This window comes from Scyliorhinus torazame, chromosome 12 (assembly GCF_047496885.1).
Source record: "Scyliorhinus torazame isolate Kashiwa2021f chromosome 12, sScyTor2.1, whole genome shotgun sequence".
Classification (NCBI taxonomy): domain Eukaryota; kingdom Metazoa; phylum Chordata; class Chondrichthyes; order Carcharhiniformes; family Scyliorhinidae; genus Scyliorhinus; species Scyliorhinus torazame.
In genome coordinates this window covers 1,260,972-1,332,593 of record NC_092718.1, presented here as the reverse complement: position 1 = coordinate 1,332,593, position 71,622 = coordinate 1,260,972, and positions in this window count along the sequence as shown.

The window sequence follows — 71,622 nt, the reverse complement described above, 5'->3', positions numbered from 1 at the left end:
CACTGTGAGACAGCAGTGTTAACCCGGGCCCCTGGCACTGTGAGACAGCAGTTTTACCCCTGGTCCCAGGCACAGTGAGGCAGCAGTGTTAACCCGCGTCCCTGTCACTGTGAGACAGCAGTGTTAACCCGGGTCCCTGGCACGGTTAGACAGCAGCGTTAACCCGGGTCTCTGGCACTGTGAGACAGCAGTGTTAACCCGGGCCCCTGGCACTGTGAGACAGCAGTTTTACCCCTGGTCCCAGGCACAGTGAGGCAGCAGTGTTAACCCGGGTCCCTGGCGCTGTGAGGCAGCAGTGTTAACCCCGGTCCCTGGCACTGTGAGACAGCAGTGTTAAACCATGTACCTGGCACTGTGAGAAATCAGTGTTAAACCATGTATCTGGCACTGTGAGACAGCAGTGTTAACCCGGGTCCCTGGCACTGTGAGGCAGCAGTGTTAACCCGGGTCCCTGGCTCTGTGAGACAGCAGTGTTACCCCTGGTCCCAGGCACAGTGAGGCAGCAGTGTTAACCCGGGTCCCTGGCACTGTGAGGCAGCAGTGTTAACCCGGGTCCCTGGCACTGTGAGGCAGCAGTGTTAACCCGGGTCCCTGGCGCTGTGAGGCAGCAGTGTTAACCCGAGTCCCTGGCCCTGTGAGACAGCACTGTTAACCCAGGTCCCTGGCGCTGTGAGACAGCAGTGTTAACCTGGGTCCCTGGCACTGTGAGGCAGCAGTGTTAACCCGGATCCTTGGCACTGTGAGACATCAGTGCTAACCCGGGTCCCTGGCACTGTGAGACATCAGTGCTTACCCGGGTCCCTGGCACTGTGAGACAGCAGTGCTAACCCCGGTCCCCGGCGCTGTGAGGCAGCAGTGTTAACCCGGGTCCTTGGCAGTGTGAGACAGCAGTGTTAATCGGCGTACCTGGCACTGAGACAGCAGTGTTCACCCGGGTCCCTGGCTCTGTGAGACAGCAGTGTTAACCCGGGTCCCTGGCTCTGTGAGACAGCAGTGTTAATCGGCGTACCTGGCACTGAGACAGCAGTGTTAACCCGGGACACTGGCACTGTGAGACAGCAGTGCTAACCCGGGTCCCTGGCACTGTGAGACTGCAGTGCTAACCCGGGTCTCTGGCGCTGTGAGACAGCAGTGTTAACCCGGGTCCCTGGCACTGTGAGACAGCAGTGTTAACCAGGTCCCTGGCACTGTGAGATAGTAGTGTTAATCCGGGTCCCTGGCACTGTGAGGCAGCAGTGTTAACACGGGTCCCTGGCACTGTGAAACAGCAGTGTTAACCCGGGTCCCTGGCACTGTGAGGCAGCAGTGTTAACCCGCGTCCCTGGCACTGTGAGACAGCAGTGTTAACCCGGGTCCTTGGCGCTGTGAGACAGCAGTGTTAACCCGGGTCCCTGGCACTGTGAGACAGCAGTGTTAACACGGGTCGTTGGCACTGTGAGACATCAGTGCTAACCCGGGTCCCTGGCACTGTGAGACAGCAGTGCTAACCCCGGTCCCCGGCGCTGTGAGGCAGCAGTGTTAACCCGGGTCCCTGGCAATGTGAATCAGCAGTGTTAATCGGCGTACCTTGCACTGTGAGACAGCAGTGTTAACCCGTGTCCCTGGCACTGTGAGACAGCAGTGTTAACCCAATCCCTGGCACTGTGGGACAACAGTGTTAACCCGGGTCCCTGGCACTGTGAGGCAGCAGTGTTAACCCACGTAACTGGCACTGAGACAGCAGTGTTAACCCGGGTCCCTGGCACTGTGAGACAGCAGTGTTAACCCGGGTCCCTGGCACGGTGAGACAGCAGTGTTAACCCGGGACCCTGGCACTGTGAGTCAGCAGTGTTAACCCGGGTCCCTGGCACTGTGAGACAGCTGTGTTAACCCGGGTCCCTGGCACTGTGAGACAGCAGTGCTAACCCGGGTTCCTGGCACTGTGAGACAGCAGTGTTAAACCATGTATCTGGCACTGTGAGGCAGCAGTGTTAACCCGGGTCCCTGTCACTGTGAGACAGCAGTGTTAACCCGGGTCCCTGGCACTGTGAGACAGCAGTGTTAACCCGGGTCCCTGGCGCTGTGAGACAGCAGCGTTAACCCGGGTCCCTGGCACAGTGAGACAGCAGTGTTAACCCGGGTCCCTGGCACTGCGAGACAGCAGTGTTAACCCGGGTCCCTGGCACTGTGAGACAGCAGCGTTAACCCGGGTCCCTGGCACTGTGAGACAGCAGCGTTAACCCGGGTCCCTGGCACTGTGAGGCAGCAGTGTTAACCAGCGTCCCTGTCACTGTGAGACAGCAGTGTTAACCCGGGTCCCTGGCACTGTGAGACAGCAGTGCTAACCCGGGTCCCTGGCACTGTGAGACAGCAGCGTTAACCCGGGTCCCTGGCACTGTGAGGCAGCAGTGTTAACCCGCGTCCCTGGCACTGTGAGACAGCAGTGTTAACCTGGGTCCCTGGCACTGTGAGACAGCAGTGATAACCCGGGTCCCTGGCACTGTGAGACAGCAGTGTTAACCCGGGTCCCTGGCACTGTGAGACAGCAGTGTTAACGCGGAAACCTGGCACTGTGAGACAGCAGTGCTTACCCGGGTCCCTGGCACTGTGAGACAGCAGCGTTAACCCGGGACCCTGGCACTGTGAGACAGCAGCGTTAACCCGGGTCCCTGGCACTGTGAGGCAGCAGTGTTAACCCGCGTCCCTGTCACTGTGAGACAGCAGTGTTAACCCGGGTCCCTGGCACTGTGAGACAGCAGTGCTAACCCGGGTTCCTGGCACTGTGAGACAGCAGTGTTAAACCATGTATCTGGCACTGTGAGACAGCAGTGTTAACCCGGGTCCCTGGCACTGTGAGGCAGCAGTGTTAACCCGGGTCCCTGTCACTGTGAGACAGCAGTGTTAACCCGGGTCCCTGGCACTGTGAGACAGCAGTGTTAACCCGGGTCCCTGGCGCTGTGAGACAGCAGCGTTAACCAGGGTCCCTGGCACAGTGAGACAGCAGCGTTAACCCCGGTCCCTGGCTCTGTGAGGCAGCAGTGTTAACCCGGGTCCCTGGCACTGTGAGACAGCAGTGCTAACCCGGGTCCCTGGCACTGTGAGACAGCAGCGTTAACCCCGGTCCCTGGCACTGTGAGACAGCAGTGTTAACCCGGGTCCCTGGCACTGTGAGACAGCAGCGTTAACCCGGGTCCCTGGCACTGTGAGACAGCAGTGCTTACCCGGGTCCCTGGCACTGTGAGACAGCAGTGTTAACCCGGGTCCCTGGCACTGTGAGACAGCAGTGCTAACCCGGGTCCCTGGCACTGTGAGACAGCAGCGTTAACCCGGGTCCCTGGCACTGTGAGGCAGCAGTGTTAACCCGCGTCCCTGTCACTGTGAGACAGCAGTGTTAACCCGGGTCCCTGGCACGGTGAGACAGCAGTGTTAACCCGCGTCCCTGTCACTGTGAGACAGCAGCGTTAACCCGGGTCTCTGGCACTGTGAGACAGCAGTGTTAACCCGGGCCCCTGGCACTGTGAGACAGCAGTTTTACCCCTGGTCCCAGGCACAGTGAGGCAGCAGTGTTAACCCGCGTCCCTGTCACTGTGAGACAGCAGTGTTAACCCGGGTCCCTGGCACGGTTAGACAGCAGCGTTAACCCGGGTCTCTGGCACTGTGAGACAGCAGTGTTAACCCGGGCCCCTGGCACTGTGAGACAGCAGTTTTACCCCTGGTCCCAGGCACAGTGAGGCAGCAGTGTTAACCCGGGTCCCTGGCGCTGTGAGGCAGCAGTGTTAACCCCGGTCCCTGGCACTGTGAGACAGCAGTGTTAAACCATGTACCTGGCACTGTGAGAAATCAGTGTTAAACCATGTATCTGGCACTGTGAGACAGCAGTGTTAACCCGGGTCCCTGGCACTGTGAGGCAGCAGTGTTAACCCGGGTCCCTGGCGCTGTGAGACAGCAGTGTTACCCCTGGTCCCAGGCACAGTGAGGCAGCAGTGTTAACCCGGGTCCCTGGCACTGTGAGGCAGCAGTGTTAACCCGGGTCCCTGGCACTGTGAGGCAGCAGTGTTAACCCGGGTCCCTGGCGCTGTGAGGCAGCAGTGTTAACCCGAGTCCCTGGCCCTGTGAGACAGCACTGTTAACCCAGGTCCCTGGCGCTGTGAGACAGCAGTGTTAACCTGGGTCCCTGGCACTGTGAGGCAGCAGTGTTAACCCGGATCCTTGGCACTGTGAGACATCAGTGCTAACCCGGGTCCCTGGCACTGTGAGACATCAGTGCTTACCCGGGTCCCTGGCACTGTGAGACAGCAGTGCTAACCCCGGTCCCCGGCGCTGTGAGGCAGCAGTGTTAACCCAGGTCCTTGGCAGTGTGAGACAGCAGTGTTAATCGGCGTACCTGGCACTGAGACAGCAGTGTTCACCCGGGTCCCTGGCTCTGTGAGACAGCAGTGTTAACCCGGGTCCCTGGCTCTGTGAGACAGCAGTGTTAATCGGCGTACCTGGCACTGAGACAGCAGTGTTAACCCGGGACACTGGCACTGTGAGTCAGCAGTGCTAACCCGGGTCCCTGGCGCTGTGAGACTGCAGTGCTAACCCGGGTCTCTGGCGCTGTGAGACAGCAGTGTTAACCCGGGTCCCTGGCACTGTGAGACAGCAGTGTTAACCAGGTCCCTGGCACTGTGAGATAGCAGTGTTAATCCGGGTCCCTGGCACTGTGAGGCAGCAGTGTTAACACGGGTCCCTGGCACTGTGAAACAGCAGTGTTAACCCGGGTCCCTGGCACTGTGAGGCAGCAGTGTTAACCCGCGTCCCTGGCACTGTGAGACAGCAGTGTTAACCCGGGTCCTTGGCGCTGTGAGACAGCAGTGTTAACCCGGGTCCCTGGCACTGTGAGACAGCAGTGTTAACACGGGTCGTTGGCACTGTGAGACATCAGTGCTAACCCGGGTCCCTGGCACTGTGAGACAGCAGTGCTAACCCCGGTCCCCGGCGCTGTGAGGCAGCAGTGTTAACCCGGGTCCCTGGCAATGTGAATCAGCAGTGTTAATCTGCGTACCTTGCACTGTGAGACAGCAGTGTTAACCCGTGTCCCTGGCACTGTGAGACAGCAGTGTTAACCCAATCCCTGGCACTGTGGGACAACAGTGTTAACCCGGGTCCCTGGCACTGTGAGGCAGCAGTGTTAACCCACGTAACTGGCACTGAGACAGCAGTGTTAACCCGGGTCCCTGGCACTGTGAGACAGCAGTGTTAACCCGGGTCCCTGGCACGGTGAGACAGCAGTGTTAACCCGGGACCCTGGCACTGTGAGTCAGCAGTGTTAACCCGGGTCCCTGGCACTGTGAGACAGCAGTGTTAACCCGGGTCCCTGGCACGGTGAGACAGCAGTGTTAACCCGGGACCCTGGCACTGTGAGTCAGCAGTGTTAACCCGGGTCCCTGGCACTGTGAGACAGCAGTGTTAACCCGGGTCCCTGGCACTGTGAGACAGCAGTGTTAACCCGGGACACTGGCACTGTGAGGCAGCAGTGTTAACCCGGGACCCTGGCGCTGTGAGACAGCAGTGTTAACCCGGGTCCCTGGCACTGTGAAACAGCAGTGTTAACTCGGGTCTCTGGCGCTGTGAGACAGCAGCGTTAACCCGGGTCCCTGGCACAGTGAGACAGCAGTGTTAACCCGGGTCCCTGGCACTGCGAGACAGCAGTGTTAACCCGGGTCCCTGGCACTGTGAGACAGCAGCGTTAACCCGGGTCCCTGGCACTGTGAGACAGCAGCGTTAACCCGGGTCCCTGGCACTGTGAGGCAGCAGTGTTAACCAGCGTCCCTGTCACTGTGAGACAGCAGTGTTAACCCGGGTCCCTGGCACTGTGAGACAGCAGTGCTAACCCGGGTCCCTGGCACTGTGAGACAGCAGCGTTAACCCGGGTCCCTGGCACTGTGAGGCAGCAGTGTTAACCCGCGTCCCTGGCACTGTGAGACAGCAGTGTTAACCTGGGTCCCTGGCACTGTGAGACAGCAGTGATAACCCGGGTCCCTGGCACTGTGAGACAGCAGTGTTAACCCGGGTCCCTGGCACTGTGAGACAGCAGTGTTAACGCGGAAACCTGGCACTGTGAGACAGCAGTGCTTACCCGGGTCCCTGGCACTGTGAGACAGCAGCGTTAACCCGGGACCCTGGCACTGTGAGACAGCAGCGTTAACCCGGGTCCCTGGCACTGTGAGGCAGCAGTGTTAACCCGCGTCCCTGTCACTGTGAGACAGCAGTGTTAACCCGGGTCCCTGGCACTGTGAGACAGCAGTGCTAACCCGGGTTCCTGGCACTGTGAGACAGCAGTGTTAAACCATGTATCTGGCACTGTGAGACAGCAGTGTTAACCCGGGTCCCTGGCACTGTGAGGCAGCAGTGTTAACCCGGGTCCCTGTCACTGTGAGACAGCAGTGTTAACCCGGGTCCCTGGCACTGTGAGACAGCAGTGTTAACCCGGGTCCCTGGCGCTGTGAGACAGCAGCGTTAACCAGGGTCCCTGGCACAGTGAGACAGCAGCGTTAACCCCGGTCCCTGGCTCTGTGAGGCAGCAGTGTTAACCCGGGTCCCTGGCACTGTGAGACAGCAGTGCTAACCCGGGTCCCTGGCACTGTGAGACAGCAGCGTTAACCCCGGTCCCTGGCACTGTGAGACAGCAGTGTTAACCCGGGTCCCTGGCACTGTGAGACAGCAGCGTTAACCCGGGTCCCTGGCACTGTGAGACAGCAGTGCTTACCCGGGTCCCTGGCACTGTGAGACAGCAGTGTTAACCCGGGTCCCTGGCACTGTGAGACAGCAGTGCTAACCCGGGTCCCTGGCACTGTGAGACAGCAGCGTTAACCCGGGTCCCTGGCACTGTGAGGCAGCAGTGTTAACCCGCGTCCCTGTCACTGTGAGACAGCAGTGTTAACCCGGGTCCCTGGCACGGTGAGACAGCAGTGTTAACCCGCGTCCCTGTCACTGTGAGACAGCAGCGTTAACCCGGGTCTCTGGCACTGTGAGACAGCAGTGTTAACCCGGGCCCCTGGCACTGTGAGACAGCAGTTTTACCCCTGGTCCCAGGCACAGTGAGGCAGCAGTGTTAACCCGCGTCCCTGTCACTGTGAGACAGCAGTGTTAACCCGGGTCCCTGGCACGGTTAGACAGCAGCGTTAACCCGGGTCTCTGGCACTGTGAGACAGCAGTGTTAACCCGGGCCCCTGGCACTGTGAGACAGCAGTTTTACCCCTGGTCCCAGGCACAGTGAGGCAGCAGTGTTAACCCGGGTCCCTGGCGCTGTGAGGCAGCAGTGTTAACCCCGGTCCCTGGCACTGTGAGACAGCAGTGTTAAACCATGTACCTGGCACTGTGAGAAATCAGTGTTAAACCATGTATCTGGCACTGTGAGACAGCAGTGTTAACCCGGGTCCCTGGCACTGTGAGGCAGCAGTGTTAACCCGGGTCCCTGGCGCTGTGAGACAGCAGTGTTACCCCTGGTCCCAGGCACAGTGAGGCAGCAGTGTTAACCCGGGTCCCTGGCACTGTGAGGCAGCAGTGTTAACCCGGGTCCCTGGCACTGTGAGGCAGCAGTGTTAACCCGGGTCCCTGGCGCTGTGAGGCAGCAGTGTTAACCCGAGTCCCTGGCCCTGTGAGACAGCACTGTTAACCCAGGTCCCTGGCGCTGTGAGACAGCAGTGTTAACCTGGGTCCCTGGCACTGTGAGGCAGCAGTGTTAACCCGGATCCTTGGCACTGTGAGACATCAGTGCTAACCCGGGTCCCTGGCACTGTGAGACATCAGTGCTTACCCGGGTCCCTGGCACTGTGAGACAGCAGTGCTAACCCCGGTCCCCGGCGCTGTGAGGCAGCAGTGTTAACCCAGGTCCTTGGCAGTGTGAGACAGCAGTGTTAATCGGCGTACCTGGCACTGAGACAGCTGTGTTCACCCGGGTCCCTGGCTCTGTGAGACAGCAGTGTTAACCCGGGTCCCTGGCTCTGTGAGACAGCAGTGTTAATCGGCGTACCTGGCACTGAGACAGCAGTGTTAACCCGGGACACTGGCACTGTGAGTCAGCAGTGCTAACCCGGGTCCCTGGCGCTGTGAGACTGCAGTGCTAACCCGGGTCTCTGGCGCTGTGAGACAGCAGTGTTAACCCGGGTCCCTGGCACTGTGAGACAGCAGTGTTAACCAGGTCCCTGGCACTGTGAGATTGCAGTGTTAATCCGGGTCCCTGGCACTGTGAGGCAGCAGTGTTAACACGGGTCCCTGGCACTGTGAAACAGCAGTGTTAACCCGGGTCCCTGGCACTGTGAGGCAGCAGTGTTAACCCGCGTCCCTGGCACTGTGAGACAGCAGTGTTAACCCGGGTCCTTGGCGCTGTGAGACAGCAGTGTTAACCCGGGTCCCTGGCACTGTGAGACAGCAGTGTTAACACGGGTCGTTGGCACTGTGAGACATCAGTGCTAACCCGGGTCCCTGGCACTGTGAGACAGCAGTGCTAACCCCGGTCCCCGGCGCTGTGAGGCAGCAGTGTTAACCCGGGTCCCTGGCAATGTGAATCAGCAGTGTTAATCTGCGTACCTTGCACTGTGAGACAGCAGTGTTAACCCGTGTCCCTGGCACTGTGAGACAGCAGTGTTAACCCAATCCCTGGCACTGTGGGACAACAGTGTTAACCCGGGTCCCTGGCACTGTGAGGCAGCAGTGTTAACCCACGTAACTGGCACTGAGACAGCAGTGTTAACCCGGGTCCCTGGCACTGTGAGACAGCAGTGTTAACCCGGGTCCCTGGCACGGTGAGACAGCAGTGTTAACCCGGGACCCTGGCACTGTGAGTCAGCAGTGTTAACCCGGGTCCCTGGCACTGTGAGACAGCAGTGTTAACCCGGGTCCCTGGCACGGTGAGACAGCAGTGTTAACCCGGGACCCTGGCACTGTGAGTCAGCAGTGTTAACCCGGGTCCCTGGCACTGTGAGACAGCAGTGTTAACCCGGGTCCCTGGCACTGTGAGACAGCAGTGTTAACCCGGGACACTGGCACTGTGAGGCAGCAGTGTTAACCCGGGACCCTGGCGCTGTGAGACAGCAGTGTTAACCCGGGTCCCTGGCACTGTGAAACAGCAGTGTTAACTCGGGTCTCTGGCACTGTGTGACAGCAGTGTTAACCCGGGTCACTGGCACTGTGAGGCAGCAGTGTTAACCCGGGTTTCTGGCACTGTGAGACAGCAGTGTTAACCCGGTTCCCTGGCACTGTGAGACAGCAGTGTTAACCCGGGTTTCTGGCACTGTGAGACAGCAGTGTTAACCCGGGTCCCTGGCACTGTGAGACAGCAGTGTTAACCCGGGTCCCTGGCTCTGTGAGACAACAGTGTTAACCCGGGTCCCCGGCGCTGTGAGACAGCAGTGTTAACCCGGGTCCCTGGCACTGTGAGACAGCAGTGTTAACCAGGTACCTGGCACTGTGAGACAGCAGTGTTAACCCGCGTCCCTGGCACTGTGAGACAGCAGTGTTAACCCGGGTCCCTGGCAGTGTGACATGGCAATGCTGACCAGGTCCCTGGCACTGTGAGACAGCAGTGTTAACCCGCGTCCCTGGCACTGTGAGGCAGCAGTGTTAACCCGGGTCCCTGGCACTGTGAGACAGCAATGTTAACCCGGGTCCCTGGCAGTGTGACATGGCAGTGTTGACCAGGTCCCTGGCACTGTGAGACAGCAGTGTTAACCCGCGTCCCTGGCACTGTGAGGCAGCAGTGTTAACCCGCGTCCCTGGCACTGTGAGGCAGCATTGTTAACCCGGGTCCCTGGCACTGTGAGACAGCAGTGTTAACCCGGGTCCCTGGCTCTGTGAGACAAGTGTTAACCCGGGTCCCCGGCGCTGTGAGACAAACAGTGTTAACCCGGGTCCCTGGCTCTGTGAGAGAAGTGTTAACCCGGGTCCCTGGCACTGTGAGGCAGCAGTGTAAACCCGGGTCCCTGGCGCTGTGAGGCAGCAGTGTTAACCCGGGTCCCTGGCACTGTGAGGCAGCAGTGTTGACCCGGGTCCCTGGCACTGTGAGACAGCAGTGTTAACCAGGTCCCTGGCACTGTGAGACAGCAGTGTTAACCCGGGTCCCTGGCACGGTGAGACAGCAGTGTTAACCCGGGTCCCTGGCACTGTGAGACAGCAGTGTTAACCCGGGTCCCTGGCACTGTGAGACAGCAGTGTTAACACGGATCCTTGGCACTGTCAGACATCAGTGCTAACCCGGGTCCCTGGCACTGTGAGACAGCAGTGTTAACCCGGGTCCCTGGATCTGTGAGACAGCAGTGTTAACACGGATCCTTGGCACTGTCAGACATCAGTGCTAACCCGGGTCCCTGGCACTGTGAGACAGCAGTGTTAACCCGGGTCCCTGGCACTGTGAGACAGCAGTGTTAACCCGGATCCCTGGCTCTGTGAGACAGCAGTGTTAACCCGGGTCACTGGCACAGTGAGACAGCAGTGTTAACCCGGGTCTCTGGCGCTGTGAGACAGCAGTGTTAACCCGGGTCACTGGCGCTGTGAGACAACAGTGTTAATCCGGGGCCCTGGCACAGTGAGACAGCAGTGTTAACCCGGGTCCCTGGCGCTGTGAGACAACAGTGTTAACCCGGGTCCCTGGCACTGTGAGACAGCAGTGTTAACCTGGCTCCCTGGCACTGTGAGACAGCAGTTTTATCCCGGGTCCCTGGCACTGTGAGCCAGCAGCGTTAACCCGGGTCCCTGGCACTGTGAGACAGCAGTGTTAACCCTTGTCCCTGGCACTGTGAGACAGCAGTGTTAACCTGGGTCCCTGGCACTGTGAGACAGCAGTGTTAACCCGGGTCCCTGGCACTGTGAGACAGCAGTGTTAACCCGGGTCCCTGGCACTGTGAGACAGCAGTGTTAACGCGGAACCCTGGCACTGTGAGACAGCAGTGCTTACCCGGGTCCCTGGCACTGTGAGACAGCAGCGTTAACCCGGGACCCTGGCACTGTGAGACAGCAGCGTTAACCCGGGTCCCTGGCACTGTGAGGCAGCAGTGTTAACCCGCGTCCCTGTCACTGTGAGACAGCAGTGCTAACCCGGGCCCCTGTCACTGTGAGACAGCAGTGCTAACCCGGGTCCCTGTCACTGTGAGACAGCAGTGTTAACCCGGGTCCCTGGCACTGTGAGACAGCAGTGCTAACCCGGGTTCCTGGCACTGTGAGACAGCAGTGTTAAACCATGTATCTGGCACTGTGAGACAGCAGTGTTAACCCGGGTCCCTGGCACTGTGAGGCAGCAGTGTTAACCCGGGTCCCTGTCACTGTGAGACAGCAGTGTTAACCCGGGTCCCTGGCACTGTGAGACAGCAGTGTTAACCCGGGTCCCTGGCGCTGTGAGACAGCAGCGTTAACCCGGGTCCCTGGCACAGTGAGACAGCAGCGTTAACCCCGGTCCCTGGCACTGTGAGACAGCAGTGTTAACCTGGGTCTCTGGCACTGCGAGACAGCAGTGTTAACCCGGGTCCCTGGCACTGTGAGACAGCAGCGTTAACCCGGGTCCCTGGTACTGTGAGGCAGCAGTGTTAACCCACGTCCCTGTCACTGTGAGACAGCAGTGTTAACCCGGGTCCCTGGCACTGTGAGACAGCAGTGCTAACCCGGGTCCCTGGCACTGTGAGACAGCAGCGTTAACCCGGGTCCCTGGCACTGTGAGGCAGCAGTGTTAACCCGCGTCCCTGGCACTGTGAGACAGCAGTGTTAACCTGGGTCCCTGGCACTGTGAGACAGCAGTGTTAACCCGAGTCCCTGGCACTGTGAGACAGCAGTGTTAACCCGGGTCCCTGGCACTGTGAGACAGCAGCGTTAACCCGGTACCCTGGCTCTGTGAGACAGCAGTGTTAACCCGGGTCACTGGCACTGTGAGACAGCAGTGTTAACCCGGGTCCCTGGCACTGTGAGACAGCAGTGTTAACCCGGGTCCCTGGCACTGTGAAACAGCAGTGTTAACTCGGGTCTCTGGCGCTGTGAGACAGCAGCGTTAACCCGGGTCCCTGGCACAGTGAGACAGCAGTGTTAACCCGGGTCCCTGGCACTGCGAGACAGCAGTGTTAACCCGGGTCCCTGGCACTGTGAGACAGCAGCGTTAACCCGGGTCCCTGGCACTGTGAGACAGCAGCGTTAACCCGGGTCCCTGGCACTGTGAGGCAGCAGTGTTAACCAGCGTCCCTGTCACTGTGAGACAGCAGTGTTAACCCGGGTCCCTGGCACTGTGAGACAGCAGTGCTAACCCGGGTCCCTGGCACTGTGAGACAGCAGCGTTAACCCGGGTCCCTGGCACTGTGAGGCAGCAGTGTTAACCCGCGTCCCTGGCACTGTGAGACAGCAGTGTTAACCTGGGTCCCTGGCACTGTGAGACAGCAGTGATAACCCGGGTCCCTGGCACTGTGAGACAGCAGTGTTAACCCGGGTCCCTGGCACTGTGAGACAGCAGTGTTAACGCGGAAACCTGGCACTGTGAGACAGCAGTGCTTACCCGGGTCCCTGGCACTGTGAGACAGCAGCGTTAACCCGGGACCCTGGCACTGTGAGACAGCAGCGTTAACCCGGGTCCCTGGCACTGTGAGGCAGCAGTGTTAACCCGCGTCCCTGTCACTGTGAGACAGCAGTGTTAACCCGGGTCCCTGGCACTGTGAGACAGCAGTGCTAACCCGGGTTCCTGGCACTGTGAGACAGCAGTGTTAAACCATGTATCTGGCACTGTGAGACAGCAGTGTTAACCCGGGTCCCTGGCACTGTGAGGCAGCAGTGTTAACCCGGGTCCCTGTCACTGTGAGACAGCAGTGTTAACCCGGGTCCCTGGCACTGTGAGACAGCAGTGTTAACCCGGGTCCCTGGCGCTGTGAGACAGCAGCGTTAACCAGGGTCCCTGGCACAGTGAGACAGCAGCGTTAACCCCGGTCCCTGGCTCTGTGAGGCAGCAGTGTTAACCCGGGTCCCTGGCACTGTGAGACAGCAGTGCTAACCCGGGTCCCTGGCACTGTGAGACAGCAGCGTTAACCCCGGTCCCTGGCACTGTGAGACAGCAGTGTTAACCCGGGTCCCTGGCACTGTGAGACAGCAGCGTTAACCCGGGTCCCTGGCACTGTGAGACAGCAGTGCTTACCCGGGTCCCTGGCACTGTGAGACAGCAGTGTTAACCCGGGTCCCTGGCACTGTGAGACAGCAGTGCTAACCCGGGTCCCTGGCACTGTGAGACAGCAGCGTTAACCCGGGTCCCTGGCACTGTGAGGCAGCAGTGTTAACCCGCGTCCCTGTCACTGTGAGACAGCAGTGTTAACCCGGGTCCCTGGCACGGTGAGACAGCAGTGTTAACCCGCGTCCCTGTCACTGTGAGACAGCAGCGTTAACCCGGGTCTCTGGCACTGTGAGACAGCAGTGTTAACCCGGGCCCCTGGCACTGTGAGACAGCAGTTTTACCCCTGGTCCCAGGCACAGTGAGGCAGCAGTGTTAACCCGCGTCCCTGTCACTGTGAGACAGCAGTGTTAACCCGGGTCCCTGGCACGGTTAGACAGCAGCGTTAACCCGGGTCTCTGGCACTGTGAGACAGCAGTGTTAACCCGGGCCCCTGGCACTGTGAGACAGCAGTTTTACCCCTGGTCCCAGGCACAGTGAGGCAGCAGTGTTAACCCGGGTCCCTGGCGCTGTGAGGCAGCAGTGTTAACCCCGGTCCCTGGCACTGTGAGACAGCAGTGTTAAACCATGTACCTGGCACTGTGAGAAATCAGTGTTAAACCATGTATCTGGCACTGTGAGACAGCAGTGTTAACCCGGGTCCCTGGCACTGTGAGGCAGCAGTGTTAACCCGGGTCCCTGGCGCTGTGAGACAGCAGTGTTACCCCTGGTCCCAGGCACAGTGAGGCAGCAGTGTTAACCCGGGTCCCTGGCACTGTGAGGCAGCAGTGTTAACCCGGGTCCCTGGCACTGTGAGGCAGCAGTGTTAACCCGGGTCCCTGGCGCTGTGAGGCAGCAGTGTTAACCCGAGTCCCTGGCCCTGTGAGACAGCACTGTTAACCCAGGTCCCTGGCGCTGTGAGACAGCAGTGTTAACCTGGGTCCCTGGCACTGTGAGGCAGCAGTGTTAACCCGGATCCTTGGCACTGTGAGACATCAGTGCTAACCCGGGTCCCTGGCACTGTGAGACATCAGTGCTTACCCGGGTCCCTGGCACTGTGAGACAGCAGTGCTAACCCCGGTCCCCGGCGCTGTGAGGCAGCAGTGTTAACCCAGGTCCTTGGCAGTGTGAGACAGCAGTGTTAATCGGCGTACCTGGCACTGAGACAGCTGTGTTCACCCGGGTCCCTGGCTCTGTGAGACAGCAGTGTTAACCCGGGTCCCTGGCTCTGTGAGACAGCAGTGTTAATCGGCGTACCTGGCACTGAGACAGCAGTGTTAACCCGGGACACTGGCACTGTGAGTCAGCAGTGCTAACCCGGGTCCCTGGCGCTGTGAGACTGCAGTGCTAACCCGGGTCTCTGGCGCTGTGAGACAGCAGTGTTAACCCGGGTCCCTGGCACTGTGAGACAGCAGTGTTAACCAGGTCCCTGGCACTGTGAGATTGCAGTGTTAATCCGGGTCCCTGGCACTGTGAGGCAGCAGTGTTAACACGGGTCCCTGGCACTGTGAAACAGCAGTGTTAACCCGGGTCCCTGGCACTGTGAGGCAGCAGTGTTAACCCGCGTCCCTGGCACTGTGAGACAGCAGTGTTAACCCGGGTCCTTGGCGCTGTGAGACAGCAGTGTTAACCCGGGTCCCTGGCACTGTGAGACAGCAGTGTTAACACGGGTCGTTGGCACTGTGAGACATCAGTGCTAACCCGGGTCCCTGGCACTGTGAGACAGCAGTGCTAACCCCGGTCCCCGGCGCTGTGAGGCAGCAGTGTTAACCCGGGTCCCTGGCAATGTGAATCAGCAGTGTTAATCTGCGTACCTTGCACTGTGAGACAGCAGTGTTAACCCGTGTCCCTGGCACTGTGAGACAGCAGTGTTAACCCAATCCCTGGCACTGTGGGACAACAGTGTTAACCCGGGTCCCTGGCACTGTGAGGCAGCAGTGTTAACCCACGTAACTGGCACTGAGACAGCAGTGTTAACCCGGGTCCCTGGCACTGTGAGACAGCAGTGTTAACCCGGGTCCCTGGCACGGTGAGACAGCAGTGTTAACCCGGGACCCTGGCACTGTGAGTCAGCAGTGTTAACCCGGGTCCCTGGCACTGTGAGACAGCAGTGTTAACCCGGGTCCCTGGCACGGTGAGACAGCAGTGTTAACCCGGGACCCTGGCACTGTGAGTCAGCAGTGTTAACCCGGGTCCCTGGCACTGTGAGACAGCAGTGTTAACCCGGGTCCCTGGCACTGTGAGACAGCAGTGTTAACCCGGGACACTGGCACTGTGAGGCAGCAGTGTTAACCCGGGACCCTGGCGCTGTGAGACAGCAGTGTTAACCCGGGTCCCTGGCACTGTGAAACAGCAGTGTTAACTCGGGTCTCTGGCACTGTGTGACAGCAGTGTTAACCCGGGTCACTGGCACTGTGAGGCAGCAGTGTTAACCCGGGTTTCTGGCACTGTGAGACAGCAGTGTTAACCCGGTTCCCTGGCACTGTGAGACAGCAGTGTTAACCCGGGTTTCTGGCACTGTGAGACAGCAGTGTTAACCCGGGTCCCTGGCACTGTGAGACAGCAGTGTTAACCCGGGTCCCTGGCTCTGTGAGACAACAGTGTTAACCCGGGTCCCCGGCGCTGTGAGACAGCAGTGTTAACCCGGGTCCCTGGCACTGTGAGACAGCAGTGTTAACCAGGTACCTGGCACTGTGAGACAGCAGTGTTAACCCGCGTCCCTGGCACTGTGAGACAGCAGTGTTAACCCGGGTCCCTGGCAGTGTGACATGGCAATGCTGACCAGGTCCCTGGCACTGTGAGACAGCAGTGTTAACCCGCGTCCCTGGCACTGTGAGGCAGCAGTGTTAACCCGGGTCCCTGGCACTGTGAGACAGCAATGTTAACCCGGGTCCCTGGCAGTGTGACATGGCAGTGTTGACCAGGTCCCTGGCACTGTGAGACAGCAGTGTTAACCCGCGTCCCTGGCACTGTGAGGCAGCAGTGTTAACCCGCGTCCCTGGCACTGTGAGGCAGCATTGTTAACCCGGGTCCCTGGCACTGTGAGACAGCAGTGTTAACCCGGGTCCCTGGCTCTGTGAGACAAGTGTTAACCCGGGTCCCCGGCGCTGTGAGACAAACAGTGTTAACCCGGGTCCCTGGCTCTGTGAGAGAAGTGTTAACCCGGGTCCCTGGCACTGTGAGGCAGCAGTGTAAACCCGGGTCCCTGGCGCTGTGAGGCAGCAGTGTTAACCCGGGTCCCTGGCACTGTGAGGCAGCAGTGTTGACCCGGGTCCCTGGCACTGTGAGACAGCAGTGTTAACCAGGTCCCTGGCACTGTGAGACAGCAGTGTTAACCCGGGTCCCTGGCACGGTGAGACAGCAGTGTTAACCCGGGTCCCTGGCACTGTGAGACAGCAGTGTTAACCCGGGTCCCTGGCACTGTGAGACAGCAGTGTTAACACGGATCCTTGGCACTGTCAGACATCAGTGCTAACCCGGGTCCCTGGCACTGTGAGACAGCAGTGTTAACCCGGGTCCCTGGATCTGTGAGACAGCAGTGTTAACACGGATCCTTGGCACTGTCAGACATCAGTGCTAACCCGGGTCCCTGGCACTGTGAGACAGCAGTGTTAACCCGGGTCCCTGGCACTGTGAGACAGCAGTGTTAACCCGGATCCCTGGCTCTGTGAGACAGCAGTGTTAACCCGGGTCACTGGCACAGTGAGACAGCAGTGTTAACCCGGGTCTCTGGCGCTGTGAGACAGCAGTGTTAACCCGGGTCACTGGCGCTGTGAGACAACAGTGTTAATCCGGGGCCCTGGCACAGTGAGACAGCAGTGTTAACCCGGGTCCCTGGCGCTGTGAGACAACAGTGTTAACCCGGGTCCCTGGCACTGTGAGACAGCAGTGTTAACCTGGCTCCCTGGCACTGTGAGACAGCAGTTTTATCCCGGGTCCCTGGCACTGTGAGCCAGCAGCGTTAACCCGGGTCCCTGGCACTGTGAGACAGCAGTGTTAACCCTTGTCCCTGGCACTGTGAGACAGCAGTGTTAACCTGGGTCCCTGGCACTGTGAGACAGCAGTGTTAACCCGGGTCCCTGGCACTGTGAGACAGCAGTGTTAACCCGGGTCCCTGGCACTGTGAGACAGCAGTGTTAACGCGGAACCCTGGCACTGTGAGACAGCAGTGCTTACCCGGGTCCCTGGCACTGTGAGACAGCAGCGTTAACCCGGGACCCTGGCACTGTGAGACAGCAGCGTTAACCCGGGTCCCTGGCACTGTGAGGCAGCAGTGTTAACCCGCGTCCCTGTCACTGTGAGACAGCAGTGCTAACCCGGGCCCCTGTCACTGTGAGACAGCAGTGCTAACCCGGGTCCCTGTCACTGTGAGACAGCAGTGTTAACCCGGGTCCCTGGCACTGTGAGACAGCAGTGCTAACCCGGGTTCCTGGCACTGTGAGACAGCAGTGTTAAACCATGTATCTGGCACTGTGAGACAGCAGTGTTAACCCGGGTCCCTGGCACTGTGAGGCAGCAGTGTTAACCCGGGTCCCTGTCACTGTGAGACAGCAGTGTTAACCCGGGTCCCTGGCACTGTGAGACAGCAGTGTTAACCCGGGTCCCTGGCGCTGTGAGACAGCAGCGTTAACCCGGGTCCCTGGCACAGTGAGACAGCAGCGTTAACCCCGGTCCCTGGCACTGTGAGACAGCAGTGTTAACCTGGGTCTCTGGCACTGCGAGACAGCAGTGTTAACCCGGGTCCCTGGCACTGTGAGACAGCAGCGTTAACCCGGGTCCCTGGTACTGTGAGGCAGCAGTGTTAACCCACGTCCCTGTCACTGTGAGACAGCAGTGTTAACCCGGGTCCCTGGCACTGTGAGACAGCAGTGCTAACCCGGGTCCCTGGCACTGTGAGACAGCAGCGTTAACCCGGGTCCCTGGCACTGTGAGGCAGCAGTGTTAACCCGCGTCCCTGGCACTGTGAGACAGCAGTGTTAACCTGGGTCCCTGGCACTGTGAGACAGCAGTGTTAACCCGAGTCCCTGGCACTGTGAGACAGCAGTGTTAACCCGGGTCCCTGGCACTGTGAGACAGCAGCGTTAACCCGGTACCCTGGCTCTGTGAGACAGCAGTGTTAACCCGGGTCACTGGCACTGTGAGACAGCAGTGTTAACCCGGGTCCCTGGCACTGTGAGACAGCAGTGTTAACACGGATCCTTGGCACTGTCAGACATCAGTGCTAACCCGGGTCCCTGGCACTGTGAGACAGCAGTGTTAACCCGGGTCCCTGGCACTGTGAGACAGCAGTGTTAACGCGGAACCCTGGCACTGTGAGACAGCAGTGCTTACCCGGGTCCCTGGCACTGTGAGACAGCAGCGTTAACCCGGGACCCTGGCACTGTGAGACAGCAGCGTTAACCCGGGTCCCTGGCACTGTGAGGCAGCAGTGTTAACCCGCGTCCCTGTCACTGTGAGACAGCAGTGTTAACCCGGGTCCCTGGCACTGTGAGACAGCAGTGCTAACCCGGGTTCCTGGCACTGTGAGACAGCAGTGTTAAACCATGTATCTGGCACTGTGAGACAGCAGTGTTAACCCGGGTCCCTGGCACTGTGAGGCAGCAGTGTTAACCCGGGTCCCTGTCACTGTGAGACAGCAGTGTTAACCCGGGTCCCTGGCACTGTGATACAGCAGTGTTAATACGGGTCCCTGGCGCTGTGAGACAGCAGCGTTAACCAGGGTCCCTGGCACAGTGAGACAGCAGCGTTAACCCCGGTCCCTGGCACTGTGAGACAGCAGTGTTAACCCGGGTCTCTGGCACTGCGAGACAGCAGTGTTAACCCGGGTCCCTGGCACTGTGAGACAGCAGCGTTAACCCGGGTCCCTGGCACTGTGAGACAGCAGTGTTAACCCGGTTCCCTGGCACTGTGAGACAGCAGTGTTAACCCGGGTTTCTGGCACTGTGAGACAGCAGTGTTAACCCGGGTCCCTGGCACTGTGAGACAGCAGTGTTAACCCGGGTCCCTGGCTCTGTGAGACAACAGTGTTAACCCGGGTCCCCGGCGCTGTGAGACAGCAGTGTTAACCCGGGTCCCTGGCACTGTGACATGGCAATGCTGACCAGGTCCCTGGCACTGTGAGACAGCAGTGTTAACCCGCGTCCCTGGCACTGTGAGGCAGCAGTGTTAACCCGGGTCCCTGGCACTGTGAGACAGCAATGTTAACCTGGGTCCCTGGCAGTGTGACATGGCAGTGTTGACCAGGTCCCTGGCACTGTGAGACAGCAGTGTTAACCCGCGTCCCTGGCACTGTGAGGCAGCAGTGTTAACCCGCGTCCCTGGCACTGTGAGGCAGCATTGTTAACCCGGGTCCCTGGCACTGTGAGACAGCAGTGTTAACCCGGGTCCCTGGCTCTGTGAGACAAGTGTTAACCCGGGTCCCCGGCGCTGTGAGACAAACAGTGTTAACCCGGGTCCCTGGCTCTGTGAGACAAGTGTTAACCCGGGTCCCTGGCACTGTGAGGCAGCAGTGTAAACCCGGGTCCCTGGCGCTGTGAGGCAGCAGTGTTAACCCGGGTCCCTGGCACTGTGAGGCAGCAGTGTTGACCCGGGTCCCTGGCACTGTGAGACAGCAGTGTTAACCAGGTCCCTGGCACTGTGAGACAGCAGTGTTAACCCGGGTCCCTGGCACGGTGAGACAGCAGTGTTAACCCGGATCCCTGGCTCTGTGAGACAGCAGTGTTAACCCGGGTCCCTGGCACTGTGAGACAGCAGTGTTAACCCGGGTCCCTGGCACTGTGAGACAGCAGTGTTAACACGGATCCTTGGCACTCTCAGACATCAGTGCTAACCCGGGTCCCTGGCACTGTGAGACAGCAGTGTTAACCCGGGTCCCTGGATCTGTGAGACAGCAGTGTTAACACGGATCCTTGGCACTGTCAGACATCAGTGCTAACCCGGGTCCCTGGCACTGTGAGACAGCAGTGTTAACCCGGGTCCCTGGCACTGTGAGACAGCAGTGTTAACCCGGATCCCTGGCTCTGTGAGACAGCAGTGTTAACCCGGGTCACTGGCACAGTGAGACAGCAGTGTTAACCCGGGTCCCTGGCGCTGTGAGACAGCAGTGTTAACCCGGGTCACTGGCGCTGTGAGACAACAGTGTTAATCCGGGGCCCTGGCACAGTGAGACAGCAGTGTTAACCCGGGTCCCTGGCGCTGTGAGACAACAGTGTTAACCCGGGTCCCTGGCACTGTGAGACAGCAGTGTTAACCTGGCTCCCTGGCACTGTGAGACAGCAGTTTTATCCCGGGTCCCTGGCACTGTGAGCCAGCAGTGTTAACCCTTGTCCCTGGCACTGTGAGACAGCAGTGTTAACCTGGGTCCCTGGCACTGTGAGACAGCAGTGTTAACCCGGGTCCCTGGCACTGTGAGACAGCAGTGTTAACCCGGGTCCCTCGCACTGTGAGACAGCAGTGTTAACGCGGAACCCTGGCACTGTGAGACAGCAGTGCTTACCCGGGTCCCTGGCACTGTGAGACAGCAGCGTTAACCCGGGACCCTGGCACTGTGAGACAGCAGCGTTAACCCGGGACCCTGGCACTGTGAGACAGCAGCGTTAACCCGGGTCCCTGGCACTGTGAGGCAGCAGTGTTAACCCGCGTCCCTGTCACTGTGAGACAGCAGTGTTAACCCGGGTCCCTGGCACTGTGAGACAGCAGTGCTAACCCGGGTTCCTGGCACTGTGAGACAGCAGTGTTAACCCGGGTCCCTGGCACTGTGAGACAGCAGTGTTAAACCATGTATCTGGCACTGTGAGACAGCAGTGTTAACCCGGGTCCCTGGCACTGTGAGGCAGCAGTGTTAACCCGGGTCCCTGTCACTGTGAGACAGCAGTGTTAACCCGGGTCCCTGGCACTGTGAGACAGCAGTGTTAACCCGGGTCCCTGTCGCTGTGAGACAGCAGTGTTAACCTGGGTCTCTGGCACTGCGAGACAGCAGTGTTAACCCGGGTCCCTGGCACTGTGAGACAGCAGCGTTAACCCGGGTCCCTGGTACTGTGAGGCAGCAGTGTTAACCCGCGTCCCTGTCACTGTGAGACAGCAGTGTTAACCCGGGTCCCTGGCACTGTGAGACAGCAGTGCTAACCCGGGTCCCTGGCACTGTGAGACAGCAGCGTTAACCCGGGTCCCTGGCACTGTGAGGCAGCAGTGTTAACCCGCGTCCCTGGCACTGTGAGACAGCAGTGTTAACCCGGGTCCCTGGCACTGTGAGACAGCAGCGTTAACCCGGTACCCTGGCTCTGTGAGACAGCAGTGTTAACCCGGGTCACTGGCACTGTGAGACAGCAGTGTTAACCCGGGTCCCTGGCACTGTGAGACAGCAGTGTTAACCCGGGTCCCTGGCACTGTGAGACAGCAGTGTTAACGCGGAACCCTGGCACTGTGAGACAGCAGTGCTTACCCGGGTCCCTGGCACTGTGAGACAGCAGCGTTAACCCGGGACCCTGGCACTGTGAGACAGCAGCGTTAACCCGGGTCCCTGGCACTGTGAGGCAGCAGTGTTAACCCGCGTCCCTGTCACTGTGAGACAGCAGTGTTAACCCGGGTCCCTGGCACTGTGAGACAGCGGTGCTAACCCGGGTTCCTGGCACTGTGAGACAGCAGTGTTAAACCATGTATCTGGCACTGTGAGACAGCAGTGTTAACCCGGGCCCCTGGCACTGTGAGGCAGCAGTGTTAACCCGGGTCCCTGTCACTGTGAGACAGCAGTGTTAACCCGGGTCCCTGGCACTGTGATACAGCAGTGTTAATCCGGGTCCCTGGCGCTGTGAGACAGCAGCGTTAACCAGGGTCCCTGGCACAGTGAGACAGCAGCGTTAACCCCGGTCCCTGGCACTGTGAGACAGCAGTGTTAACCCGGGTCTCTGGCACTGCGAGACAGCAGTGTTAACCCGGGTCCCTGGCACTGCGAGACAGCAGCGTTAACCCGGGTCCCTGGCACTGTGAGACAGCAGCGTTAACCCGGGTCCCTGGCACTGTGAGGCAGCAGTGTTAACCCGCGTCCCTGTCACTGTGAGACAGCAGTGTTAACCCGGGTCCCTGGCACTGTGAGACAGCAGTGCTAACCCGGGTCCCTGGCACTGTGAGACAGCAGCGTTAACCCGGGTCCCTGGCACTGTGAGGCAGCAGTGTTAACCCGCGTCCCTGTCACTGTGAGACAGCAGTGTTAACCCGGGTCCCTGGCACGGTTAGACAGCAGCGTTAACCCGGGTCTCTGGCACTGTGAGACAGCAGTGTTAACCCGGGCCCCTGGCACTGTGAGACAGCAGTTTTACCCCTGGTCCCAGGCACAGTGAGGCAGCAGTGTTAACCCGGGTCCCTGGCGCTGTGAGGCAGCAGTGTTAACCCGCGTCCCTGTCACTGTGAGACAGCAGTGTTAACCTGGGACCCTGGCACTGTGAGGCAGCAGTGTTAACCCGGATCCTTGGCACTGTGAGACATCAGTGCTAACCCGGGTCCCTGGCACTGTGAGACATCAGTGCTTACCCGGGTCCCTGGCACTGTGAGACAGCAGTGCTAACCCCGGTCCCCGGCGCTGTGAGGCAGCAGTGTTAACCCGGGTCCTTGGCAGTGTGAGACAGCAGTGTTAATCGGCGTACCTGGCACTGAGACAGCAGTGTTCACCCGGGTCCCTGGCTCTGTGAGACAGCAGTGTTAACCCGGGTCCCTGGCTCTGTGAGACAGCAGTGTTAATCGGCGTACCTGGCACTGAGACAGCAGTGTTAACCCGGGACACTGGCACTGTGAGTCAGCAGTGCTAACCCGGGTCCCTGGCGCTGTGAGACTGCAGTGCTAACCCGGGTCTCTGGCGCTGTGAGACAGCAGTGTTAACCCGGGTCCCTGGCACTGTGAGACAGCAGTGTTAACCAGGTCCCTGGCACTGTGAGACAGCAGTGTTAATCCGGGTCCCTGGCACTGTGAGGCAGCAGTGTTAACCCGGGTCCCTGGCACTGTGAAACAGCAGTGTTAACCCGGGTCCCTGGCACTGTGAGGCAGCATTGTTAACCCGCGTCCCTGGCACTGTGAGACAGCAGTGTTAACCCGGGTCCTTGGCGCTGTGAGACAGCAGTGTTAACCCGGGTCCCTGGCACTGTGAGACAGCAGTGTTAACACGGGTCGTTGGCACTGTGAGACATCAGTGCTAACCCGGGTCCCTGGCACTGTGAGACAGCAGTGCTAACCCCGGACCACGGCGCTGTGAGGCAGCAGTGTTAACCCGGGTCCCTGGCAATGTGAATCAGCAGTGTTAATCGGCGTACCTTGCACTGTGAGACAGCAGGGTTAACCCGTGTCCCTGGCACTGTGAGACAGCAGTGTTAACCCAACCCTGGCACTGTGGGACAACAGTGTTAACCCGGGTCTCTGGCACTGTGAGGCAGCAGTGTTAACCCACGTAACTGGCACTGAGACAGCAGTGTTAACCCGGGCCCCTGGCACTGTGAGACAGCAGTGTTAACCCGGGTCCCTGGCACGGTGAGACAGCAGTGTTAACCCGGGACCCTGGCACTGTGAGTCAGCAGTGTTAACCCGGGTCCCTGGCACTGTGAGACAGCAGTGTTAACCCGGGTCCCTGGCACGGTGAGACAGCAGTGTTAACCCGGGACCCTGGCACTGTGAGTCAGCAGTGTTAACCCGGGTCCCTGGCACTGTGAGACAGCAGTGTTAACCCGGGTCCCTGGCACTGTGAGACAGCAGTGTTAACCCGGGACACTGGCACTGTGAGGCAGCAGTGTTAACCCGGGACCCTGGCGCTGTGAGACTGCAGTGTTAACCCGGGTCCCTGGCGCTGTGAGACAGCAGTGTTAACCCGGGTCCCTGGCACTTTGAGGCAGCAGTGTTAACCCGGGTCCCTGGCACTGTGAAAAGCAGTGTTAACCCGGGTCTCTGGCACTGTGTGACAGCAGTGTTAACCCGGGTCACTGGCACTGTGAGGCAGCAGTGTTAACCCGGGTTTCTGGCACTGTGAGACAGCAGTGTTAACCCGGGTCCCTGGCACTGTGAGACAGCAGCGTTAACCCGGGTTTCTGGCACTGTGAGACAGCAGTGTTAACCCGGGTCCCTGGCACTGTGAGACAGCAGTGTTAACCCGGGTCCCTGGCTCTGTGAGACAACAGTGTTAACCCGGGTCCCCGGCGCTGTGAGACAGCAGTGTTAACCCGGGTCCCTGGCACTGTGAGACAGCAGTGTTAACCAGGTACCTGGCACTGTGAGACAGCAGTGTTAACCCGCGTCCCTGGCACTGTGAGACAGCAGTGTTAACCCGGGTCCCTGGCAGTGTGACATGGCAATGTTGACCAGTTCCCTGGCACTGTGAGACAGCAGTGTTAACCCGCGTCCCTGGCACTGTGAGGCAGCAGTGTTAACCCGGGTCCCTGGCACTGTGAGACAGCAATGTTAACCCGGGTCCCTGGCAGTGTGACATGGCAGTGTTGACCAGGTCCCTGGCACTGTGAGACAGCAGTGTTAACCCGCGTCCCTGGCACTGTGAGGCAGCAGTGTTAACCCGCGTCCCTGGCACTGTGAGGCAGCAGTGTTAACCCGGGTCCCTGGCACTGTGAGACAGCAGTGTTAACCCGGGTCCCTGGCTCTGTGAGACAAGTGTTAACCCGGGTCCCCGGCGCTGTGAGACAAACAGTGTTAACCCGGGTCCCTGGCTCTGTGAGGCAGCAGTGTAAACCCGGGTCCCTGGCGCTGTGAGGCAGCAGTGTTAACCCGGGTCCCTGGCACTGTGAGGCAGCAGTGTTGACCCGGGTCCCTGGCACTGTGAGACAGCAGTGTTAACCCGGGTCCCTGGCGCTGTGAGGCAGCAGTGTTAACCCGGGTCCCTGGCACTGTGAGGCAGCAGTGTAAACCCGGGTCCCTGGCGCTGTGAGGCAGCAGTGTTAACCCGGGTCCCTGGCACTGTGAGGCAGCAGTGTTGACCCGGGTCCCTGGCACTGTGAGACAGCAGTGTTAACCAGGTCCCTGGCACTGTGAGACAGCAGTGTTAACCCGGGTCCCTGGCACGGTGAGACAGCAGTGTTAACCCGGGTCTCTGGCGCTGTGAGAGGGCAGCGTTAACCCGGGTCCTAGGCACTGTGAGACAGCAGTGCTAACCCGGGTCCCTGGCACTGTGAGACAGCAGTGCTAACCCGGGTCCCTGGCACTGTGAGACAGCAGTGTTAACCCGGGTCCCTGGCGCTGTGAGAGGGCAGCGTTAACCCGGGTCCCTGGCACTGTGAGACAGCAGTGTTAACCCGGGTCCCTGGCGCTGTGAGAGGGCAGCGTTAACCCGGGTCCCTGGCACTGTGAGACAGCAGTGTTAACCCGGGTCTCTGGCGCTGTGAGAGGGCAGCAGTATTAATCACTGAGCCATGGAGTCGCTCATATTATGCACTTGGAGATGATGTTTTGAGATGTTCTTCAAGTAACTCCAATATTCATAGAAGCTGGTCTCTGTTCACAATGATGTGGAGATGCCAGCGTTGGACTGGGCCGAGCACAGTAAGACGTCTTACAACACCAGGTTAAATTTTGCCAAGGTCATCCCCCCACCCCCACTACTTGCCTTCAAACAACCGCGCAACCTCAAATGAACCATTGTTTGCAGCAAACTACCCAGCCTTCAGAACAGTGACCACGACACCACACAACCCTGCCATGGCAATCTCTGCAAGACGTGCCAGATCATCGACGTGGATACCACTATTACACGTGAGAACACCACCCACCAGGTACGCGGTACATACTCGTGCGACTCGGCCAACGTTGTCTACCTCATACGCTGCAGGAAAAGATGTCCCGAAGCGTGGTACATTGGCGAGACCATGCAGACGCTGCGACAACGGATGAACGGACATCGCGTGACAATCACCAGGCAGGAATGTTCCCTTCCAGTTGGGGAACATCATCCCTGCACCAAAAAAAGCCAAGCAGCGTGCCTTAATGACTACCGTCCAGTGGCTCTGATATCCATCATCATGAAGTGCTTTGAAAGGTTAGTCATGGCACGAATCAACTCCAGCCTCCCGGATTGCCTTGATCCACTACAGTTCGCCTACCGCTGCAACAGGTCCACAGCAGACACCATCTCCATGGCCCTGCACTGTACCCTGGAACACCTAGATAACAAAGACACCTGTGTCAGACTCCTATTTATCGACTACAGCTCAGCCTTCAACATCATTCCGACGAAACTCATCTCCAAACTCCGTGGCCTTGGCCTCGGCTCCTCCCTCTGCGACTGGATCCTGAACTTTCTAACCCACAGGCCACAATCAGTAAAGATAGGCAACAACACCTCCTCCATGATCATCCTCAACACCAGTGCCCCACAAGGCTGTGTCCTCAGTCCCCTACAATACTCCTTAAACACCTATGACAGTGTGGCCAAATTCCCCTCCAACTCGATTCTCAAATTTGCTGATGACACCACCGTAGTGGGTCGGATTTCAAACAATGACGAGACAGAGTACAGGAATGAGATAGAGAATCTGGTGAACTGGTGCGACGACAATAATCTCTCCCTCAATGTCAACAAAACGAAGGAGATTGTCATCGACTTCAGGAAGCGTAGTGGAGAACGTGCCCCTGTCTACATCAATGAGAATGAAGTGGAAAGGGTCGAGAGCTTCAAGTTTTTAGGTGTCCAGATCACCAGCAACCTGTCCTGGTCCCCCCATGCCGAAGTTAAGATAGCCCACCAACGACTCTACTTTCTCAGAAGACTAAGGAAATTTGGCATGTCAGCTACGACTCTCACCAACTTCTACAGATGCACCATAGAAAGCATTCTTTCTGGTTGTATCACAGCTTGGTATGGAGCCTGCTCTGCCCAAGACCGCAGGAAACTACAAAAGGTTGTGAATGTAGCCCAGTCCATCTCGCAAACCAGCCTCCCATCCATTGACTCTATCTACAATTCCCGCTGCCTCAGAAAGGCAGCCAACATAATTAAGGACCCCACGCACCCCGGACATACTCTCTTCCACCTTCTTCCATCAGGAAAAAGATACCAAAGTTTGAGGTCACGTACCAACCGACTCAAGAACAGCTTCTTCCCTACGGCCATCAGACTTTTGAATGGACCTACCTCGTATTAAGTTGATCTTTTCTCTACACCAGAGCTATAACTGTAACATTATATTCTGCAGTCTCTCCTTCCTTCCCTATGTACGGTGTGCATTGTTTGTACAGCAGGCAAGAAACAACACTTTTCACTGTATACTGATACATGTGACAATAATAAATCAAATCGAATCAAAATCCGTTAATCCTTTGCAATGTTTAATTGCTTTGATGATAGGATTTTCATTATGTGGGAGCTACGCTTATTGTCCTGTCACTCAATTAAATACAGCTTGTGTGTCTGCGCCTTTCTAACCCGTTCTGGCTGATCACACAACAACCTCCACGTTTTGGACGGAATTAAACCATCCCCTTTTCTCCACAGGCTCGGGCTGGGTGAACAATGGAACGGGACGTAACTCCCGTTACCAGTGAACTTTAATAACAGCCCCCCCCCCCCCCCATGAGCCTGGAGTAAATGATGTGGAAACTCTGCCATGTTTGAGCAGAAGGTTCTGTACTTAAATTTCTGGAAAGCTGAATAAAGAATTTGCATAATTCCACTTCAACACCGTGGAAATTTACTGGGAATGTAGCCTGTTTCTTGTTGAGAGTCACAGTCCGTGATGTGGGTCTGACTCCACCCCACAGTCCGTGATGTGGGTCTGACTCCACCCCACAGTCCGTGATGTGGGTCTGACTCCACCCCACAGTCCGTGATGTGGGTCTGACTCCACCCCACAGTCCGTGATGTGGGTCTGACTCCACCCCACAACATCAGCTCCACGGAAGAACGTTTCACACAGTCATTACTCACAAACATGGCTGGGGGTGGGGGGGTCACAGTCAGGCTGGGGGTGGGGGGGTCACAGTCAGGCTGGGGGTGGGGGGGTCACAGTCAGGCTGGGGGTGGGGGGTCACAGTCAGGCTGGGGGTGGGGGGGTCACAGTCAGGCTGGGGGTGGGGGGGTCACAGTCAGGCTGGGGGTGGGGGGGTCACAGTCAGGCTGGGGGTGGGGGGGTCACAGTCAGGCTGGGGGTGGGGGGTCACAGTCAGGCTGGGGGTGGGGGGGTCACAGTCAGGCTGGGGGTGGGGGGTCACAGTCAGGCTGGGGGTGGGGGGGTCACAGTCAGGCTGGGGGTGGGGGGGTCACAGTCAGGCTGGGGGTGGGGGGGTCACAGTCAGGCTGGGGGTGGGGGGGTCACAGTCAGGCTGGGGGTGGGGGGTCACAGTCAGGCTGGGGGTGGGGGGTCACAGTCAGGCTGGGGGTGGGGGGGGTCACAGTCAGGCTGGGGGTGGGGGGGTCACAGTCAGGCTGGGGGTGGGGGGTCACAGTCAGGCTGGGGGTGGGGGGGTCACAGTCAGGCTGGGGGTGGGGGGGTCACAGTCAGGCTGGGGGTGGGGGGGTCACAGTCAGGCTGGGGGTGGGGGGGTCACAGTCAGGCTGGGGGTGGGGGGTCACAGTCAGGCTGGGGGTGGGGGGTCACAGTCAGGCTGGGGGTGGGGGGGTCACAGTCAGGCTGGGAGTGGGGGGGTCACAGTCAGGCTGGGGGAGGGGGGGTCACAGTCAGGCTGGGGGTGGGGGGGGGTCACAGTCAGACTGGGGGTGGGGGTCACAGTCAGGCTGGGGGTGGGGGGGTCACAGTCAGGCTGGGGGTGGGGGGGGGTCACAGTCAGACTGGGGGTGGGGGTCACAGTCAGGCTGGGGGTGGGGGGGTCACAGTCAGGCTGGGGGTGGGGGGGGTCACAGTCAGGCTGGGGGTGGGGGGGTCACAGTCAGGCTGGGGGTGGGGGGGTCACAGTCAGGCTGGGGGTGGGGGATCACAGTCAGGCTGGGGGTGGGGGATCACAGTCAGGCTGGGGGTGGGGGGGTCACAGTCAGGCTGGGGGTGGGGGATCACAGTCAGGCTGGGGGTGGGGGGGGGTCACAGTCAGGCTGGGGGTGGGGGGGTCACAGTCAGGCTGGGGGTGGGGGGAGTCACAGTCAGACTGGGGGTGGGGGGGTCACAGTCAGGCTGGGGGTGGGGGGGTCACAGTCAGGCTGGGGGTGGGGGGGGTCACAGTCAGGCTGGGGGTGGGGGGGTCACAGTCAGGCTGGGGGTGGGGGGGTCACAGTCAGGCTGGGGGTGGGGAATCACAGTCAGGCTGGGGGTGGGGGGGTCACAGTCAGGCTGGGGGTGGGGGGGGTCACAGTCAGGCTGGGGGTGGGGGGGGTCACAGTCAGGCTGGGGGTGGGGGGGTCACAGTCAGGCTGGGGGTGGGGGGGTCACAGTCAGGCTGGGGGTGGGGGATCACAGTCAGGCTGGGGGTGGGGGATCACAGTCAGGCTGGGGGTGGGGGGGTCACAGTCAGGCTGGGGGTGGGGGATCACAGTCAGGCTGGGGGTGGGGGGGGGGTCACAGTCAGGCTGGGGGTGGGGGGGGGTCACAGTCAGACTGGGGGTGGGGGGGTCACAGTCAGGCTGGGGGTGGGGGGGGTCACAGTCAGACTGGGGGTGGGGGTCACAGTCAGGCTGGGGGTGGGGGTCACAGTCAGGCTGGGGGTGGGGGATCACAGTCAGGCTGGGGGTGGGGGATCACAGTCAGGCTGGGGGTGGGGGGTCACAGTCAGGCTGGGGGTGGGGGGGTCACAGTCAGGCTGGGGGTGGGGGGGTCACAGTCAGGCTGGGGGTGGGGGGGTCACAGTCAGGCTGGGGGTGGGGGGGTCACAGTCAGGCTGGGGGTGGGGGGGTCACAGTCAGGCTGGGGGTGGGGGGTCCTGGCCTCCAGGGGGTGGGGGGCGAGGGGGTCCTGGCCTCCAGGGGGTGGGGGGCGAGGGGGTCCTGTCCTGGGGGGGGGGGGGGTCACTGCTGCTGACTTTTTCAGTTGGTTTGAAATTACTTTTTGAAGCAAATGTTACCAAATCTAAACATTGAAACCCCCCCCAGTCCCACTGTGACCCCCCAGTCCCACTGTGACCCCCCAGTCCCACTGTGACCCCCCAGTCCCACTGTGACCCCCCCAGTCCCACTGTGACCCCCCAGTCCCACTGTGACCCCCCAGTCCCACTGTGACCCCCCAGTCCCACTGTGACCCCCCCAGTCCCACTGTGACCCCCCAGTCCCACTGTGACCCCCCCAGTCCCACTGTGACCCCCCAGTCCCACTGTGACCCCCCCAGTCCCACTGTGACCCCCCAGTCCCACTGTGACCCCCCAGTCCCACTGTGACCCCCCCAGTCCCACTGTGACCCCCCCAGTCCCACTGTGACCCCCCCAGTCCCACTGTGACCCCCCTGTCCCACTGTGACCCCCCTGTCCCACTGTGACCCCCCCAGTCCCACTGTGACCCCCCCCAGTCCGACTGTGACCCCCCTGTCCCACTGTGACCCCCCCAGTCCCACTGTGACCCCCCCAGTCCCACTGTGACCCCCCCAGTCCCACTGTGACCCCCCTGTCCCACTGTGACCCCCCTGTCCCACTGTGACCCCCCCAGTCCCACTGTGACCCCCCCCAGTCCCACTGTGACCCCCCTGTCCCACTGTGACCCCCCCAGTCCCACTGTGACCCCCCCAGTCCCACTGTGACCCCCCCAGTCCCACTGTGACCCCCCAGTCCCACTGTGACCCCCCCCAGTCCCACTGTGACCCCCCCCAGTCCCACTGTGACCCCCCCAGTCCCACTGTGACCCCCCCCAGTCCCACTGTGACCCCCCCAGTCCCACTGTGACCCCCCTGTCCCACTGTGACCCCCCCAGTCCCACTGTGACCCCCCCAGTCCCACTGTGACCCCCCCAGTCCCACTGTGACCCCCCTGTCCCACTGTGACCCCCCCAGTCCCACTGTGACCCCCCCAGTCCCACTGTGACCCCCCCAGTCCCACTCTGACCCCCCTGTCCCACTGTGACCCCCCCAGTCCCACTGTGACCCCCCTGTCCCACTGTGACCCCCCCAGTCCCACTGTGACCCCCCCAGTCCCACTGTGACCCCCCAGTCCCACTGTGACCCCCCCCAGTCCCACTGTGACCCCCCCCAGTCCCACTGTGACCCCCCCAGTCCCACTGTGACCCCCCCAGTCCCACTGTGACCCCCCTGTCCCACTGTGACCCCCCCAGTCCCACTGTGACCCCCCCCTGTCCCACTGTGACCCCCCCAGTCCCACTGTGACCCCCCCCAGTCCCACTGTGACCCCCCAGTCCCACTGTGACCCCCCCAGTCCCACTGTGACCCCCCCAGTCCCACTGTGACCCCCCAGTCCCACTGTGACCCCCCCCCCAGTCCCACTGTGACCCCCCCCAGTCCCACTGTGACCCCCCCAGTCCCACTGTGACCCCCCCAGTCCCACTGTGACCCCCCAGTCCCACTGTGACCCCCCCAGTCCCACTGTGACCCCCCTGTCCCACTGTGACCCCCCCCAGTCCCACTGTGACCCCCCAGTCCCACTGTGACCCCCCCAGTCCCACTGTGACCCCCCCCAGTCCCACTGTGACCCCCCAGTCCCACTGTGACCCCCCCAGTCCCACTGTGACCCCCCCAGTCCCACTGTGACCCCCCAGTCCCACTGTGACCCCCCCCAGTCCCACTGTGACCCCCCCAGTCCCACTGTGACCCCCCCCAGTCCCACTGTGACCCCCCAGTCCCACTGTGACCCCCCCAGTCCCACTGTGACCCCCCCAGTCCCACTGTGACCCCCCCCAGTCCCACTGTGACCCCCCCCAGTCCCACTGTGACCCCCCCAGTCCCACTGTGACCCCCCCAGTCCCACTGTGACCCCCCAGTCCCACTGTGACCCCCCAGTCCCACTGTGACCCCCCCAGTCCCACTGTGACCCCCCTGTCCCACTGTGACCCCCCTGTCCCACTGTGACCCCCCCAGTCCCACTGTGACCCCCCTGTCCCACTGTGACCCCCCCAGTCCCACTGTGACCCCCCCAGTCCCACTGTGACCCCCCCAGTCCCACTGTGACCCCCCCAGTCCCACTGTGACCCCCCCAGTCCCACTGTGACCCCCCAGTCCCACTGTGACCCCCCCCAGTCCCACTGTGACCCCCCCCAGTCCCACTGTGACCCCCCCAGTCCCACTGTGACCCCCCCAGTCCCACTGTGACCCCCCTGTCCCACTGTGACCCCCCCAGTCCCACTGTGACCCCCCCAGTCCCACTGTGACCCCCCCAGTCCCACTGTGACCCCCCCAGTCCCACTGTGACCCCCCTGTCCCACTGTGACCCCCCCAGTCCCACTGTGACCCCCCCAGTCCCACTGTGACCCCCCCAGTCCCACTGTGACCCCCCCAGTCCCACTCTGACCCCCCTGTCCCACTGTGACCCCCCCAGTCCCACTGTGACCCCCCTGTCCCACTGTGACCCCCCCAGTCCCACTGTGACCCCCCCAGTCCCACTGTGACCCCCCCAGTCCCACTGTGACCCCCCAGTCCCACTGTGACCCCCCCCAGTCCCACTGTGACCCCCCCCCAGTCCCACTGTGACCCCCCCAGTCCCACTGTGACCCCCCCCAGTCCCACTGTGACCCCCCCCAGTCCCACTGTGACCCCCCTGTCCCACTGTGACCCCCCCAGTCCCACTGTGACCCCCCCCTGTCCCACTGTGACCCCCCCAGTCCCACTGTGACCCCCCTGTCCCACTGTGACCCCCCCAGTCCCACTGTGACCCCCCCAGTCCCACTGTGACCCCCCCAGTCCCACTGTGACCCCCCCAGTCCCACTCTGACCCCCCTGTCCCACTGTGACCCCCCCAGTCCCACTGTGACCCCCCCAGTCCCACTGTGACCCCCCCAGTCCCACTGTGACCCCCCCAGTCCCACTGTGACCCCCCCAGTCCCACTGTGACCCCCCAGTCCCACTGTGACCCCCCCCAGTCCCACTGTGACCCCCCCCAGTCCCACTGTGACCCCCCCAGTCCCACTGTGACCCCCCCCAGTCCCACTGTGACCCCCCCAGTCCCACTGTGACCCCCCTGTCCCACTGTGACCCCCCCAGTCCCACTGTGACCCCCCCAGTCCCACTGTGACCCCCCCAGTCCCACTGTGACCCCCCTGTCCCACTGTGACCCCCCCAGTCCCACTGTGACCCCCCCAGTCCCACTGTGACCCCCCCAGTCCCACTGTGACCCCCCCAGTCCCACTCTGACCCCCCTGTCCCACTGTGACCCCCCCAGTCCCACTGTGACCCCCCTGTCCCACTGTGACCCCCCCAGTCCCACTGTGACCCCCCCAGTCCCACTGTGACCCCCCCAGTCCCACTGTGACCCCCCCAGTCCCACTGTGACCCCCCAGTCCCACTGTGACCCCCCCCAGTCCCACTGTGACCCCCCCCAGTCCCACTGTGACCCCCCCAGTCCCACTGTGACCCCCCCCAGTCCCACTGTGACCCCCCCAGTCCCACTGTGACCCCCCTGTCCCACTGTGACCCCCCCAGTCCCACTGTGACCCCCCCAGTCCCACTGTGACCCCCCCAGTCCCACTGTGACCCCCCTGTCCCACTGTGACCCCCCCAGTCCCACTGTGACCCCCCCGTCCCACTGTGACCCCCCCAGTCCCACTGTGACCCCCCCAGTCCCACTGTGACCCCCCTGTCCCACTGTGACCCCCCCAGTCCCACTGTGACCCCCCAGTCCCACTGTGACCCCCCAGTCCCACTGTGACCCCCCCCAGTCCCACTGTGACCCCCCCAGTCCCACTGTGACCCCCCCCCAGTCCCACTGTGACCCCCCCAGTCCCACTGTGACCCCCCCAGTCACACTGTGACCCCCCCAGTCCCACTGTGACCCCCCCCAGTCCCACTGTGACCCCCCTGTCCCACTGTGACCCCCCCAGTCCCACTGTGACCCCCCCAGTCCCACTGTGACCCCCCCAGTCCCACTGTGACCCCCCCAGTCCCACTGTGACCCCCCAGTCCCACTGTGACCCCCCCCAGTCCCACTGTGACCCCCCCAGTCCCACTGTGACCCCCCCAGTCCCACTGTGACCCCCCCAGTCCCACTCTGACCCCCCTGTCCCACTGTGACCCCCCCAGTCCCACTGTGACCCCCCTGTCCCACTGTGACCCCCCCAGTCCCACTGTGACCCCCCCAGTCCCACTGTGACCCCCCCAGTCCCACTGTGACCCCCCCAGTCCCACTGTGACCCCCCCCCAGTCCCACTGTGACCCCCCCCAGTCCCACTGTGACCCCCCCAGTCCCACTGTGACCCCCCCCAGTCCCACTGTGACCCCCCCAGTCCCACTGTGACCCCCCTGTCCCACTGTGACCCCCCCAGTCCCACTGTGACCCCCCCCTGTCCCACTGTGACCCCCCCAGTCCCACTGTGACCCCCCTGTCCCACTGTGACCCCCCCAGTCCCACTGTGACCCCCCCAGTCCCACTGTGACCCCCCCAGTCCCACTGTGACCTCCCCAGTCCCACTCTGACCCCCCTGTCCCACTGTGACCCCCCCAGTCCCACTGTGACCCCCCTGTCCCACTGTGACCCCCCCAGTCCCACTGTGACCCCCCCAGTCCCACTGTGACCCCCCCAGTCCCACTGTGACCCCCCCAGTCCCACTGTGACCCCCCAGTCCCACTGTGACCCCCCCCAGTCCCACTGTGACCCCCCCAGTCCCACTGTGACCCCCCCAGTCCCACTGTGACCCCCCCCAGTCCCACTGTGACCCCCCCAGTCCCACTGTGACCCCCCTGTCCCACTGTGACCCCCCCAGTCCCACTGTGACCCCCCCAGTCCCACTGTGACCCCCCCAGTCCCACTGTGACCCCCCTGTCCCACTGTGACCCCCCCAGTCCCACTGTGACCCCCCCAGTCCCACTGTGACCCCCCCAGTCCCACTGTGACCCCCCCAGTCCCACTCTGACCCCCCTGTCCCATTGTGACCCCCCCAGTCCCACTGTGACCCCCCTGTCCCACTGTGACCCCCCCAGTCCCACTGTGACCCCCCCAGTCCCACTGTGACCCCCCCAGTCCCACTGTGACCCCCCCAGTCCCACTGTGACCCCCCAGTCCCACTGTGACCCCCCCCAGTCCCACTGTGACCCCCCCCAGTCCCACTGTGACCCCCCCAGTCCCACTGTGACCCCCCCCAGTCCCACTGTGACCCCCCCAGTCCCACTGTGACCCCCCTGTCCCACTGTGACCCCCCCAGTCCCACTGTGACCCCCCCAGTCCCACTGTGACCCCCCCAGTCCCACTGTGACCCCCCTGTCCCACTGTGACCCCCCCCAGTCCCACTGTGACCCCCCCAGTCCCACTGTGACCCCCCCAGTCCCACTGTGACCCCCCCAGTCCCACTGTGACCCCCCTGTCCCACTGTGACCCCCCCAGTCCCACTGTGACCCCCCCAGTCCCACTGTGACCCCCCAGTCCCACTGTGACCCCCCCCAGTCCCACTGTGACCCCCCAGTCCCACTGTGACCCCCCCCAGTCCCACTGTGACCCCCCCAGTCCCACTGTGACCCCCCTGTCCCACTGTGACCCCCCAGTCCCACTGTGACCCCCCCAGTCCCACTGTGACCCCCCCAGTCCCACTGTGACCCCCCTGTCCCACTGTGACCCCCCCAGTCCCACTGTGACCCCCCCAGTCCCACTGTGACCCCCCCAGTCCCACTGTGACCCCCCCAGTCCCACTGTGACCCCCCCAGTCCCACTGTGACCCCCCTGTCCCACTGTGACCCCCCCAGTCCCACTGTGACCCCCCTGTCCCACTGTGACCCCCCTGTCCCACTGTGACCCCCCCAGTCCCACTGTGACCCCCCCAGTCCCACTGTGACCCCCCTGTCCCACTGTGACCCCCACAGTCCCACTGTGACCCCCCCAGTCCCACTGTGACCCCCCTGTCCCACTGTGACCCCCCCAGTCCCACTGTGACCCCCCTGTCCCACTGTGACCCCCCCAGTCCAACTGTGACCCCCCTGTCCCACTGTGACCCCCCAGTCCCACTGTGACCCCCCCAGTCCCACTGTGACCCCCCCAGTCCCACTGTGACCCCCTCAGTCCCACTGTGACCCCCCCAGTCCCACTGTGACCCCCCTGTCCCACTGTGACCCCCCCAGTCCCACTGTGACCCCCCCAGTCCCACTGTGACCCCCCCCAGTCCCACTGTGACCCCCCAGTCCCACTGTGACCCCCCAGTCCCACTGTGACCCCCCAGTCCCACTGTGACCCCCCCAGTCCCACTGTGACCCCCCCCAGTCCCACTGTGACCCCCCCAGTCCCACTGTGACCCCCCTGTCCCACTGTGACCCCCCAGTCCCACTGTGACCCCCCCAGTCCCACTGTGACCCCCCCCAGTCCCACTGTGACCCCCCCAGTCCCACTGTGACCCCCCTGTCCCACTGTGACCCCCCCAGTCCCACTGTGACCCCCCCAGTCCCACTGTGACCCCCCCAGTCCCACTGTGACCCCCCCAGTCCCACTGTGACCCCCCAGTCCCACTGTGACCCCCCAGTCCCACTGTGACCCCCCCAGTCCCACTGTGACCCCCCCAGTCCCACTGTGACCCCCCAGTCCCACTGTGACCCCCCAGTCCCACTGTGACCCCCCAGTCCCACTGTGACCCGCCAGTCCCACTGTGACCCCCCCAGTCCCACTGTGACCCCCCAGTCCCACTGTGACCCCCCTGTCCCACTGTGACCCCCCCAGTCCCACTGTGACCCCCCCTGTCCGACTGTGACCCCCCTGTCCCACTGTGACCCCCCCTGTCCGACTGTGACCCCCCCTGTCCGACTGTGACCCCCCCTGTCCGACTGTGACCCCCCCCGTCTGACTGTGACCCCCCCTGTCCCACTGTGACCCCCCTGTCCCACTGTGACCCCCCCAGTCCCACTGTGACCCCCCCTGTCCGACTGTGACCCCCCTGTCCGACTGTGACCCCCCCGTCTGACTGTGACCCCCCCTGTCCGACTGTGACCCCCCAGTCCCACTGTGACCCCCCCCAGTCCCACTGTGACCCCCCAGTCCCACTGTGACCCCCCTGTCCCACTGTGACCCCCCAGTACCACTGTGACCCCCCTGTCCCACTTTGACCCCCCAGTCCCACTGTGACCCCCCTGTCCCACTGTGACCCCCCCCGTCCGACTGTGACCCCCCCCGTCCGACTGTGACCCCCGTCCGACTGTGACCCCCCGTCCGACTGTGACCCCCCGTCCGACTGTGACCCCCCGTCCCACTGTGACCCCCGTCCCACTGTGACCCCCCTGTCCGACTGTGACCCCCCCGTCTCACTGTGACACCCCCTGTCCGACTGTGACCCCCCTATCCGACTGTGACCCCCCAGTCCCACTGTGACCCCCCCTGTCCGACTGTGACCCCCCCTGTCCGACTGTGACCCCCCCTGTCCGACTGTGACCCCCCAGTCCCACTGTGACACCCCCTGTCCGACTGTGACCCCCCTGTCCGACTGTGACCCCCCAGTCCCACTGTGACTCCCCCTGTCCGACTGTGACCCCCCGGTCTCACTGTGACCCCCCTGTCCGACTGTGACCCCCCCTGTCCGACTGTGACCCCCCCTGACCCACTGTGACCCCCCTGTCTGACTGTGACCCCCCCTGTCCGACTGTGACCCCCCCTGTCCGACTGTGACCCCCCCTGTCCGACTGTGACCCCCCCAGTCCCACTGTGACCCCCCCTGTCCGACTGTGACCCCCCCTGTCCGACTGTGACCCCCCCGTCTGACTGTGACCCCCCCTGTCCGACTGTGACCCCCCAGTCCCACTGTGACCCCCCCAGTCCCACTGTGACCCCCCTGTCCCACTGTGTCCCCCCCAGTACCACTGTGACCCCCCAGTCCCACTGTGACCCCCCAGTCCCACTGTGACCCCCCTGTCCCACTGTGACCCCCCCCCGTCCGACTGTGACCCCCGTCCGACTGTGACCCCCGTCCGACTGTGACCCCCCGTCCGACTGTGACCCCCCCCTGTTCGACTGTGACCCCCCGTCTCACTGTGACCCCCGTCCCACTGTGACCCCCCCTGTCCGACTGTGACCCCCCCCGTCCGACTGTGACCCCCCCGTCTCACTGTGACCCCCCTGTCCGACTGTAACCCCCCCGTCTCACTGTGACACCCCCTGTCCGACTGTGACCCCCCTGTCCGACTGTGACCCCCCAGTCCCACTGTGACCCCCCCTGTCCGACTGTGACCCCCCGGTCTCACTGTGACCCCCCTGTCCGACTGTGACCCCCCCCTGTCTGACTGTGACCCCCCCTGTCCCACTGTGACCCCCCTGTCTGACTGTGACCCCCCCTGTCCGACTGTGACCCCCCCTGTCCGACTGTGACCCCCCCTGTCCGACTGTGACCCCCCCTGTCCGACTGTGACCCCCCCTGTCCGACTGTGACCCCCCCCAGTCCCACTGTGACCCCCTCTGTCCGACTGTGACCCCCCCTGTCCGACTGTGACCCCCCCGTCTGACTGTGACCCCCCTGTCCGACTGTGACCCCCCCGTCTCACTGTGACCCCCCCGTCTCACTGTGACCCCCCCCCGTCTCACTGTGACCCCCCCATCCGACTGTGAACCCCCCAGTCCCACTGTGACCCCCCCTGTCCGACTGTGACCCCCCCGTCTCACTGTGACCCCCCCTGTCTCACTGTGACCCCCCCGTCTCACTGTGACCCCCCCGTCTCACTGTGACCCCCCCGTCCGACGGTAACCCCCCCAGTCCCACTGTGACCCCCCCTGTCCGACTGTGACCCCCCCCTGTCTGACTGTGACCCCCCCGTCTCACTGTGACCCCCCCATCTCACTGTGACCCCCCTGTCCGACTGTGACCCCCCCAGTCCCACTGTGACCCCCCCTGTCTCACTGTGACCCCCCCTGTCCGACTGTGACTCCCCTGTCTCACTGTGACCCCCCTGTCTCACTGTGACCCCCCCCGTCTCACTGTGACCCCCCCCGTCTCACTGTGACCCCCCCCGTCTCACTGTGACCCCCCCATCCGACTGTGAACCCCCCAGTCCCACTGTGACCCCCCCTGTCCGACTGTGACCCCCCCGTCTCACTGTGACCCCCCCTGTCTCACTGTGACCCCCCCGTCTCACTGTGACCCCCCCCGTCTCACTGTGACCCCCCCGTCCGACTGTAACCCCCCCTGTCTCACTGTGACCCCCCCCTGTCCGACTGTGACCCCCCCGTCTCACTGTGACCCCCCCATCTCACTGTGACCCCCCCGTCCGACTGTGACCCCCCAGTCCCACTGTGACCCCCCCTGTCTCACTGTGACCCCCCCTGTCCGACTGTGACTCCCCTGTCTCACTGTGACCCCCCCTGTCTCACTGTGACCCCCCCGGTCTGACTGTGAGAACAAACCGAGTTTATTCAACCGCTCCTCATAGCTAGTGCCCTCCATAACCAGGCAAACCGCACTTCTACCGGCCAGACCGTACGCGCCTGGTGAAGGCCTCCTGCCTCTTTGAACGCCTCAGCGTGGACTTCAAAGGGCCCCTCCCCTCCAGCAACCGTAACACGTACTTTCTCAGTGTGGTCGATGAATATTCCAGATTCCCCTTTGCCATCCCATGCCCCGACATGACGTCTGCCACCGTCATCAAGGCCCTCAACACCATCTTCGCTCTGTTCGGTCTGCACCGGCTCTTGGAAAGAGCACCCCACCCAAGCCCACACCTCCACCCTATCCCCGTTAACCAGTAACCCCACCCAACCTAAGGGCAATTTAGCATGGCCAATCCATCTTTGGACTGTGGGAGCAAACCACCTGGGCAGCACGGTAGCATTGTGGATAGCACAATTGCTTCACAGCTCCAGGGTCCCAGGTTCGATTCCGACTTGGAGTCTGTGTGGAGTCTGCACGTTCTCCCCGTGTGTGCGTGGGTTTCCTCCGGGTGCTCCGGTTTCCTCCCACAGTCCAAAGATGTGCAGGTTAGGTGGATTGGCCACGATAAATTGCCCTTAGTGTCCAAAATTGGCCTTAGTGTTGGGTGGGGTTACTGGGTTATGGGGATAGGGTGGAGGTGTTGACCTTGCGTAGGGTGCTCTTTCCAAGAGCCGGTGCAGACTCGATGGGCCGAATGGCCTCCTTCTGCACTGTAAATTCTATGAAACATGATCTGCAGGGGGTGAGGGGAGAAAATGTCATCATGGTGCAGACACCCGCACACAGACAGGTGCCATGGGCTACATGGTGGCCCCAGTTGTCACCGCGCCCCCCACCCCCGCACCCCGGCCCCGTCAGTGCCCGCGCTCCTGGCACCCTCCCCTCCTGCCAGGGCCACTGTTTCATTGCACTGCCCTCACTGGGGGGGGGGGGGGGGGGGGGGGGCTGCCGTTTTTGTCTTATGGATGTTGCTGGGAAAGATTAAGAGCTATTTAGAGAGTACTGTATTTTTAGGTGGATTTATCAGTGCTGACAGTTGTTACGATGTTTACTGGGGGTTTATAAAGTGTTAACTGGTTTCATAAATAAACATTGTTTTAATTTAAAAGTACTGTAGATCTCTGCTGTACCACACCTGTAGAGTGGGCCGTGTGCTCCCCATATCACAATCTAGTAAAAGTTGTGGGTCAGGTGAACTCCGTGATACACTGTGGGGTTCTCTAAACCCTGGCCCATAACAAATTGGGGGCTCGAGGGGATAAAAGTCTATCTATTGGATTGGCTTAGTGAACTTAAAGACAGTGAGGGGTGAGCATATTGTGGGTGCTTCTCAGGTGCGGTATTCCAGTTTAAGTAGGGAGTGTGTTGTGGACAATGGCTCTTTCAGAGGCTCAGAGATTTTTGGGGGTGGAGACGGTCACACACGGTACCTTACGGACAAAAACAAAAAGCAGACTGTAAGATTTGGCAAAAACACTGCAGTTAACATTATCTGAAAAAATGCAAAAAGGTGAGGTAATTATGGTGGTGGTTAAGAACAAACAAAGAACAAAGAAATGTACAGCACAGGAACAGGCCCTTCGGCCCTCCAAGCCCGTGCCGACCATGCTGCCCGACTAAACTACAATCTTCTACACTTCCTGGGTGCATATCCCTCTATTCCCATCCTATTCATGTATTTGTCAAGATGCCCCTTAAATGTCACTATCGTCCCTGCTTCCACCACCTCCTCCGGTAGCGAGTTCCAGGCACCCACTACCCTCTGTGTAAAAAACTTGCCTCGTACATCTACTCTAAACCTTGCCCCTCTCACCTTAAACCTATGCCCCCTAGTAATTGACCCCTCTACCCTGGGGAAAAGCCTCTGACTATCCACTCTGTCTATGCCCCTCATAATTTTGTAGACCTCTATCAGGTCTCCCTCAACCTCCTTCGTTCCAGTGAGAACAAACCGAGTTTATTCAACCGCTCCTCATAGCTAATGCCCTCCATACCAGGCAACATTCTGGTAAATCTCTTCTGCACCCTCTCTAAAGCCTGCACATCCTTCTGGTAGTGTGGCGACCAGAATTGAACACTATACTCCAAGTGTGGCCTAACTAAGGTTCTATACAGCTGCAACATGACTTGCCAATTCTTATACTCAATGCCCCGGCCAATGAAGGCAAGCATGCCGTATGCCTTCTACCCGCCGGGCATCGTTCAGTGCGGGTCCACACACGCGCAAAACAGGTGGAACAGCACCCGGGGCGGGGGGGGGGGGGGGGGCACCAGAGACCCCTGGCATCAGAGAGCTCCCTCGCCCTCCTTCTGTAATGTGGGCCACTTGGCACTGCCAGGCTGGCAGCAGCACTGCCTGGGTACGAGGGTGGCACTGCCAAGGGTCAGGAACCGGGGGTGCCATGCCGATGACAGGAGGGTGAAGGGGGGTATGAAGGATGGGGGTTTGTAGGGCAGGTACGTAGGGGGGCTCTGGGAGGTTGGGGGTGACGAGTGGGGATCCTGGAGTGGGGCCTGTAAGGGAGCATGGGACGCCCTGGGACCCCATCGAGGTGTGTGGGGTAGTGTCCATGTGTGGGTGACATTACCCACGGGTGGGGGCCGACCCACAAGCCCACGTAGAGATCGGGGCACCCTTTCAGCATGACAGCCCGATGTCTGATCAGCTCCCCAGCGCGATTCTCCAGCTGCAATTCGCTCACACGAGAGGGCAGCTCAGCCGGGAAATACGGGAGAGGCTGCAGCGAGCCTCCCGACAGGCTCCGCGCCTCACGGGATTCTCCGACACCCTGCACATGGCGGAGTCAGAACCCTGCCCAGAAGTGGGCGGGACCGAATGATGCTCGTGGAAGTAGGTTGTAAACCTACTTCGGACCGACCTGGGGGTATCCACCGGCCTCCCAGGGAGTTCCCAGCCGGGCTCCCATCAGTGCGGGTCCGCACAAAGACGGATCAGGTAGATGGCACGTATAAGGGGAATACTTTGTACAAACTGTCTAGTTATTTGTTGGGAAGCTTGTTTCGGAATTGTTTTATGTGTTGTAACTTATCACTTATGTTTGGAATAAAATATATATATTTTTAAATCCCTACAATGCAGAAGGAGGCCATTCGGCCCATCGAGTCTGCAACGACCCTCTGAAAGAGCAGCCTACCTCGGCCCACTCCCCCATCCTATCCCCATGAACCAGTAACACCCCTGACCTTTTGGACACTAAGGGGCAATTTAGCACGGCCAGTCCAGCTGACCCGCACATCTTTGGACTGTGACAACTCCATCATTGTTTTTTCATTCTAACCGAAATGATTTTTGCCGTTGGCCGTTGACCTCTCAATTCTACTCGAGTTGTTGCAGCATCTTTGATCCCATCTCCATTCTCTATTTTCCTTTCTAAACACTTGAGGGGAGGCACCGCGGCACAGTGGTTAGCACTGCTGCCTCACAGCTCCAGGGTCCCGGGTTCGATTCCCGGCTTGGGTCACTGTCTGTGCGGAGTCTGCACGTTCTCCTCGTGTGTGCGTGGGTTTCCTCCGGGTGCTCCGGTTTCCTCCCACAGTCCAAAGACGTGCAGGTTAGGTGGATTGGCCAGGATAAATTGCCCTTAATGTCTAAAAAGGTTAGGAGGGGTTATTGGGTTACAGGGTTAGGGTAGAGGTGAGGGCTTAAGTTGGTCAGTGCAGACTCGATGGGCCGAATGGCCTCCTGCACGGTATGTTCTATGTTCTTGTATTTTACTCACCTGAAGATCAGGAGTGGTTTGGAATTGCAAAACCTTCTATTTCCTGATTGTCGTTCAATAATTTCTCAACATCTCTGTGATGCTTAGCAACCAGAGAAGTCAACCTCGTGAGTCACTCTTCATGTTTGCAAGGTTCACAGACACACCCAAAATACCTGTTCCTGCTAATACTTCCAGTAATTACCTCCCCGCGGAGGGACATTGTCACTGATCACCTCCCTCAGGTCTGATAGAAATATTGGAGAGATTCTGTTAATAGGGGCCCAGCTAAAATACACTAATAAAGAGGAGAGTTTGTGATTTCACACCCATCTTTCTGTACTTACCACCCACCTCACTCAGTAAACAGCTTTTCTCCATTATGACATAATGACAGGGTTTATGGTATTTTATCTTTTCTGTAAAGACACCCATCAGTTGAAATAAGATAGAGTTGTCTATGGCACCTGCTAAAAATCAACTTTGGCATCAGCTTATTCAATGCAGTGCCCTGCCCAGGGAGAGAGTTTCTTTTATAATTTTTGTGAAGGCCACAAAGAATCCAGCACCAGTTTGTAGAGTCAGAAGAAAATTATTTTATTTACAATTATATACATACAGCAGCAGTAATACTGCCCCACTGCTTCACTCCACTAGCCGGTACCCCACGGACCAGCTCTATTTATGCTGCTGAAACTGCGAATGATTTCCCGCCTCCCCTCATTGCAGGAGTTCACACTCCCAAACAGTTCTGGGATACCCAGTAGTCCCCAGCCAATAGTATTCAGGCAGGTTATAACAATCACCTTTATTGTCACAAGTAGGCTTACATTAACACTGCAATGAAGTTACTGTGAAAAGCCCCTAGTCGCCACATTCCGGCACCTGTTCGGGTATACAGAGGGAGAATTCAGAATGTCCAAATTACTTAACTGCACGTCTTTCGGGCCTTGTGGGAAGAAACCGGATCACCCGGAGGAAACCCACGCAGACACGGGGAGAATGTGCAGACTCCGCACAGACAGTGACTGTGGTAGTCACCACTGATGTACATATTGTATATAGAGGATGTAGGTGTAGGTGCTTTACGGTAAGGCCCTGTACTACAGGTACGGGGGTAGTTCCCTGCCTGCTGGCTCCGCCCAGTAGGCGGAGTATAAATATGTGTGCTCCTCGTACAGCAGCCATTTCACCAGCTGCTGTAGGAGGCCACACATCTCAGTGTAATAAAGCCTCGATTGCATCCAACTCTGGTCTTTGTGTAATTGATCGTGCATCAATTTATTTCACTAAAGTTTTCAGAAGATGGACCTCCGCATCAAGCCGGATCGCCTGCAGCTGCATCCGCAATCAGGCAACGCCAACAAGGACTTTGAACATTGGCGAGCCTGTTTCGAAGCGTACATCGGGTCTGCGCCAGACCCAATTCCAGAAGCTCAGAAGCTCCACGTCCTTTACACGCGGCTGAGCCCCAACGTCTTTCCGCTTATCCAGGACGCGCAGACCTACACAGACGCCATGGCGCTACTGAAGGAAAACTACACTCAGCGGACTAACATGCTCTACGCCAGGCACCTCCTCTACACGCGGCGTCCACTTCCCGGTGAGTCAGTGGAAGATTTCTGGCGTGCCCTGATTCCCCGAGTCAGAGACTGTGACTGTCAGGCCGGGTCAGCCATGGAACACTCGAACTTGCTCATGAGAGACGTTTTGTCACGGGGATAGGGTCCGATTACATCCGCCAGCGCCTCTTAGAAGGGGCCACGCTCGACCTCGTGGAAACCAAAAAGCTGGCGCTCTCGCTTACGGTCGCTTTATGCAACATCCAGGCCTAAGCCCCCGACCGCGTGGCCCACCCCTCCAGCGCATCGTGGACCCCGCAGACGGCCACCCCATCGTGGACCCCACCAGCGACCGCCCTCAGCCAGCCCCACGCCTGTGCCGCGCGGCAGCCAACCAACCCCGGGGGCCACAAATGTTACTTCTGTGGGCAGTCCAAACACCCTCGACAGTGCTGCCCGGCCCGGAGCGCCCTTTGCAAGGCCTGTGGCAAGAAGGGGCACCTCGCTGCGGTGTGCCAGGCCCGCTCAGTCGCCGCTATTGTTCCAGCTCCCTCCACGTGCGGCCAGTGGGCGCCGCCATCTTGTTCTTCCCAGGATCGTCAGGCACTGCCATCTCTTTTTCCCCACGACACGTGTGGCCCCTGGACGCCGCCATCTTACCAGGACCCATGTCCCCCCCGGGCACCTCATCTGCCCGCGCTCCGCCCGCAACCGCCGACGACCAGCCGCGTCTCGCCTCGGTCACGATTGACCAGTCTCGCCCACACAACCTGGCAACGGCGTCTACCAACATGAAGATCGATGGGCACGAGATCTCCTGTCTGCTGGACTCCGGGAGCACCGAGAGCTTCATACATCCCGATACGGTAAGGCACTGCTCCCTTAAGATACACCCCGTTAACCAAGAATCTCCCTGGCCTCCGGGTCCCACTCTGTGGCGATCCGGGGGTACTGCATCGCCACCCTCACTGTCCAGGGCGTGGAGTTCAGCGGCTTCCGCCTCTACATCCTCCCCAACCTCTGCGCTGCCCTGCCCCTTACTGTGTGCGGCCTCGCAACCCTAAAGGTCGACCCACCTTCCCTATTTGCAAACTTAACTCCGGATTGCAAACCCGTCGCCACCAGGAGCAGACGGTACAGCACCCAGGACAGGACCTTCATCAGGTCCCAGGTCCAGCGGCTGCTTTGGGAGGGCATCATCGAGGCAGATACACTGCGTTCGAGGCAGACAGCCGCCTTTACCACTTTCTTAGGGTTTCCTTCGGCGTCACCAACGGGGTCTGTGTTTTCCAATGGGAGATGGACCGAATGGTTGACCGGTACAGACTGCGGGCCACTTTCCCGTACCTTGACAATGTCACTATCTGCGGCCACGATCAGCAGGACCATGACGCCAACCTTGCCAAATTTCTCCACACCGCCACTCTCCTCAGCCTAACCTACAACAAGGAGAAGTGCGTGTTCAGCACGAACCGCTTAGCCATCCTCGGCTACGTGGTCCAGAACGGAGTTCTGGGGCCCGATCCTGACCGCATGCGCCCCCTCATGGAACTCCCCCTCCCCCACTGCCCCACGGCCCTCAAACGATGCCTGGGGTTCTTTTCTCATTATGCCCAGTGGGTCCCAAATTATGCGGACAAGGCCCGCCCACTCATTCAATCCACCCTTTTTCTCTTAACGGCCGAGGCTCACCAGGCCTTCAACCGTATCAAGACCGACATCGCCAAGTCCGCGATGCACACGGTCGACGAGACGTCACCATTCCAAGTCGAGAGCGATGCGTCAGACGTCGCTATAGCCGCCACCCTCAACCAGGCAGGCAGGCCCGTGGCGTTTTTTTCATGAACCTTACATGCCTCCAAAATTCGCCATTCCTCCGTCGGGCCACCGTTGAAGCTGTGCGGCATTGGAGGCATCACCTGGCCAGCAGGAGATTCACTCTCCTCAATGACCAACAGTCGGTTGCCTTCATGTTTGTGGTATTATCAGGTATTGTGGTACCTAAGAGGCTGATGACCATTGGTTAAACCTAGGAGTTTACCATTGGCTGTTGTACGTAGCTCCGCCCTGGCAGGCGGAGTATAAGAACCGGTGTCGTCCCAGCAGCCTTCACTTTCTGTACCGAAGCTGCTGGGGAACAAGTTCTAGTCGATTAAAGCCTCAGTTATGAAATCACTTTGTCTTGAGTGTAATTGATCGCGCATCAATTTAATCGACTACACTTAAGCTGGAAGGATGGATCTCCGAATCAAACCGGAGTGTCTACAACTCAGCCCCCATGCAGAGAACTCGGCTGCAATATTTAAACACTGGATGGCATGCTTTAAAGGCTACCTCGAGACGGCCGGAGGCACCCCCTCAGAAAGACAGAAAATGCATCTCCTGCGCTCAAGGGTCAGCCCTGGGATCTACACCCTTATCGAGGAGGCGGAGGACTATGATGCCGCGATCGAACTGTTAAAAGGACATTATATCCGCCCTGTAAATCAGGTCTACGCACGTCACCTGCTTGCAACTAGACGGCAAAGCCCTGGGGAATCGTTGGAGGATTTCTACCGGGCGCTACTGGTGCTGGGCAGAAACTGTGGCTGCCCGCAAGTTCCGGTGAGTGAGCACACGGAACTTTTAATCAGGGATGCCTTCGTAGCAGGTATGATCTCCTCAGTGATCCGCCAAAGACTCCTAGAAAAGGACACCCTGGGACTTAGAGAGGCACGGGCCCTGGCAGGGTCCATGGACGTAGCCTCCCAAAACGCGCAGTCCTATGCGCCCGACCGTGCGGCGGCCCCCTGGCTGCGTGGCACCCCGCAGCGGCAGCCCCACAGACCTTCCCCCTGACCCCGCAGGCCTGCGCTGCGAGACGGCCCGCTAACGCCGCCGGGCCCCGCTGTTTCTTCTGCGGGCAGGCGAATAATCCCCGCCCGCGCTGCCCGGCCCGCACCGCCGCCTGCAAAGGGTGCGGCAAGAAGGGCCACTTTGTGGGGGTCTGCCAGGCCCGCGCCGTGGCCACGGTCTCCAGCGACTCCGGACCGCCGCGGCAACCCCCCCTCAGGCCCCGACAGGCCAGCGCTCACCGCCACCCCCCTATCCTAGGGCCATGTGCGACCCACGGGCGCGGCCATCGTGCCCCCCGGACACCACGCTGGACGGGTGGGCGCCGCCACTTTGTCCATCCCCGGCCACCATGTGCGACCCATGGGAGACGCCATCTTGGATGGGGCCCCAGGCCCCCAGCACGGCCGACTACACGCTGCCCGATAAGAACTCGCAACTGCTTCACCTGGCCTCGGTGACACTGGACCAAAGTCGACCCCGGACACTCGCAACAGCAACAACGACGGTCTTCATCAACGGCCACGAGACGTCTTGCCTGATTGACTCTGGGAGCACGGAAACCTTTGTTCACCCCGACAGAGTAAGGCGCTGTTCACTTGTTCCCCACCCTGTAAATCAAAGGATCTCCCTGGCCTCCGGGTCACACTCGGTGAGGATAAAGGGGTTCTGCCTCGCAAACCTCACTGTCCAAGGCAGGAGATTCAACAATTTCCGCCTGTATGTCCTGCCGCACCTCTGCGCGGCTACCCTCCTGGGGCTGGACATCCAATGTAACTTGCAAAGCCTGACCTTCAAATTCGGCGGCCCTATACCTCCCCTAACTGTCTGCGGCCTCGTGACCCTTAAGGTCGACCCACCTTCCCTGTTTGCGAACCTCATCCCGGATTGCAAACCCGTCGCCACCAGGAGCAGACGGTACAGCGCCCAGGACCGGATCTTCACCAGGTCAGAGGTCCAAAGGCTGCTGAGGGAAGGGGTTATTGAAGCGAGCAACAGCCCCTGGAGAGCTCAAGTAGTGGTGGTAAAGACCGGGGAGAAACATAGGATGGTCATTGACTACAGTCAGACCATCAACAGGTTTACGCAGCTGGACGCGTACCCTGTCCCCCGTATAGCCGACCTGGTAAACAGGATCGCGCAATACAAGGTCTTCTCCACGGTGGATCTCAAGTCCGCCTACCACCAGCTTCCAATCGGCACTAGTGACCGCAAGTACACTGCCTTCGAGGCAGATGGGCGGCTCTATCAATTTTTAAGGGTTCCCTTTGGTGTCACTAATGGGGTCTCGGTCTTCCAGCGAGAGATGGACCGAATGGTTGACCGGTACGGCTTATGCGCAACGTTCCCGTATCTGGATAACGTCACTATCTGCGGCCATGACCAGCAGGACCACGACACCAACCTCCGAAAATTTCTCCAGACCGCGAAAATTCTTAACTTAAAGTACAATAAGGATAAATGCGTATTTAGCACCGACCGTCTAGCCATTCTAGGCTACGTAGTGCGAAGTGGAGTTATAGGCCCCGACCCTGAGCGCATGCGCCCCCTCATGGAGTTCCCCCTCCCTCACTGCCCCATGGCCCTGAAGCGCTACCTAGGGTTTTTCAGCTATTACGCCCAATGGGTCCCTAATTACGCAGACAAGGCTCGACCCCTAATCCAGTCCCAACCTTCCCCCTGTCGACGGAGGCCCGCTAGGCCTTCAGCCGCATCAAAGCGGATATCGCAAAGGCCACGATGCGCGCCATCGACGAGGCCCTCCCCTTCCAGGTCGAGAGCGATGCGTCCGACGTAGCTCTGGCCGCCACCCTCAACCAAGCGGGCAGGCCCGTGGCCTTCTTCTCCCGTACCCTCCATGCTTCCGAAATTCACCATTCCTCGGTCGAAAAAGAGGCCCAGGCCATAGTAGAAGCTGTGCGACATTGGAGGCATTACCTGGCCGGCAGGAGATTCACTCTCCTCACTGACCAACGGTCGGTTGCTTTCATGTTCGATAATGCACAGCAGGGCAAGATAAAAAACGACAAGATCTTGCGGTGGAGGATAGAACTCTCCACCTTCAACTACGAGATCTTGTACCGTCCCGGGAAGCTAAACGAGCCTCCTGATGCCCTGTACCGCGGCACTTGTGCCACTGCACAAGTGGATCCCTCCGAGCCCTCCACGAGGACCTCTGCCACCCGGGGGTCACTCGCTTTTTCCATTTTATCAAGACCCGCAACCTGCCCTACTCCATCGAGGAGGTCAGGACAGTCACCAGGGACTGCCAAATCTGTGCGGAGTGCAAACCACACTTCTACCGACCAGAGAAAGCGCACCTGATAAAGGCTTCCCGTCCCTTTGAACGCCTCAGCATGGACATCAAAGGCCCCCTCCCCTCCACCGACCGCAACACGTACTTCCTGAACGTGATTGTCGAGTACTCCCGGTTCCCATTCGCCATCCCCTGCCCCAACGTGACCACAACCACCGTCATCAATGCCCTCCAGGGTATCTTTACACTGTTCGGTGTCCCCGCATACATACACAGTGATAGGGGGTCCTCCTTTATGAGCGACGAACTGCGTCAATTCCTGCTCAGCAAGGACATCGCCTCGAGCAGGACGACCAGTTACAACCCCGGGGAAATGGGCAGGTAGAGAGGGAGAACGGAACGGTCTGGAAGACAGTTCTACTGGCCCTACGATCGGGACCTCCCAGTCTCCCGCTGGCAGGAAGTCCTCCCGATGGCCCTCCACGCCATCCGGTCGCTGCTCTGTACAACTACCAATCAGACACCTCGTGAACGTCTCCTTGTTTTCTCCAGGAAGTCCTCCTCCCGGACCTCGCTCCCAACCTGGCTCGTGACACCCGGACCCATCCTGCTTCGGAAGCACGTGCTGGCGCACAAGTCGGACCCGTTGGTCGAGAGGGTCCACCTGCTGCACGCTAACCCCCAGTACGCCTACGTGGCGTTCCCTGATGGCAGGCAAGATACGGTCTCCCTATGGGACCTGGCGCCCGCCGGAACCCCACGCGCACCCGAACCATTACCCGCACCCCCACCGCCCCCCCCCCCCCCAGCACCTCACTGGAGGGTCAGTACTCCCGCCGCTCCTGCCTAGGCCCGCCCACCCACCGACGCCCCCCCCCCCCCCCCCCCCCCCCCGTGTCAACCGTTTGCCCCAACAGCGGCGCCTAGGGGTGACGAATCTGCCAGGGAGGCCGAAACCACGCTCCCGGAGTCGCAACCACCGGGACCCCCACCAGAATCACCACTGAAGCCCAGGCGCTCCAGAAGGATGACCAGGCCACCCGATCTACTGATTGATTCGCTGTGACTTTAAACTGTGAACAAACACTTTGTAAATATTCTCGACAGCCCTGTAAGGAGGTATCACGGTACCTCCATATCTGATCATACCATGTTAAAGGCGACTGTTACCACTGGCCACCACCCCCGCCGGACTCTTTTTTAACAGGGGGTGAATGTGGTAGTACCAGGTATTGCGGTACCTAAGAGGCGAATGACCATTGGTCAGACCCAGGAGTCTACCATTGGCTGTTGTTACGTAGCTCCGCCCTAACAGGCGGAGTATACGAAACGGTGCCGTCCCAGCAGCCTTCACTTTCTGTCCCGAAGCTGCTGGGGAACAAGTTCTAGTCGATTAAAGCCTTCAGTTATGAAATCACTTTGTCTTGAGTGTAATTGATCGCGCATCAATGTTCAATAACACACAGCGGGGCAAGATCAAAAACGATAAAATCTTGAGGTGGAGGATCGAGCTCTCCACCTACATCTACGAGATTTTGTATCGCCCGGGGAAGCTCAACGAGCCCCCGATGCCCTATCCCGAGGTACATGTGCCAGCGCACAGGTGGACCGACTCCGGACTCTGCACGACAACCTCTGTCACCCAGGGGTCACACGTTTTTACCATTTCATCAAGGCCCGCAATCTGCCCTACTCCATCGAGGAAGTACGGGCAATCACCAGAGACTGCCAGGTCTGCGCGGAGTGCAAACCGCACTTCTACCGGCCAGACCGTAAGCGCCTGGTGAAGGCCTCCCGCCTCTTTGAACGCCTCAGCGTGGACTTTAAAGGGCCCCTCCCCTCCAGCAACCGTAACACGTACTTCCTCAGTGTGGTCGATGAATATTCCAGGTTCCCCTTCGCCATCCCATGCCCCGACATGACGTCTGCCACCGTCATCAAGGCCCTCAACACCATCTTCGCTCTGTTCGGTCTGCACCGGCTCTTGGAAAGAGCACCCCACCCAAGCCCACACCTCCACCCTATCCCCGTTAACCAGTAACCCCACCCAACCTAAGGGCAATTTAGCATGGCCAATCCATCTTTGGACTGTGGGAGTAAACCACCTGGGCAGCACGGTAGCATTGTGGATAGCACAATTGCTTCACAGCTCCAGGGTCCCAGGTTCGATTCCGACTTGGAGTCTGTGCGGAGTCTGCACATCCTCCCCGTGTGTGCGTGGGTTTCCTCCGGGTGCTCTGGTTTCCCCCCACAGCCCAAAGATGTGCAGGTTAGGTGGATTGGCCATGATAAATTGCCCTTAGTGTCCAAAATTGCCCTTAGTGGTGGGTGGGGTTACTGGGTTATGGGGATAGGGTGGAGGTGTGGCCTTGGGTTGGGTGCTCTTTCCAAGAGCCAGTGCAGACTCGATGGGCCAAATGGCCTCCTTCTGCACTGTAAATTCTATGTAAATTCTATCTATGTAAACCGGAGCACCCAGAGGAAGCCCACGCGGGGAGAACGTGCAGACTCCACACAGACAGTGACCTAGCGGGGAATCGAACCTGGGACCCTGGAGCTGTGAAACCACAGTGCTAACCACTGTGCAACCGTGCCGCCCATAAGGGTGCAGTAAAGGCACACAGCGGGTCTGGTGGCCTGAAGTGCATATGTTTTAATGCAAGAAGTATTACGGGTAAGGCAGATGAACTTAGAGCTTGGATTAGTACTTGGAACTATGATGTTGCTGCCATTACAGAGACCTGGTTGAGGGAAGGGCAGGATTGACAGCTAAACGTTCCAGGATTTAGATGTTTCAGGCGGGATAGAGGGGGATGTAAAAGGGGTGGCGGAGTTGCGCTACTGGTAAGGGAGAATATCACAGCTGTACTGCGGGAGGACACCTCAGAGGGCAGTGAGGCTATATGGGTAGAGATCAGGAATAAGAAGGGTGCAGTCACAATGTTGGGGGTTTACTACAGGCCTCCCAACAGCCAGCGGGAGATAGAGGAGCAGATAGGTGGACAGATTTTGGAAAAGAGTAAAAACAACAGTGTTGTGGTGATGGGAGACTTCAACTTCCCCAATATTGACTGGGACTCACTTAGTGCTAGGGGCTTGGATGGGGCAGAGTTTGTAAGGAGCATACAGGAGGGCTTCTTAAAACAATATGTAGACAGTCCAACTAGGGAAGGGGCGGTACTGGACCTGGTATTGGGGAATGAGCCCGGCCAGGTGGTAGAAGTTTCAGTAGGGGAGCATTTCGGGAACAGTGACCACAATTCAGTAAGTTTTAAAGTGCTGGTGGACAAGGATAAGAGTGGTCCTAGGGTGAATGTGCTAAATTGGGGGAAGGCTAATTTTAACAATATTAGGTGGGAACTGAAGAACCTAGATTGGGGGCGGATGTTTGAGGGTAAATCAACATCTGGAGATGTTGCCTGGTATGGAGGGCATTAGCTATGAGGAGCGGTTGAATAAACTCGGTTTGTTCTCACTGGAATGAAGGAGGTTGAGGGGAGACCTGATAGAGGTCCACAAAATTATGAGGGGCATAGACAGAGTGGATAGTCAGAGGCTTTTCCCCAGGGTAGAGGGGCCAATTACTAGGGGGCATAGGTTTAAGGTGCGAGGGGCAAGGTTTAGAGTAGATATACGAGGCAAATTTTTTACACAGAGGGTAGTGGGTGCCTGGAACTCGCTACCGGAGGAGGTGGTGGAAGCAGGGACGATAGTGACATTTAAGGGGCATCTTGACAAATACATGAATAGGATGGGAATAGAAGGATACGGACCCAGGAAGTGTAGAAGAGTGTAGTTTAGTCGGGCAGCATGGTCGGCATGGGCTTGGAGGGCCGAAGGGCCTGTTCCTGTGCTGTACATTTCTTTGTTCTTTGTTCTAATTTATATGACTGCTGCAGGAGTGTTGCGGCCCCTGATGACACACGCGTGCGCACCCTTCACCCCACACCCCCTCACCCACTCACCCCCTCACCCCACAACCCCTCACCCCCTCACCCCCTCACCCCACACCCCCACATCCCCTCATCCCACACCCCCTCACCCCCTCACCCCCTCACCCCACACCCCCACACCCCCTCACCCCACACCCCCTCACCCCCTCACCTCCTCACCCCACACCCCCTCACACCACACCCCCTCACCCCACACCCCCACACCCCCTCACCCCCTCACCCCACACCCCCTCATACACTCACCCCACACCCCGTCACACCCTCACCCCACACCCCCTCACCCCACACCCCCTCACCCCTCACCCCCTCACCCCCGCAGACCACACCACTCACCCCCTCATTCCTCACCCCCTCAAACCCTCACCCCTCACCCCCTCACTCCCGCACCCATCACCTCCACACCCCCACCCCCACACCCCTCACCCCCTCACCCCCATACCCCCACCCCCACACCCTCACCCCCACACCCCTTACCCCAACACCCCTCACTCCACACCCCTCACCTCCCCCACCACCGAACCACCTGCATGTGCACCCCCTCCATTACAAATACCTGTGGCACAACGAGCTGGGGGCCCTGGGTTGCCTGTGGCAGCGGGTCTGGTCCATGGGATGGAGGCGGTGTGGGAGGCGAGGCTGGTCGGTGGTGGAGGAGGGGAGGGTGGTCGGTGGGGAGGGTGGTCGGTGGGGAGGGTGGTCGGTGGGGAGGGGGTGCGGTATTGTGGTGTGCGTGTCCCTGCCAAGCAACCCCCCTCCACCCGCTAGTTGGTGGAACGTGCGTTGACTAAAGTGTCCCATGCCGGCTGGCCCTGGCGGTATCGTTGTGCGGCCTGATTCTGGGGAGGTGGGACCAGTACAAACCGGACGGTCTGCACCTGGGCAGGACTGGAACCAATGTCCTGGGGGGGGTGTTTGCTAGAGCTGTTGGGAGACTTTAAACTAATGTGGCAGGGGGATGGGAACCGATGCAGGAATTTGGAAGGAAGTAAAACAGGGACAGAAACAAAAGGCAGTAAGGGGGAAAGTGTAAGGCAGAGAAGCCATAGTCAAAAATCAAAAAGGGCGACAGTACAAGGTACAGTGACTGAGGGGAGCTCAGTGAATAGGCCCAGTAATACTAAAAGGAATAAAACGGGAAGTAAAAACATTAATGGTAAGCGACGCGGCAGGTTGTTACGGGAAGATGTGGGTTCGACGACAAGGAAAATTAGGAGAAAGGTTAAGAGGAAATATAACTTAGGAGAGGTTACTGATCGAGGTGTTAAGATTCAGAACAGAGGTAAAAAAGCCACCATAAGTGTACTTTACCTGAATGCTCGTAGTATTCGGAATAAGGTAAATGAGTTGATGGCGCAAATCATCGTGAATGACTATGATTTAGTGGCCATTACTGAAACATGGTTAAAGGATGGTCACGACTGGGAGTTAAATATCCGAGGGTATCAAACTATTCGGAAGGACAGAGTGGATGGTAAGGGAGGTGGTGTAGCTCTGTTGTTTAAGGATGGCATCTGGGCAATAGTAAGGGATGACATCGGTGCTATGGAGGATAAGGTTGAATCCATTTGGGTGGAAATCAAGAATAGTAAGGCGAAGAAGTCACTGATAGGAGTAATCTATAGGCCACCAAATAGTAACATTATGGTGGGGCAGGCAATAAACAAAGAAATAACGGATGCATGTAGAAATGGTACAGCAGTTATCATGGGGGATTTTAATCTACATGTTGATTGGTTTAACCAGGTCGGTCAAGGCAGCCTTGAGGTGGAGTTTATAGAATGTATCCGCGATAGTTTCCTCGAACAGTATGTAATGGAACCTACGAGGGAACAAGCGGTCCTAGATCTGGTCCTGTGTAATGAGACAGGATTGATTCAGGATCTCATAGTTAGGGATCCTCTCGGAAGGAGCGATCACAATATGGTGGAATTTAAAATACAGATGGAGGGTGAGAAGGTAAAATCAAGCACTAGTGTTTTGTGCTTAAACAAAGGAGATTACAATGGGATGAGAGAAGAACTAGCGAAGGTAGACTGGGAGCAAAGACTTTATGGTGAAACAGTTGAGGAACAGTGGAGAACCTTCCAAGTGATTTTTCACAGTGCCCAGCAAAGGTTTATACCAACAAAAAGGAAGGGCGGTAAAAAGAGGGAAAATCGACCGTGGATATCCAAGGAAATAAGGGAGAGTATCAAATTGAAGGAAAAAACATACAAAGTAGCAAAGATCAGTGGGAGACTAGAGGACTGGGAAATCTTTAGGGGGCAACAGAAAGCTACTAAAAAAGCTATAAAGAAGAATAAGATAGATTATGAGAGTAAACTTGCTCAGAATATAAAAACAGATAGTAAAAGTTTCTACAAATACATAAAACAAAAAAGAGTGGCTAAGGTAAATATTGGTCCTTTAGAGGATGAGAAGGGAGATTTAATAATGGGAGATGAGGAAATGGCTGAGGAACTGAACAGGTTTTTTGGGTCGGTCTTCACAGTGGAAGACACAAATAACATGCCAGTGACTGATGGAAATGAGGCTATGACAGGTGAGGACCTTGAGAGGATTGTTATCGCCAAGGAGGTAGTGATGGGCAAGCTAATGGGGCTAAAGGTAGACAAGTTTCCTGGCCCTGATGGAATGCATCCCAGAGTGCTAAAAGAGATGGCTAGGGAAATTGCAAATGCACTAGTGATAATTTACCAAAATTCACTAGACTCTGGGGTGGTCCCGGCGGATTGGAAATTAGCAAACGTGACACCACTGTTTAAAAAAGGAGGTAGGCAGAAAGTGGGTAATTATAGGCCAGTGAGCTTAACTTCGGTAGTAGGGAAGATGCTGGAATCTATCATCAAGGAAGAAATAGCGAGGCATCTGGATGGAAATTGTCCCATTTGACAGACGCAGCATGGGTTCATAAAGGGCAGGTCGTGCCTAACTAATTTAGTGGAATTTTTTGAGGACATTAACAGTGCGGTAGATAACGGGGAGCCAATGGATGTGGTATATCTGGATTTCCAGAAAGCCTTTGACAAGGTGCCACACAAAAGGTTGTTGCATAAGATAAAGATGCATGGTATTAAGGGGAAAGTAGGAGCATGGATAGAGGATTGGTTAATTAATAGAAAGCAAAGAGTGGGGATTAATGGGTGTTTCTCTGGTTGGCAATCAGTAGCTAGTGGTGTCCCTCAGGGATCAGTGTTGGGCCCACAACTGTTCACAATTTACATAGATGATTTGGAGTTGGGGACCAAGGGCAATGTGTCCAAGTTTGCAGACGACACTAAGATAAGTGGTAAAGCAAAAAGTGCAGAGGATACTGGAAGTCTGCAGAGGGATTTGGACAGGCTAAGTGAATGGGCTAGGGTCTGGCAGATGGAATACAATGTTGACAAATGTGAGGTTATCCATTTTGGTAGGAATAACAGCAAAAGGGATTATTATTTAAATGATAAAAAATTAAAACATGCTGCTGTGCAGAGAGATCTGGGTGTGCTAGTGCATGAGTCGCAGAAAGTTGGTTTTCAGGTGCAACAGGTGATTAAGAAGGCAAATGGAATTTTGTCCTTCATTGCTAGAGGGATGGAGTTTAAGACTAGGGAGGTTCTGCTGCAATTATATAAGGTGTTAGTGAGGCCACACCTGGAGTATTGTGTTCAGTTTTGGTCTCCTTACTTGAGAAAGGACGTACTAGGCAAAGACTATAGTGGCGGATAACGGGGGCAGATACGTGATGGTGAGTGGCAAACTACAGGGGGAGACGGTGGTTTTGGTAAACGTATATGCCCCGAACTGGGATGATGCCAATTTTATGAGGCGGATGCTAGGACGCATTCCGGACCTAGAGATGGGAAAGCTGATAATGGGGGGAGATTTTAATACGGTGTTGGAACCAGGGCTGGATAGGTCGAAGTCCAGGACTGGAAGGAGGCCGGCAGTAGCCAAGGTACTTAAAGATTTTATGGAGCAGATGGGAGGTGTAGACCCGTGGAGATTTAGCAGACCTAGGAGTAAGGAGTTCTCGCTTTTCTCCTATGTCCATAAAGTCTACTCGCGAATAGACTTTTTTGTGCTGGGAAGGGCGTTGATCCCGAAGGTGAGGGGAACAGAGTATACGGCTATAGCCATTTCGGATCACGCTCCACACTGGGTGGACTTGGAGATAGGGGAGGAAACAGGAGGGCGCCCACCCTGGAGAATGGACATGGGACTAATGGCAGATGAGGGGGTGTGTCTAAGGGTGAGGGGGTGCATTGAAAAGTACTTGGAACTCAATGATAATGGGGAGGTCCAGGTGGGAGTGGTCTGGGAGGCGTTGAAGGCGGTGGTTAGAGGGGAGCTGATATCAATAAGGGCACATAAAGGGAAGCAGGAGAGTAAGGAACGGGAGCGGTTGCTGCAAGAACTTTTGAGGGTGGACAGACAATATGCGGAAGCACCGGAGGAGGGACTGTACAGGGAAAGGCAAAGGCTACATGTAGAATTTGACTTGCTGACTACGGGCACTGCAGAGGCACAATGGAGGAAGGCACAGGGTGTACAGTACGAATATGGAGAGAAGGCGAGCAGGTTGCTGGCACACCAATTGAGGAAAAGGGGAGCAGCGAGGGAAATAGGGGGAGTGAGGGATGAGGGAGGAGAGATGGAGCGGGGAGCGGAGAGAGTGAATGGAGTGTTCAAGACATTTTATAAAAAATTATATGAAGCTCAACCCCCGGATGGGAGGGAGAGAATGATGGGCTTCTTGGATCGGCTGGAATTTCCCAAGGCGGAAGAGCAGGAAAGGGTGGGACTGGGAGCACAGATCGAGGTAGAAGAAGTGGTGAAAGGACTTAGGAGCATGCAGGCGGGAAAGGCCCCGGGACCGGATGGATTCCCAGTCGAATTCTATAGAAAATATGTGGACTTGCTCGCCCCGGTATTGACGAGGACCTTTAATGAGGCAAAGGAAAGGGGACAACTGCCCCCGACTATGTCTGAAGCAACGATATCGCTTCTCTTAAAGAAGGAAAAGGACCCGCTACAATGCGGGTCCTATAGACCTATTTCCCTCCTAAATGTAGATGCCAAGATCCTGGCCAAGGCAATGGCAATGAGAATAGAGGATTGTGTCCCGGGGTGGTCCACGAGGACCAAACTGGGTTTGTGAAGGGGAGACAGCTGAACACGAATATACGGAGGCTGTTAGGGGTAATGATGATGCCCCCACCAGAGGGGGAAACGGAGATAGTAGTGGCGATGGATGCCGAGAAAGCATTTGATAGAGTGGAGTGGGATTATTTGTGGGAGGTGTTGAGGAGATTTGGTTTTGGAGAGGGGTATGTTAGATGGGTGCAGTTGTTGTATAGGGCCCCGATGGCGAGCGTGGTCACGAATGGACGGGGATCTGCATATTTTCGGCTCCATAGAGGGACAAGGCAGGGATGCCCTCTGTCCCAATTATTGTTTGCACTGGCGATTGAGCCCCTGGCGATAGCGTTGAGGGGTTCCAAGAAGTGGAGGGGAGTACTTAGAGGAGGAGAAGAACACCGGGTATCTTTGTATGCGGACGATTTGCTACTATACGTGGCAGACCCGGCGGAGGGGATGCCAGAAATAATGCGGATACTTGAGGAGTTTGGGGATTTTTCAGGGTATAAATTGAACATGGGGAAAAGTGAGTTGTTTGTGGTGCATCCAGGGGAGCAGAGTAGAGAAATAGAGGACCTACCGTTGAGGAAGGTAACAAGGGACTTTCGTTACCTGGGGATCCAGATAGCCAAGAATTGGGGCACATTGCATAGGTTAAATTTAACGCGGTTGGTGGAACAAATGGAAGAGGATTTCAAGAGATGGGATATGGTATCCCTGTCACTGGCAGGGAGGGTGCAGGCGGTTAAGATGGTGGTCCTCCCGAGATTCCTCTTTGTGTTTCAGTGCCTCCCGGTGGTGATCACGAAGGCTTTTTTAAAAAGGATTGAAAAGAGCATCATGGGTTTTGTGTGGGCCGGGAAGACCCCGAGAGTGAGGAAGGGATTCTTACAGCATAGCAGGGATAGAGGGGGCTGGCACTACCGAGCCTAAGTGAGTATTATTGGGCCGCTAATATTTCAATGGTGAGTAAGTGGATGGGAAAGGAGGAGGGAGCGGCGTGGAAGAGATTAGAGAGGGCGTCCTGTAGGGGGACTAGCCTACAGGCTATGGTGACAGCCCCATTGCCGTTCTCACCGAGGAACTACACCACAAGCCCGGTGGTGGTGGCTACACTGAAGATTTGGGGACAGTGGAGACGGCATAGGGGAAAGACTGGAGCCTTGGGGGGGTCTCCGATAAGAAACAACCATAGGTTTGCCCCGGGGGGAATGGATGGGGGATATGGAATGTGGCAAAGAGCAGGAATAACGCAACTGAAAGATCTGTTTGTGGATGGGAAGTTCGCGAGTCTGGGAGCGCTGACCGAGAAATATGGGTTGCCCCAAGGGAATGCATTCAGGTATGTGCAACTGAGGGCTTTTGCGAGGCAACAGGTGAGGGAATTCCCGCAGCTCCGGACACAAGAGGTGCAGGACAGAGTGATCTCAAAGACATGGGTGGGGGATGGTAAGGTGTCAGATATATATAGGGAAATGAGGGACGAAGGGGAGACTATGGTAGATGAACTAAAAGGGAAATGGGAAGAAGAGCTGGGGGAGGAGATCGAGGAGGGGCTGTGGGCAGATGCCCTAAGCAGGGTAAACTCATCGTCCTCGTGTGCCAGGCTAAGCCTGATTCAGTTTAAGGTATTACACAGGGCACATATGACTGGAGCACGGCTCAGTAAATTTTTTGGGGTGGAGGATAGGTGTGCGAGGTGCTCGAGAAGCCCAGCGAATCATACCCATATGTTTTGGTCGTGCCCGGCACTACAGGGGTTTTGGATGGGGGTGACAAAGGTGCTTTCAAAAGTAGTGGGGGTCCGGGTCGAACCAAGCTGGGGGTTGGCTATATTTGGGGTTGCACAAGAGCCGGGAGTGCAGGAGGCGAGAGAGGCCGATGTTTTGGCCTTTGCGTCCCTAGTAGCCCGGCGCAGTATATTGTTAATGTGGAAAGAAGCCAAGCCCCCGGGGGTGGAGACCTGGATAAATGACATGGCGGGGTTTATAAAGCTAGGGCGGATTAAGTTCGTCCTAAGGGGGTCGGCTCAAGGGTTCACCAGGCGGTGGCAACCGTTCGTCGAATACCTCGCAGAAAGATAGACGGAATGGGAAAAAGAAGGCAGCAGCAGCAGCCCAGGATCGGGGGGGGGGGGGGGGGGGGTGGGGAGGAACCAGAAGGACTCTCAGGGTTGTTAATATATACTGTATAGTATGTATAGGTCGTTGCTACAGATAATTATATATTGGACTGTTAAATTATATTTTTGGAGAGTGTTACTTGTGACAAGGCAGTTGCCAATTAGGGCTAGTTTTCATTTTTGTTATTTATTATTTATTCATTTTCTGTTTATAAAATAGGTCATTGTTATTTGTGTTGTTATAATATTGTGTAAAGGATGCACAATGTACTGTGTTGGTTGACCAAAAATTTTCAATAAAATATTTATTAAAAAAAAAGAGAAAGGACGTAGTGGCACTGGAGTGTGTGCAGAGGAGATTCACTCGGTTAATCCCAGAGCTGAAGGGGTTGGATTACGAGTAATCCAATGAGTAGACTGGGACTGTACTCGTTGGAATTTAGAAGGATGAGGGGGGATCTGATAGAAACATATAAGATTATGAAGGGAATAGATAGGATAGATGCGGGCAGGTTGTTTCCACTGGCGGGTGAAAGCAGAACTAGGGGGCATAGCCTCAAAATAAGGGGAAGCAGATTTAGGACTGAGCTTAGGAGGAACTTCTTCACCCAAAGGGTTGTGAATCTATGGAATTCCTTGCCCAGTGAAGCAGTAGAGGCTCCTTCATTAAATGTTTTTAAGATAAAGATAGATAGTTTTTTGAAGAATAAAGGGATTAAAGGTTATGGTGTTCGGGCCGGAAAGTGGAGCTGAGTCCACAAAAGATCAGCCATGATCTCATTGAATGGCGGAGCAGGCTCGAGGGGCCAGATGGCCTACTCCTGCTCCTAGTTCTTATGTTCTTAACATTGTCTGAAAAAATGCAAAAAGGTGAGGTAATTATGGTGGTGGTTAAGAACAAACAAAGAACAAAGAAATGTACAGCACAGGAACAGGCCCTTCGGCCCTCCAAGCCCGTGCCGACCATGCTGCCCGACTAAACTACAATCTTCTACACTTCCTGGGTCCATATCCCTCTATTCCCATCCCATTCATGTATTTGTCAAGATGCCCCTTAAATGTCACTATCATCCCTGCTTCCACCACCTTCTCCGGTAGCGAGTTCCAGGCACCCACTACCCTCTGCGTAAAAAACTTGCCTCGTACATCTACTCTAAACCTTGCCCCTCTCACCTTAAACCTATGCCCCCTAGTAATTGACCCCTCTACCCTGGGGAAAAGCCTCTGACTATCCACTCTGTCTTTGCCCCTCATAATTTTGTAGACCTCTATCAGGTCGCCCCTCAACCTCCTTCGTTCCAGTGAGAACAAACCAAGTTTATTCAACCGCTCCTCATAGCTAATTCCCTCCATACCAGGCAACATTCTGGTAAATCTCTTCTGCACCCTCTCTAAAGCCTCCACATCCTTCTGGTAGTGTGGCGACCAGAATTGAACACTATACTCCAAGTGTGGCCTAACTAAGGTTCGATACAGCTGCAACATGACTTGCCAATTCTTATACTCAATGCCCCGGCCAATGAAGGCAAGCATGCCATATGCCTTCTTGACTACCTTCTCCACCAGTGTTGCCCCTTTCAGTGACCTGTGGAACTGTACTCCTAAATCTCTTTGACTTTCAATACTCTTGAGGGTTCTACCATTCACTGTATATTCCCTACCTGCATTAGACCTTCCAAAATGCATTACCTCACATTTGTCCGGATTAAACTCCATCTGCCATCTCTCCGCCCATGTCTCCAAACAATAAATCCTGCTGTATCCTCTGACAGTCCTCATCGCTATCCGCAATTCCACCAACCTTTGTGTCATCTGCAAACTTACTAATCAGACCAGTTACATTTTCCTCCAAATCATTTATATATACTACAAAGAGCAAAGGTCCCAGCACTGATCCCTGTGGAACACCACTGGTCACAGCCCTCCAATTAGAAAAGCATCCCTCCATTGCTACTCTCTGCCTTCTATGGCCTAGCCAGTTCTGTATCCACCTTGCCAGCTCACCCCTGATCCCGTGTGACTTCACCTTTTGTACTAGTCTACCATGAGGGACCTTGTCAAAGGCCTTACTGAAGTCCATATAGACAACATCTACTGCCCTACCTGCATCAATCATCTTAGTGACCTCCTCAAAAAACTCTATCAAGTTAGTGAGACACGACTTCCCCTTCACAAAACCGTGCTGCCTCTCACTAATACGTCCATTTGCTTCCAAATGGGAGTAGATCCTGTCTTGAAGAATTCTCTCCAGTAATTTCCCTACCACTGAAGTAAGGCTCACCGGCCTGTAGTTCCCGGGATTATCCTTGCTACCCTTCTTAAACAGAGGAACAACATTGGCTATTCTCCAGTCCTCCGGGACATCCCCTGAAGACAGTGAGGATCCAAAGATTTCTGTCAAGGCCTCAGCAATTTCCTCTCCAGCCTCCTTCAGTATTCTGGGGTAGATCCCATCAGGCCCTGGGGACTTATCTACCTTAATATTTTTTAAGACACCCAACACCTCGTCTTTTTGGATCTCAATGTGACCCAGGCTATCTACACACCCTTCTCCAGACTCAACATCTACCAATTTCTTCTCTTTGGTGAATACTGATGCAAAGTATTCATTTAGTACCTCACCCATTTCCTCTGGCTCCACACATAGATTCCCTTGCCTATCCTTCAGTGGGCCAACTCTTTCCCTGGCTATCCTCTTGCTTTTTATGTACGTGTAAAAAACCTTGAGATTGAGAGTATGCTTAAAAATGGCATAATTTAAGGGGGTTGCAGCCAATGGAGCTCACCCATAGTGATGGTACCTAAACCAGACGGTACCCAACGGTTGTGTGTGGACTATAGAAAGGTTAATGCAGTTACAAGAACGGACTCTTATCCTATCCCACGTTTGGAGGATTGCATTGAGAAAGTGGGGCAATCAGTTTTCATTACCAAACTGGATTTACTTAAAGGTTATCTTTATCCAAAAGAGCGAAGGAGATTTCAGCTTTTGTGACTCCAGATGGTATACACCAATTCAAAGTTATGCCATTTGGCATGAAAAACGTCCCAGCCACATTTCAACGATTAACTAACAAAGTTGTTTCAGGATTACCCAATTGTGCGGTATACATCAACGATCTGGTAATTTTCAGCCAGACATGGAAAGAGCATTTAAAACATCTGATGGAGTTATTCAATCAACTTCAGGAGGCGGGTTTGGTGATAAACCTAGCCAAAAATGAATTTGGAAAAGCCCAAGTCACTTTCCTTGGCCATACAATCGGACAGGGTCGACTGGTCACACGGGATGTGAAAACAAAAGTTATTGAGGAGTTTCCGATACACTCCAGACAAAGGGAAATAATGCGATTTCTTCAGTGGATTTGATTGAACATTTGTGCCATATTTTTGTAGCGTGGTTGCTGCACTGATGGACTTGCTGAAGAAACATCAAAAATTTCAGGGGACAGCGGAGTTTCAACAGGCATTTGACTGCCTGAAAGCTGTGATAACCAATGCTCCTGTGTTGGAGAATTACAAGGGACTCTGTGACCAGATTGAATTAAAGTATCTGACTTTAAAGAGAAATGCCGAGGCGTAGAGAAAAGGATGGATCGTGCAGAGACCTTCTTGTTCAAAGAGACTGTCAATCGAGAAGGATTCCAGTTGGGTTCCGGGTGCGGCGATGACCAGCTGAGTCGCACGTTTCGGCAGCTCCCTGTGAAACGGACTTTTGGGCTCTTGATAGGAGCCCCAACGGCAATTTTGACGGCTATAAACACTGTGCGGTAAACCAGAAGGGAATCCCCCCTGGATACGGATGGAAAAAGGAGGAGGGAGTGGCCAGATTGCAGTGGATCCTTTAGAACAGCGGCAAGGAAGGCAAGCAAAAACCAAGATGGCGTCGGAAGGTGGCAGTTTAACATGGGGCCCTGAACAACAAGAGTTCTTGAAATGCTGTGTGGAAGAGATCAAAAAGGAAATGAAGAAAGAGCTGTTGGCCCCGATACTACAGGCGATCGAAGGGCTAAAGGAGGAACAAAAGACCCAGGAGCGGGAGCTTCGGGTCGTGAAGGCAAAGGCAGCCGAGAATGAGGACGATATACAGGGCCTGGTGGTGAAGACGGAGACGCAGGAGGCACATCAGAAACGATGTGTGGAAAGGTTGGAGGCACTGGAAAACAACGCAAGGAGGAACAACCTGAGGATTCTTGGTCTTCCTGAAGGTGTGGAGGGAGCGGACGTCGGGGCATATGTGAGCACGATGCTGCACTCGTTAATGGGAGCGGAGGCCCCGGCGGGTCCGTTGGAGGTGGAGGGAGCATACCGAGTGATGGCGCGAGGACCGAGAGCAGGAGAAATTCCCAGAGCCATAGTGGTGAGATTCCTCCGTTTTAAGGATAGAGAAATGGTCCTTAGATGGGCGAAGAAAACTCGGAGCAGTAAATGGGAGAACGCGGTGATCCGCGTTTATCAAGACTGGAGTGCGGAGGTGGCGAGAAGGAGGGCGAGCTTTAATCGGGCCAAGGCGGTGCTTCATAAAAAGAAGATAAAATTTGGAATGCTGCAACCGGCAAGACTGTGGGTCACATATCGAGGGAGGCACCACTACTTTGAGACGGCGGATGAAGCGTGGACTTTTATTGTGGAAGAAAAACTGGAATGAGCGGGTTATTAAAAAGAACGTTCAAACAAAGTGGTGGGGCGAATGTGGGGGGCAAAGAGGGGTTTTATGTACTAATCCTGCGATGTGGTAACTTTTCTCTCTTCCACAGGTGGTGATGGGGGGAGGAGGGGAGGTGGAGGAGATGGGGCGTTGGCCATTGGGGGCGGGGCCAAGGGAGAAGCGCGGCTTGGTTCCCGCACTATGATAATCATGGCGGGAATAGAGAAGCAGGAAGGAGGGGGCGTCGCACGGTGCGAGCCGAGGTCACGGGGGGAAGCCGAGGTCAGCCAGAGTTTGCTGACTTCTGGGAGCAACATGGGGGGAGTAATTACGCTAGCGGGGGATCTAGCGGGGGGGGTGGGAGGGGGGAATTACTGGGTTGCTGCTGCTGGGGAGAGGGGGGAGCTGGTATGGGACAGGATGGGCGGGGGGGCACCGCATGGGGGAGATACAGCTGTGTGGGAACCGGGTGAGGAGCTGGAAAAAGGTGATGGCTAATCGACAAGGGGGGGGGTAGGAAGCCCCCCAACTCGGCTGATCACGTGGAACGTGAGAGGGCTGAACGGGCCGATAAAGAGGGCACGAGTACTCGCACACCTTAAGAAACTTAAGGCAGATGTGGTTATGTTACAAGAAACGCACCTGAAACTGATAGACCAGGTTAGGCTACGCAAAGGATGGGTGGGGCAGGTGTTCCATTCGGGGCTAGATGCGAAAAACAGGGGGGTGGCTATATTAGTGGGGAAGCGGGTAATGTTCGAGGCAAAGACTATAGTGGCGGATAACGGGGGCAGATACGTGATGGTGAGTGGCAAACTACAGGGGGAGACGGTGGTTTTGGTAAACGTATATGCCCCGAACTGGGATGATGCCAATTTTATGAGGCGGATGCTAGGACGCATTCCGGACCTAGAGATGGGAAAGCTGATAATGGGGGGAGATTTTAATACGGTGTTGGAACCAGGGCTGGATAGGTCGAAGTCCAGGACTGGAAGGAGGCCGGCAGCAGCCAAGGTACTTAAAGATTTTATGGAGCAGATGGGAGGTGTAGACCCGTGGAGATTTAGCAGACCTAGGAGTAAGGAGTTCTCGTTTTTCTCCTATGTCCATAAAGTCTCCTCGCGAATAGACTTTTTTGTGCTGGGTAGGGCATTGATCCCGAAGGTGAGAGGAACGGAGTATACGGCTATAGCCATTTCGGATCACGCTCCACACTGGGTGGACTTGGAGATAGGTGAGGAAACAGGAGGGCGCCCACCCTGGAGAATGGACATGGGACTAATGGCAGATGAGGGGGTGTGTCTAAGGGTGAGGGGGTGCATTGAAAAGTACTTGGAACTCAATGATAATGGGGAGGTCCAGGTGGGAGTGGTCTGGGAGGCATTGAAGGCGGTGGTTAGAGGGGAGCTGATATCAATAAGGGCACATAAAGGGAAGCAGGAGAGTAAGGAACGGGAGCGGTTGCTGCAAGAACTTTTGAGGGTGGACAGACAATATGCGGAAGCACCGGAGGAGGGACTGTACAGGGAAAGGCAAAGGCTACATGTAGAATTTGACTTGCTGACTACAGGCACTGCAGAGGCACAATGGAGGAAGGCACAGGGTGTACAGTACGAATATGGGGAGAAGGCGAGCAGGTTGCTGGCACACCAATTGAGGAAAAGGGGAGCAGCGAGGGAAATAGGGGGAGTGAGGGATGAGGAAGGAGAGATGGAGCGGGGAGCGGAGAGAGTGAATGGAGTGTTCAAGGCATTTTATAAAAAATTATATGAAGCTCAACCCCCGGATGGGAGGGAGAGAATGATGGGCTTCTTGGATCGGCTGGAATTTCCCAAGGTGGAAGAGCAGGAAAGGGTGGGACTGGGAGCACAGATCGAGGTAGAAGAAGTGGTGAAAGGAATTAGGAGCATGCAGGCGGGAAAGGCCCCGGGACCGGATGGATTCCCAGTCGAATTCTATAGAAAATATGTGGACTTGCTCGCCCCGGTACTGACGAGGACCTTTAATGAGGCAAAGAAAAGGGGACAACTGCCCCCGACTATGTCTGAAGCAACGATATCGCTTCTATTAAAGAAGGAAAAGGACCCGCTACAATGCGGGTCCTATAGACCTATTTCCCTCCTAAATGTAGATGCCAAGATCCTGGCCAAGGCAATGGCAATGAGAATAGAGGATTGTGTCCCGGGGTGGTCCACGAGGACCAAACTGGGTTTGTGAAGGGGAGACAGCTGAACACGAATATACGGAGGCTGTTAGGGGTAATGATGATGCCCCCACCAGAGGGGGAAACTGAGATAGTAGTGGCGATGGATGCCGAGAAAGCATTTGATAGAGTGGAGTGGGATTATTTGTGGGAGGTGTTGAGGAGATTTGGTTTTGGAGAGGGGTATGTTAGATGGGTGCAGCTGTTGTATAGGGCCCCGATGGCGAGCGTGGTCACGAATGGACGGGGATCTGCATATTTTCGGCTCCATAGAGGGACAAGGCAGGGATGCCCTCTGTCCCAATTATTGTTTGCACTGGCGATTGAGCCCCTGGCGATAGCGTTGAGGGGTTCCAAGAAGTGGAGGGGAGTACTTAGAGGAGGAGAAGAACACCGGGTATCTTTGTATGCGGACGATTTGCTACTATACGTGGCAGACCCGGCGGAGGGGATGCCAGAAATAATGCGGATACTTGGGGAGTTTGGGGATTTTTCAGGGTATAAATTGAACATGGGGAAAAGTGAGTTGTTTGTGGTGCATCCAGGGGAGCAGAGTAGAGAAATAGAGGACCTACCGTTGAGGAAGGTAACAAGGGACTTTCGTTACCTGGGGATCCAGATAGCCAAGAATTGGGGCACATTGCATAGGTTAAATTTAACGCGGTTGGTGGAACAGATGGAGGAGGATTTCAAGAGATGGGATATGGTATCCCTGTCAATGGCAGGGAGGGTGCAGGCGGTTAAGATGGTGGTCCTCCCGAGATTCCTCTTTGTGTTTCAGTGCCTCCCGGTGGTGATCACGAAGGCTTTTTTTAAAAGGATTGAAAAGAGCATCATGGGTTTTGTGTGGGCCGGGAAGACCCCGAGAGTGAGGAAGGGATTCTTACAGCGTAGCAGGGATAGGGGGGGGCTGGCACTACCGAGCCTAAGTGAGTATTATTGGGCCGCTAATATTTCAATGGTGAGTAAGTGGATGGGAGATTAGAGAGGGCGTCCTGTAGGGGGACTAGCCTACAGGCTATGGTGACAGCCCCATTGCCGTTCTCACCGAGGAACTACACCACAAGCCCGGTGGTGGTGGCTACACTGAAGATTTGGGGACAGTGGAGACGGCATAGGGGAAAGACTGGAGCCTTGGGGGGGTCTCCGATAAGAAACAACCATAGGTTTGCCCCGGGGGGAATGGATGGGGGATATGGAATGTGGCAAAGAGCAGGAATAACGCAACTGAAAGATCTGTTTGTGGATGGGAAGTTCGCGAGTCTGGGAGCGCTGACCGAGAAATATGGGTTGCCCCAAGGGAATGCATTCAGGTATATGCAACTGAGGGCTTTTGCGAGGCAACAGGTGAGGGAATTCCCGCAGCTCCGGACACAAGAGGTGCAGGACAGAGTGATCTCAAAGACATGGGTGGGGGATGGTAAGGTGTCAGATATATATAGGGAAATGAGGGACGAAGGGGAGACTATGGTAGATGAACTAAAAGGGAAATGGGAAGAAGAGCTGGGGGAGGAGATCGAGGAGGGGCTGTGGGCAGATGCCCTAAGCAGGGTAAACTCGTCGTCCTCGTGTGCCAGGCTAAGCCTGATTCAGTTTAAGGTATTACACAGGGCACATATGACTGGAGCACGGCTCAGTAAATTTTTTGGGGTGGAGGATAGGTGTGCGAGGTGCTCGAGAAGCCCAGCGAATCATACCCATATGTTTTGGTCATGCCCGGCACTACAGGGGTTTTGGATGGGGGTGACAAAGGTGCTTTCAAAAGTAGTAGGAGTCCGGGTCGAACCAAGCTGGGGGTTGACTATATTTGGGGTTGCACAAGAGCCGGGAGTGCAGGAGGCGAGAGAGGCCGATGTTTTGGCCTTTGCGTCCCTAGTAGCCCGGCGCAGGATATTGCTAATGTGGAAAGAAGCCAAGCCCCCGGGGGTGGAGACCTGGATAAATGACATGGCGGGGTTTATAAAGCTAGAGCGGATTAAGTTCGTCCTAAGGGGGTCGGCTCAAGGGTTCACCAGGCGGTGGCAACCGTTCGTCGAATACCTCGCAGAAAGATAGACGGAATGGGAAAAAGAAGGCAGCAGCAGCAGCCCAGGATCGGGGGTGGGGGTGGGGGTGGGGGGGGGGGGGGGTGGGGAGGAACCAGAAGGACTCTCAGGGTTGTTAATATATACTGTATAGTATGTATAGGTCGTTGCTACAGATAATTATATATTGGACTGTTAAATTATATTTTTGGAGAGTGTTACTTGTGACAAGGCAGTTGCCAATTAGGGCTAGTTTTCATTTTTGTTATTTATTATTTATTCATTTTTTGTTTATTAAAATAGGTCATTGTTATTTGTGTTGTTATAATGTTGTGTAAAGGATGCACAATGTACTGTGTTGGTTGACCAAAAATTTTCAATAAAATATTTAATTAAAAAAAAAATTTAAAAAAAGAGAAGGATTCCAGTTGGAAGAAGAAGAACAAAAATGGACAATGTTATTATTAAATGTTTGCGTGTTTTGTTTGTGGTGATATACATCACTGTAAGTACACAAAGGGTTAATGTACATACACTACACCTAGATAGACACTAGAGGGAACACTAGAGACATGACACACAGACAGTCAACCAATAGGTCAGTAAGATAGGACATGACCAATGGGCATTCACGATACACACAGAGGTGACACTACCACAGGGGGGCATTACACCAACCCATATAAAAGGACACAGCACACATGCTCAGTCTCTTTCCAGTGGAGACTCTCAGTGAGTACAGACACAGGGTTGATTGAACATCACACCCACCACGTGGATTGTAGCAGACTGGTTAGTCAGTCTGAGTAGCTATAGCAGGATTAACAGTAGAGTCGAATCCAAGTAGGAGAATTGTTAATAGTTTAATAAACGTGTTAAAGCTATCTCCAAGTCTGAACCTTCGTTTGTCAGAGTGCACATCAGGGAAGCAGCTTATGCTACGTCAAGAGCATAACAAAATATTGTTTTGTTAAAAAATAATGTATATTCATTGTCCATATTCCTTAAAGGACAGTGAAAAGATGAAAAATGAAACCATCTTGAAGTTGATGGTTTATTTTTTTTTCTTGGGGGTAGGTGTCATCTGAGAGTACCTTTAAGAAATGGGGCAAATGGGGCTTTATAAAATAGCTGTAGTGGATGTACCTTTAAGAAATGGGTGTTTATCAGTGATGTCAGAGTGTGGGTGGAGCTGGGCTGTCTGTCTGTTTTTACTTTTGCTTTGGGCTGTCTGCTACAGGGTGTGTTTAGTTTTGTTTTAGATTTGGAGAAGCTGCAGTCACAGCGAGATGTGTGTGAATCTCTGCGAGCTAAAGAGTGTTCATTTGGTGATTTCAACGTGGTAACTGTTCTCAGCAGGGAAGTTAAACCTGATGTCTTTCTGTACAAAGGGTTCTTTTTGTCTTATGGATGTTGCAGGGAAAGATTAAGAGTTATTTAGAGAGTACTGTATTCTTTGGGGGACTTATCAGTGTTGACAGTTGTTAAGATGTTTTCTGGGGGTTTATAAAGTGTTAACTGGTTTCATAAATAAACATTTCTTAATTTAAAAGTACTTTCCATTTCTGCTGTACCACACCTGAAGCGTGGGGCCGTGTGCTCCCCATACCACAATCTATTAAAAGTTGTGGCTCCATGTTACATTTTGGGGTTCTCTAAA